The sequence below is a fragment of the Nuphar pumila genome, chromosome 4 (genome assembly GCF_984573655.1).
Source record: "Nuphar pumila chromosome 4, dmNupPumi1.hap1.1, whole genome shotgun sequence".
NCBI classification, from domain to species: domain Eukaryota; kingdom Viridiplantae; phylum Streptophyta; class Magnoliopsida; order Nymphaeales; family Nymphaeaceae; genus Nuphar; species Nuphar pumila.
This window is the reverse complement of record NC_143252.1, coordinates 138,743,161-138,815,249: the sequence shown is the minus strand read 5'-3', so window position 1 is coordinate 138,815,249 and position 72,089 is coordinate 138,743,161. Positions and strand designations below refer to the sequence as shown.

At 37.0% G+C, this 72,089-nt stretch overlaps 2 protein-coding genes across 3 annotated transcripts; one reads left to right on the top strand and one right to left on the bottom strand.

The window, feature by feature from the left end:
* The first annotated feature begins 14,111 nt into the window (after positions 1 to 14,111).
* LOC149841268 (polyadenylate-binding protein 2-like) lies at positions 14,112 to 38,076 on the top strand. 2 transcript variants are annotated; one of them, XM_090003728.1, is made up of 6 exons: positions 14,112 to 14,320; positions 14,483 to 14,585; positions 18,930 to 19,000; positions 37,128 to 37,319; positions 37,393 to 37,520; positions 37,671 to 38,076. In XM_090003728.1, the coding sequence occupies exons 1-6, from the start codon at positions 14,198 to 14,200 to the stop codon at positions 37,717 to 37,719; spliced, it is 666 nt and encodes a 221-aa protein (XP_089859854.1). In that variant the 5' UTR covers positions 14,112 to 14,197; the 3' UTR covers positions 37,720 to 38,076. The 2 variants fall into 2 exon arrangements, with proteins under 2 accessions (XP_089859854.1, XP_089859855.1); XM_090003729.1 differs by lacking the exon at positions 37,671 to 38,076 and having other exon boundaries at positions 14,128 to 14,320; positions 37,393 to 37,524.
* Positions 38,077 to 44,411: 6,335 nt separating this feature from the next.
* Positions 44,412 to 49,034, bottom strand: LOC149841267 (phospho-2-dehydro-3-deoxyheptonate aldolase 2, chloroplastic-like). The gene is made up of 5 exons (XM_090003727.1): positions 48,469 to 49,034; positions 46,588 to 46,865; positions 45,377 to 45,653; positions 44,928 to 45,173; positions 44,412 to 44,844 (listed from the first exon to the last, which is right to left on the bottom strand). The coding sequence occupies exons 1-5, from the start codon at positions 48,988 to 48,990 to the stop codon at positions 44,563 to 44,565; spliced, it is 1,605 nt and encodes a 534-aa protein (XP_089859853.1). The 5' UTR covers positions 48,991 to 49,034; the 3' UTR covers positions 44,412 to 44,562.
* Between the last annotated feature and the right edge of the window lie 23,055 nt (positions 49,035 to 72,089).

Genomic DNA, 72,089 nt, shown 5'->3' with positions numbered 1-72,089 from the left:
GATGTGGTCCACATCTGATGAGTTTATGTTAACACCCCCGCGATAGTGCAAATTCCAAACAAGCATGAGGATTGCTGCTATAACACCAAACGAATGTGCCGCATTCGCAACTGGTTCGACTTGGAGTCCAAGGCTGGATCTTTCCTTTGGAGGCATAGCTTTGAACTGAGGGTGACAAAAAATGGTGAATGGTAATATGAAAGTAATGGGAGCAGCAGCAGGGGTCGTAGGCCATCAAATTTATGCACAGTCCCCTGTGATTTTGAATTTCTTTAATAGGTGTTGCTTAAGAGTGTGAACTAGGAATATCTGCCTTTTCTTTCTTTGCAGAATTGGCATCAGGTCAAGTGATGTTGGTTGATGAGTTGCTGAGACTCTTTTGACTGTGTCCCAAGCCTGGCGTTGTTAGGGAGAATAGAATCATTCAAGTTGACTTGATTAGAAAGGAAGAAGTAATGGACAGGGTGACCAGGCTGGGCCAGTGCAAGAATCTGAGTTCTCCATAAGCAAGTTTCCTGGCCTTCTTATTATTGTGAATTGGAAACTAAAGGATCTAGCTGGGGACTGGTAGCATGATGCAGCAGCAACCCTTCTGCTTTTTTATTAAAAAAAATGAAAAGATCCGCTTTTAATTAAAAATGAGAAAATCTGTCACATTGCATATCTAACTTGACCGCTACGTCACTGCTCTGGTGCCATGTTGAGTTTCTTAAGTGAATGAAAACAATACATTGTACCGCTATACGTAGCATGATCAGATAAATGAGCAAACTTAGAATTGGAGAGTCATGTCAGAGGATCTATATGTTATCCTAGCCGTCCAACTGATGCATGTGACAGATGGGATTAGTCCACATCCAGTTGAGAATGTGGACTAATCTTAGCTGTTGATTGGAAGATTAGGATTGAATTTAGGATCCATCATATGCCAAATGATGGCATCGGTTCTCTATTTTTTGTGGTCGTTTGCAATTCACCAAGTTAAGGGACGTGTACCCTTGTCAATTAAGAGTGAATTTCCTGTGAGCACTCAGGATGGATATGAGGTGATCATTGATAAATATCTAATTGTATGTGTCTCCCAAGCAGACCCCTTGTTTTTATAAAGCTGTTTATATATTGTTTTCCTTTTCTAATTCTGTTGTAGATAAATGGAGGTGGCCTGGAAGCCTTCAGTTGCAACTCAATGACTGCTTGATGTAGTGACTTATGCTCAGAAACAGCATATAATATTTTCTAGATGTAATGTACAATATGATTTTAATGGTTCAGTCAATTTAATGGCATGTTATGAGTGGACTAGTGATCTCTCTCTCTCTCTCTCATATGGCCGTTCACTGCTTTTGGTAATAGGAGGTTCTGAAGAACAGATTGTCATGCTCAAAGCGAAAATTGTCTCATGATCAGAGGCCATTTAAAAGCATTGAGATTCTGGCTCACTGTAAAAGTGTCCACCCGACAAAAAATACAAACAAATAAGGCCTCATGCTGCACTCAAGTTGCCACACCCAATTGGTGCACCCTCTGTTTTTCTGTGTAAGCATGAAAAAGAAAAGGAAACACTACTAAGTAAACCATTGAAGGGTTGAATGTTAATTGAGAATATACTGTAGGATTAAAATGGATCGGGAAGAGCCACTTACCGGATGTGGCCATAGATGATCCGAACAACACTTTGACGGAGGTGGGTGGTTGGCGTTATCCTCAGTCAATCGATGCCCTCAATGAGACCAAGCAAAAATGTCGAGAGGTGAGCAGAACCCTTGATCCCCAAAAATGGTGAGAAACCGCTAATACATAGGTAGTACTCATCACATCACTATGGGTCTTCTATTTATAGGGAGATCTGGAAAGAGGTCCTTAATGGATCTATAATGGGCATACATGGACAGTTATGAGGCTCTCCTATGTATGTCTCTTGATGTACCCATGTCAATATAGGTCACATCCAAGTTAGATCAAATCCGTTCCAAAATCTAACATTCTAATAATTGACTCATTGACATGAAAAAATACTTCATCGAAGTTCATTAATGTCATCTCGATTCAATTTTCATGTAGGTTTTCATGCTATCTTGTATCATAAGAATGAATCATATGAGTCATGAAGATAAACACCGCTACATGAGATGTTCTATTTTCATGTACTACAATATTATTCATTTTAAGTCTTCAGCATGTTAAGAATACCTTTATGAACAACAAGTTGGTCTCTAACCCATTGCATTAGTCTTTTTAATATTGTTATTATGTTATTCTCTCGTCACAATTGAGGGATACTTTATAATGAATCAACAATATACAAAATCATAAAGAATCAATTTAGTTTTATAAATGTGATCACATATAACCATAATGTATTATCATACATCAGAAGGAATCAAATAGACTAATCCTCATTATATGTTGAGTATAATCTCGGTGCTAACCCTTTAGTAAGAAGATTCACAATTATTTTCTTCACACTGATTGTATCAATAGACACTAAATGATTCTCTATTCTATATTTAACAACAAAGTAGAGAACAACTTTATTATCACAAAAGATCTTCAGTGGTCTCTTAATAGAGTCCACAATACCAAGACCCAAAATAAAATTTTTTATTCATATGGCTTGAGATGAAATCTCGTTTAAATCAATAATTTTTTATTCAATGGCTTTAAAAAGTTTCTTTGTGTTTTGTAATGAGAGATGACACCTTTAATATTTTTAGTCATTCATGATTACAAAAGCAACATGCTAAAAGTATTTAAGTGCTCTTACTTCTCGTAGACAACCTTCTGAGTGCTCTCACTTCTCATAGACAACCTTTTAATCGTCTGTGCTATTTTATGTAGGAGTGAGTTAATTGCTCTATATAAGATTTATATCGAAAAGGTAAACATGAGAACCTTTATTATTCACCTCTTCTAAGATAAGTATAATAGAGTCATTATTGTTCCACTTTGGCTAAAACAATAATACTCAAAGTTGTTTCGCCTCCTCAATTATCAAGAAATTGACTTCAATTGGTAAGATTAGTAGATCATGTAACAAGAGGCAATTCAGCATTGTACCTTTGGGTACGAACATACTTCATGGGCTGATGTATATACCTACCATTACACTATGTGTGAATTTAGAACACAATGACCTACCTTTGGGTAAAATCATTATTTCATAAAATCACATACAATCATAATAGCGAATATTGCTCTTGACACGGTCAAAAGAACCCTCAATCAACACCACTCAGGTCACTTTGAAGATTCTAAGAGTGAGTTGAACGAGATCTATTACAGTATGTATATGCAAGGCATGTCACAATACAAAAATGATACATACATTCATAATTTCATGCTTAAATAATCATGCATAACTCAAAATAACATAAAACATAACAAATATCATGCTAAAGTCACCAAAAAGTATGAGATTTATGAGAAAGATATACATTTATAAGTAATATATGGGATTGGACATGAAAACAACTTGAACAGGTCCTTAATGACCCTTAACTGGTCACTAAAGGTCCTAAACCGGTCATAAAAACTCTGAACTAGTCTAGGAATCCACTGAACCGGTCAGGAAGACCCCTGAACCAGTCTCAAAAAGCCCAAACCTATCTCAAAAACCATTAAATCGATCCTAAAATGCCCTGAACTGATTTCAAAAAGCTCAAAATCGATCTTAGGATGCATGAATTAGTTCTAGAATGCTTGAACCGGTTCCAGAAACTCAAGAATTGGTTTTCAGAATGGTTGAACTGGTCTCATAATGTCTGAAGCGGTTCTAAAAAGGGCCTAAACTGGTACAGCCAAGACTCGGTTCAGTTGAAAACCGGGTCCTGGGTTTGAAATCGGGTCCCATCAGGTCAAGCATAGACCCTGTCCACCCAGAACCCCCAACCAGTCTAGGTCCGGGACTGGGTTTGACAACGTCGAGCGCAAAACCCATCCACCTAGTCATGTCAATGGGTTCGGGTCTAGATCGAGTCCCGCTAGGTCGGGTGCAGACCCAATCTACTTGGTCATGTCAATGGGTTCGGGTCTGAATCAGGTCCCACAGGGTTCAGTGAAGACCCGATTCACCTGAAAAACTTATAATGGGTTTTTGAGCTCGGATCAGGTGCAAACCCGATCCACCCGAAAACCTTCTAATGTGTTTTCAGGCCCGAATTAGGTCCCCCCGAGACGGGCGTAGACCCGATCTACCCGAAACTAGGAAATGGTTTCGAGTTTAGATCGGGCCCCCACCCCGGTCGGGTTTTACTATAGATGCTACAGTAACTCCCGATCCTTCCCCCTCTTGATTTTTTTTTTTTGTTAAGGGTTCTGCTCCCAACTACTCCATCTGGCGGCCTGGCCATCGTCGCCTGTGGCCACCTTCGGCGGCCAACCCTAGGTATCATCGGCATCATCTAGCCTCTGGCATCCAGGGTCGTCCGCCAATAGCTGCGGCGATGGAAACACAAAGCGGGTGGGTTTTTTAAGGGTTCTGCCCCTCCCTCCATTTCCAATCAATAGCGGTAGCCATCGACGGTCAACCTCATCCGTCGACGATGACTGCCGGCCTCCGGTGGTCAGCTGCCATCGTTCCAGGCCATTCGCCCATGACAACACCCAGCCAGAGGGCCATTTTGGTCGACTATGGTTCTTTGCAACCACAATCACCATCAACCCCTGCAGTCATCGCCAGCGACCGCCATGGCAGCCATCGACGATGGCCGGCCTCAAGCGGCCAGCCGCCATCTCTGGTGGCAAGGCCAAACTCGGCCACCCAACGGTTGTAGAGTCAATATACGGTGGCAGAAGGGGCTCTTTTCAAAGGCTTCAAAAAACCCTGCTCCTACGACATTACTCATCGACAACGACCACCGCCAGCCTCTACGAGGCACATATAGCAATCTATTGCCGACCCGCAGGTGGTGTCTCACCGGCCAATGCCTCCCCCTTCACTGTCGACTTTCCAAAACTAAACCGGAGTCCGACGAGGGAGGGAGAATAGAAAACTTCGATGTTTTTTTTTATGAGCGTCACATAGACGTTGGCATACCCACACCTCATACATGCGCAGTTGATGTGTGATGTGGGCCCATAATCCAATGTTGACTTAAAATGAATTGAGAAGAGCCACTTATGGAATGCGATCATGGACGATCTGAACGACACTTCGATAGAGGTGGGTGTCAGTGTTCTTCTGATCCAATCGACACCCTCAATGAGCCCAAGCCAAAATGTCGAGAGGTGAGCAGAACCATCAAACCCCAAAAATAGTAAGAGACCAATAACATGTATGTAGCACTCATCACACTATTACGAGTCTCCTACTTATACAAAGATTTGGAAAGAGATCTATATTGAGAGACTCATAATAAGCATACATGGACAATTATAAAGCCTCGTAACTTTCTTGTAACCCCCAAAACATAAGAGCTTCTTCCATGTATATCCCTTGATGTGCCCATGTCAATATGAATCATATCAAGTTGAATCCTATTCACTCCAAAATCCAACATATACAATATATATGAACCATTTGTTAACATGTTGCATATGCTGGCAAGCACCATACCAATCAAGCATAGTCCTAGTTTGGTGTTTTTAGTATACGTGCCTTAAAAAAAATTTTGAAGTTGGCAGCCGACAATTTTAAACTTCACTCTATTTAACACACCAAAAGGACCAACTCATGACATTGATGGAACAAACTCACGACATTGTCAAACAGAGAAGGGAAAATAAAAAGGAATAAAAATATAACTTAGAAAAAAACAAAAGTAAATTGGCTTTAAGAAGCCAATTGCAAAACTGATTTTTTTCTTTCACATCAATTGGAGGCATCATGATCAAATTAACATGACAAAACAGTAACATGTCATGTTGACTTTGCACTATAAACTAAAAAGCTACTCAAAGTAGAATTGAAAGGCTCCTTGCTTCATTCAAATATGGCACATGACATGGTGTGTTCCCAAAAACATTACGTTCCTCTTAAACAAGTCAAAAGACACTATGGCCCCGTTTGGAAATTACTAGCTGGGATAGGAAGTGCCATTTGAGGAAGTGGGAACTGCCAAATCCTGGATTTGGTAGCTACCACCTTTTGGAGGTGGTAGCCGTGGATGTGTAAATACAAAGGTGAGAGAACCTCACGTCCCATCCCAAATGCATAAACACCCATCCCAGCTATCAGTTTCCAAACGACCACCACAAGGTAGTTTGACCAAGATTTTGCCAAATAAATTAAATCCTATCCCAGTTCCTAGTTTCTAAACAGGGTCAAAATTCATCCTTTATGAATTCCATTTGCATAAGAGTTACTTTGCCACTTTCCAGACATATTTGGAAATTACATATAATGGAGAAATAAATAAAAAATCATATTTGAAGTAATCTATACATCCATACTACCATCTAAATAACAAATAACCCATTTTCTTTCATATTGGCACAAAAAACACAAAATCTTGAGAGAGAGAAGAAGATTCTTCAGCTTAACCACAAAATCAGAATGTATTTGTATGCTGGGTCAGCAACCGATAGCAAACCCAAACATTTTCCATGTTCAACCATAGAAAAGTAACATCAACTATTCAAATTCCACTGAAATGTGTACATACTTGTAAACCTCCTCCGACGATTTTGTCGGATGGGATAACTTTTAAAAAAAATAAAAAATATAAAATATAAAATAAAAAAAGATGGTTCCCCATTTGGGGGAACCGCCTTCTCAGGTAACCCGTAGGGGGTGAGGTCATCCTCATCCTCCCTCACACTGCGTGAGGGCTACACGCAGCCCCTCTTCCAATGCCCACATCAAGAGCGAGAGAGAGAGAGAGAGCGATAGAGGGAGTGGTGAGAGAGAGAAAAAAAGTCTGCAACACTTACCAAATTTCGACACCGACGACGAGGTAAGGCTCCCTCCCTTCTTCTTCTTCATTTTATGCTTTTTTTTTTTTTACAAAGAGAGCCGGCAACCATGGCTGCCGGCAAGCTACATAAAAAAAAGAAAAAAAAAAGAAAACAGAGGATTACGAGAGAGAGAGAGAAGGTGGAGGGGGTCGATCGGCCGATGTCGGTGGCCGGCCCCTCTGCCACAAAGAAGGATAGAGAGGGTCGGCTCCGGCAGTCGACCCCTCTTTGTTTGAGAAGAAGGGGAAGATGAAAGGGGTGTTGCCCCTTCCGCCTTTTGCTTTTAGGGTTTAAAGCAGGGGACCAGCTCGGTCCGGGTGTGAACGAGACCGACTCGGGTTGGTCTGGGCATAACTCAGATCGAACCTGCCAATTTGGGTCACGCCTAGAATGAGCCAACAAAAAAAAAAAGAGAGGCCGATTCGGCTGGGAGCAGATCAGGTCATGCTGAACATGAGCGCTTTTGCTGATGTGGCCATCCGATTTGCATTTTAAAAAGCTCAAAAGTCAACAAAACCACGTGGCATTCATCCAAAATGCAAGCATACAACCACGATGTCTGCATGAGCAAAAACGCTCATGTTCAGCATGACCGGATCTGCCCCCATTCGGTTTGGGTGTGACCCAGACTGAACCACATGGTTTAAAAAAATAATAATAAAAAAAAATATTGGTCGAACTAGTTTAGATCAAACCGTTTTTGGTCGAATCGATTCTGGTTGAGTCGGTTCAAATTGAACCCGTTTGAACCAAACCAGTTTGGATCAAACTGAGTTAGACCAAACCAGTTCGGTCTGACAGGGTCTTAAATCCATTTTGATTTGATCTGGGCCAGACCAAATCTAGATCCAGTCTGATCTAGTCAATCTGGATAGATCCAAAAAGAACTGAATCCAAAGAGATATGGGTATGGATCTAGACTGAATGTTATGGATTCAGAACAAAACCGGATCTGGTTCAAATAAGCTCTAGATCAGTTCTAGATTCAGATTAGAATTGAGTCTGGATCCAGATAAGTAAAGGGGTCTGGATCCAGTTAGACAGTTTTGGATCTAGTTTAAAAATAAATCTGGATAAAGTTATGAGTCATTTTTGAAATTATTTTTGCCTTGTGCAATGCCCGTGCAACCTGCGTGTCATGCGCCCTGCTGCGTAGCGCAGGGTATTACTTCCCAGATCCTTCTCATCGTGCCATTTCGGGCACAGTGAATCTGAGTTCGGTTGATATTACTTCCTAGAAAGAAAGTGTATAGAGTTTACACAGAGAAAACATGGCTAATTTTTTTTTTTTCATTATCTTTCAATAACTCACTTTTTTTATATTTCCATCATTCGTAACAAAAAAAGGTAACAATTACATAAATGTTCAATGACAAGAAAATAAAAATTACCAAGTGTTTTGCCGAAGAAGTAGTTGATCAAGTCTTGTTTGTGTTAGTGTGCCTAGAACCTATTGTTGTAATTAAATAGGGGGGTGAGTCTATAACCCAGTAAGAAATAATTATAAGTAAATAAACATTTAAACTTACAATTGTAGTGAGCTCAAAGCCCCTAGTCTGAGTTTAGTTTTCGACACACCACACAAGTTTGTATGTTTTAATTATCCCTCATTCAATCTCTTAAACACTCTGTCACACCAAATTAATCCTAGGTCGGCTATACCGATCATAGTTGTCTATGAGCATAGCAACCCGCGTAGAACACCCAATTCTATATGTTGGCCAGACAATAAATCATACACTCTCAGTGATCTCTGGACCACCAGCACTACAAGAAAAATGCTAATTAGCGACAGTAATTTGCGACCATTTTTTTCTGTCGTAAATTTGTGACGAATTAGTGAGAGAAAACTATTTATCGCTAACATTCAAAATATTTGCAAAATTAGCGACGAAAATATCTCTGTCGCTACTTATCGATGGATTAGTGACAACATTTTTCCGTCGCCAAAACACTACAAAAAAATGCTAATTAGCGATGGATTTTTTTCATCGCTAATTAGCGACAGATTAGCGATGAAAAAATTCTCTCACTAATTATGTCGCTAATTTTCGATTTAAACTGTCCCGTCTAAGGCGCAAAATTTTCCCTCCTCCCGTTTGAAATTTTCCCTCCCTCTGTTTTTCCCTCCCCCCTCCGTTCGATTTAAACCATCCCCGTCTCCTTCTGCTCAGGCACCAACGACACCTCCATCCTTCGCATCGTCGTCCAGCCCGATGCCTCTTGCAAGTTCTCCCCCATCAACCCTGGCTACGCCGCCTGCCTTGATCGCATAAGGAAGGACCTCATCGTCGCCACCGTCACTTCGTCGCTCGTCGACTGCCTCATCATGGGGACCCTCGTCAACCTCCCCCTGGCCCTCGCACCCGGCATGGGCACCAACGCCTACTTCGCCTACACCGTCGTCGAGTTCCACGGCTCCGATAACATCCCCTATAAGAGCGCCCTGGCCGCCGTCTTCGTCGAGGGCCTGCTTTTCCTCCTCATCTCTGCTGTGGGCCTCCGTGCGAGGCTCGCCAAGCTCGTGCCCAGGCCTGTCCGCGTCTCCTCCTCTACAGGGATCGACCTCTTCAATGGCGTCGGTCCCCAGAGATCAACTTCCGTTCGCGTCCGCGTCCGCCGTGATCGGCTCATTGCAGAAGAGTGTCCCGTTGCCGGAACGCACCGGTTCTGTGCAAAAAAACTTGCTCCCTGCCAGAGAACGCGCCGGTAGAGAGTAATTTTTTTTTAAATTTAACAACGGATTAGCGTTGAATATTATCCATCAGTAATTTAAAATAGTGAAGGACTCGCGATGGATCATGTCTGTCGCTAATCCATCGCAAATTAGTGACGAAAGTAGCAGTAGATAAGTTTTGACACTACTTAGTGTCAAAAAAATTATGATAAAAAATTTCTGTCACTAATTCATTGTTAATCCGTCGCTAAACTATTTAGCAACGAATTAGCGTCGGATTAGTGACAGATTTAGGTTGTTGCTAATCCACAGGTTTCTTGTAGTGCAGGCACTACAACAAAACAAAAAAAGAGACCCCACTGATAGCTAGCTAGGAGGTCAGACTCAATCTCAATCTTGGTATGTTTAAGCTATATCATAACTATGATGGTTTTCAACTATCTATAGTGATTTAGAGTCCCCAACCACTGTGTGAGTGTAACCTTAAGTCATAGGCTAAGTTCAACATATAAACCCACATTCTCAAACTCGTATTTTACTCATTCTCTCACGAGTGATATCGTGAAATGATCACAATAGATCTCATTTTTTAATCACAGAATGTCATTAGGACTCACACTACAAGAAAAATGCTACTTAGTGACGAAAATTTGTGACAGATTTTTCTGTCGCCAGTTTGTGACGGATTAGCGAGCGAAAACTATTTGTCGCTAACGTTTGAAATATTTGCAAAATTAGCGATGAAAATATCTCTGTCGCTAATTAGCGACAACATTTTTTTGTCGCCAAAACACTACAAAAAATGCTAATTAGCGACGAAATTAGCGAGGGAATTTTTTCGTCCCTAATCCGTCGCTAATTAGCGACAAATTTAGGTCATCGCTAATCCACAGGTTTCTTGTAGTGTCACACTTATCTGATAATAAGAATGCAATGATGTAGGGTCTTTACATCGTTAAATCACCGATGACCCACTCTACATGGTGACTGCACTCTGACCACAAACCAGGTAGCCTTTACCACATGTTGCCACTTTCAAGATTTAAGGAGTTATGTATGTTAATCTCAAAATATCTATTCATACATTATGAATAATAAAAAAAAAGAATCAAGTCTAAACACAATTTCATCAGAATGCATGCCATTAGCAACTTATCATATAGATATGCTATTACAAAATAATTTTTTTAACATGCATGACATACAACAACTAACATGCATTTCACAATTAACATGTGTATGCAATCATCTCATAATATCATACATGGTCAATTTATGCATATCATGATCACACTTAAAAGCTATCATGTTAATTCATAACAATATGCAACGTAAAAATGTTAATTCACATCTAGAATTACTTATAATATCCCTTACCTTGAGTGTGAATATCGTGCTCTAGTCGCAATCGAGTTTCAAGATGCTCTAACAGTAAGATCTGATCATTACACAAAAATTGAGGTCTCATGAGTCAATTCAAAATAAATATTTTGATAATTTTATTAGAATATAAGAAGTTTTGTGTATTAATACAAATATAATTGTGTAATGATCAGATCCTACTGTTAGAGCATCTTGAGACTCGATTGCGACTAGAGCATGATATTCACACTCGAGGTAAGAGATATTATAAGTAATTTTAGATGCGAATAAACATTTTTATATTGCATGTTGTTGTTATGAATTAACATAATAACTTTTAAGTGTGATCATGATATGCATAAATTGACCATGTATGATATTATGAGATGATTGCATGCATATGTTAATTGTAAAATACATGTTAGTTGTTGTATGTCATGCATGTTAAAAGGATTATTTTGTGATATCATATCTATATGATAAACTACTAATGACATGCATTGTGATGAGATTGTTTTTAGACTTGAGTCTCATTTTTATTTTATTTATGTTGTATGAATAAATATTTTGATATTAGCATGCATAACCACTTAAATCCCGGAAGTGACGACCTGTGGTAATGCCTACCTGGATCGCAGTCAGAGTGCAACCACCAAGTACAGTGGGCCACCGGTGATTTAACGATGTAGAGACCCTACATCGTTGAGTGCTTATTATGAGATAAGTGTGAGTTTTAATGTCATCATGAGATTAAAGAATAAGCTCTGTCGTGATCATTTCACGATATTACTCATGAGAGAACAAGTGAAATACGAGTTTGAGAATATGGGTCTATGTGTTGAACTTAACATATGACTTATGGTTACACTCACACAGTGGTTGGAGACTCTAGACGATCATAGATGGTTAAGAACCATCATAATTAGGATGTAGCATAAACTATATCGATATTGATATTGAGCTTGACCTCCCGACTAGCTATTGGTGGAGTTTTCTTTTTTGTTTCATTGCAGTGCCTGGTGGTTCAGAGAATACTGAAAGTGTATGATTTATTGTCTGACCAACATGTAGAATTGAAATATTCTACGCGGGTTGTTACGCTCATAGACGGCTATGACCGGTCTAACCGACCTATGATTAGTTTGGTGTGACAGAGTGTTTAAGATATTGAACAAGAGGCAATTAAAATATACAAACTTGTGTGGTGTGTTAAAAACTAAACTCTGACTAGGGGCTTAAAGCTCACAATAATTGTAAGTTTATATGTTTATTTACTTATAATTATTTCTTACTCGGTTGTAGAGTCACCTCCCTATTTAATTACAATGGCATGTTTTAGGCACACTAGTACAAACAAGACTGATCAACTACTTTTTTGGCAGAGTACTTGGTAATTTTTACTTTATTATTATTGAACATTTATGTAATTATTATATTTGTTTGTTATGAATGATAAACAATATAAAAAAGTGAGTTATTGGAAGATAGTAAAAAAATAATTAAAAAAAAATTAACCATGTTTTCTCTGTGTGAACTTTGTATATTTTTTCTCTAAGAAGTAATACCAACCAAACTCGGACTCTCAAGGTTCCAGATCGGGGTATTACAATACTTAGAACAAAACCAAACAATAGCATTCTACAACCAAAATTGATGGGTGCACACCGAAATCACAAAAATTGTAGGAAAAAATTTGTTGAGTGCATCCAAAAATCACAAAAGTTAGAGAAAAAACATTTTCAAGGTTGTAGATGGCAAGTTGAAGTATTTCGAAGCTGTGAAGCAATTCATAGCACTAAATACATAATAGAAACCATGCTATAATGCATTAAATTCATCAGACATTTTGACTTCATCAAATGAGAAGGAATTTTTGGCAGGATCTAGTAGCATGCAAAGGGTTTTGGTGGGGCTACCAGAATCTCCGGTGGAGGTTGCGGAGGGGTTCTGAAAGCATCATGCAGACGGACTCCACCAGGGCGGCCAAAATCTCCATCGGTAAGTGATATCGAGCATGCAGAGTGAAGCAAAAAAAAAATGGCAGATGAGGACAAGTCACATTTGGCAAATGACCTGATCCAGCTCCCAAATCTGTAGAGATACAATACAGATCTGTATCCATACGAATCTGAAAATGATAAGAATGTGTAAATCTAAATCTGATTTGAATACTCTTGCTGATCTTACTTTAATGATCCGTATCCGAAGGCAATGTTATCAGAACCTGAATCAAGTTTGAAAACTATTTAGGGAATCCGCGGAACCAACTGGCCCATTTTTAAACAGTAAATGACAAAATATTAAAATAACATTAAAATTTAAAAAACAATTAAAATTCTTAAAAAATATTTAAAAATAAGCTTGGTTTCATTTGCTGTGAAATGGGTCCAGTTTGTATTGGGTACCCGACCCAAACCCAAATTTCTGGGTATGGGCATGGTCCAGTTTGTATTGTGCCCACATGAATAATATTCGGTCGACCAAAACCCGACCTGAGCAATATGCGGGCCAGGTTTAGGTCATGACCTTTGCCGGGTACCTGACCCAAATAGGATTTTTTGCTGCGTATCCGACCCGACTTGGATTTTTTGCCGAGTACCCCATCTGACTTAAGTATTTTTAATAAAAATAAATTTCCAAAATTATGCGGGTCTGGGTTCGAGATTCTATTTTTGTGACCCAACAAAACCAGAACCCGATTATTAGTTATATGGGTGAGTCCCGGATCAACACTGACCGGATCTGTTGACAATTTTTTTTAATTCAGAGAAACCACCCCAGGGTGCTCTGCCTGCTGTCCTGACAGCGTAAAACTCCAAGTTTGCATATCGGATTTTGGCTGATACCAGCCGAATGGGCTGTATCAGGCCGGTTTGCAAGATGGTGTCAGGGACTTGGACTCGAATCTGAGGTTCAACCCGACCCAATCCTCTTGCACCCCTACCGTAAGAGCCGTCGATCCAAATCTGAACATAAATCAGGGATACCATACTGATCTGAATCCGATACAAACCTCAAAACGATAAGAACTTGTAAACCCGAATCTGATCCAAATGCTCTTGCGAATCTTGCTTTAATGATATGTATTCGAAATAAAGTGTCTAATATGGGTCGAATCCAATTCTGACCTTGAATCCGATTCCCCGATCGCTTGGGCCCCCCTATTTGTGAAAGGAAGAAGAAGAAGAGGAAGGGAGTAGGAAGAGGCTAGGAGCACCGAGAGAGAGAGAGAGAGAGAGAGAGAGAGAGAGAGAGAGAGAGAGGATGGAGGAGGACGAGCACGAGGTGTATGGCGGGGACATCCCCGATATGGAGGGAGAGATGGAGGTTCACCACCACTCCTACGCCGACATGCCTCGCCCCGACGACGACGCTGCCGCGGCCAGTGTACTACCATCTCATCACCTCTCATTTTCATTCATTGTTTTTTCTTTTCCTTTTATCTTCATACCCCTTTATTCTTCTGGTTCGGCCAACGCCCAATTTTAGAGTTTTCTGTTTCTTTTTTCTCCCTTGTCTTTGTTTTGATCGATTTTTTTGGGAAAAAAGGAGCTGGACGCGATGAAGAAGAGGTTGAAGGAGATGGAGGAGGAAGCGGCGGCTCTCCGGGAGATGCAGGCGAAGGTCGAGAAGGAAATGGTGGCGGTTCATGGTTCGGCCTTCCGTTCGATCCCTTCTTCTTCTTCTTATCCATTATCACTTGTGTCCTAATCTTCGCTCTTCCCTTTTCTCTACTGATGTTGTTTATGGGATTGGAATTGGATCTCGTTACGGTTTTTGGATTTTTTGTTAAGTCTTGTCGTTTGCTTCGGTTTTTAAGACGGCATTGTTGTGGGTTGTTTGTTATTGTTGTTGACATGCGCGTATTTCTTTTTCCTTTTTTTTTGGATTTCCATTGGTTATCAGCGAAGAAACAGAATCAGGATTCGGTTTATTTTTTTTATACTGTTTTTTCTCTTTTTTGTTGTTCTCGATGAATTTTTTTACTAATTTCTACTGTTCTCCTTGGTTCTTATTTAGCACCATTGTGACCGTATTCAGTGATTCTTCAACGACTTGCTTGGGAGTCTTAGAGAGTTTTAGGCGAGAACTGTTCGGCTGGAGTCCCCACGCGAACCTTTTTATTCCATGATTCTGTATCTTGACGGAATGTTTTGCGACAACAATTTTCATATCGTGAGCGATGAGAAAATCTGGGAAGAGATTGAGGGTCTGCGGTTTATTTTGAAACAATAAAAAAGGTGGTGCTGTGACCGTTTTGTTGTCTTCATCACTTGGTGAGGAAAGCTTTAGTTTTGGTTTAGATGGTGGGTTCTGTTAATGTATCCCTAATGCGATCAATTTCGAACCTTCCACCTAACATCTGCAATATAGTCACGTTTCAGCATTGAACCTGCGTGTGAAGGGCTTCGTTCATGCTGTGGAGACGATGCTAACTGTTTGGATACGTGCTGATCTTATGTAGTTCACATGAATAATACTTTCTAGTTGGTTTTTCCGTGGTAGCATGATTCTGATACTTTTCAATTGGCCAACTCATGAAGATCCTGTTATTTGGTTTGAGTTTGCAGTTGAGTAGCAAAAAATTATATGGTAGTCTAAATGCATACTAAAAGATAGATTTTCTCCCCCTGTTCTTCTTTAATGTTGAGACTTACTCTTACCTCTGCATGTAAAAAGGATATATTTTACTACAAAGTACCTCTTTTGTTTAGATATCACTACTTTTATCATAGGAAAGTTGAGAGCACAGCAATTTGCATGCGTTGGTTTTTGGAATGACTCAAGTTGACATTGGGGCAAGATGCACAAGTAAAACAACTGAGAAACTTGGTTGAGCCGATGCATGAAGCAATTGGTTGTTTTGGACTTCCTGCTGTCTGTATGACGAGTTCATGTAAAATGTGCATGGCTTAATCCAGTGCTCCAAGTTGTATGATAGTGTGGGATAGCTAGTTGACCAACTTAGCTTTTCTTATTTGATTTTTCAAAGTTAACCAGGTCATCGACGTTGTGTTACTTGGTTCACTTTTTACTTAGTTAGAAGCATAGTCACAAATACTGGTATCGGCTATATCTCGGCGAGGCTATTTCTTGTGATATTATTGGTTTGGTGATAAATCTCAGAAAATATCGGGACTTAAAAAATAAAAAAATAACAGAAATAAGTAAGAAAATGTCATGTATAGACAAAGAAGTACATAGATAATAAAAGAAATAAGTAAAATAAGAAAAACATATATAAAATGTAAAAAATAAATAAAAAGTAAAACTAATTGATAATATCGCGATAATATCACATTATATATAAATTTCTGATATTTTGAAAATATCATGATATTTTACCTTTAATATCGTTTTTTCATCATATCGTGATAATATCACGATATTTTCAAAATATCGCCGATATCTATGACTATGGTTAGAAGCACCTCTATGTCTACTGTTCATTGTTTACTTAGTTAGAGACATCTTTACCTCTACATCTTGATCCAGGTTGTAAACAAGTTTGTCTTAGGACTATATATTTTACATAGAGTTTTTTTTCATACTCTTGTATTTGGCCCTGGATATGTGGCTACTTTTAACAACAACTCTTAACTTTTCTTAACGAGCTCAATTCAATAGGCAAATCTACAAAATTTCTGACGATGTGTTCTGTGATTGATTGCATTAATCATCAGTAGCCTTTTAAAAAAAACTAGCACCATATTGAATCAATGTGTTTGTGAAGGTTGAGGAGTTATCTTTTGTCAGTAAAGTGTAAATGTTTGGTCCATGATATTTTTACTTTCCTTATCTGCTTACCACATCTTAAGTCAATTGAATCTTCATATTGTTTTAGATCAATACTGTGTCCTTTTAACTCATTAGAATTCTTTTTCCTCTGGTTCTTTATTTTATCTAGTGCTTTTGCATCTTCCACAGGGGTATGGTTCAATGATGTAGTTACTCTCATCATTCAAATGACAATAGTTATTACCATTTACTGATTACCCAATAAAATTACAATGAAGCTGTTGAGATTGGCTCGATTGATTCTTGAAGGTTATGTCACATAGGTGCGGATGTGGGTGCAGGTGCGGCAATGCGTCACTTTAAAAAAACTTGGGTGCGGGGGTGCGGGAAGGGTATATATATATAATTTTTTTAACAGTTTTAAGTCAACACCACATGTATGTGTGTGCATTTATGTATTTATACATAATATAGATAAAACTGGACTTGGTTAGGGTTAACTAAATCTACTTTTGGACAGAAATAGACCTCAATGTGGTTGACTTCACCTGACACAAAGGAAGCCGTGTCCAAGTGTCGCACCTGCATGGGTGCAGGTGAGACACTGGTGCAGTGCCCTGTTAGAAGAGTCTGTGTTACATAGCTTGGTGGTATTGTTGTTAATCACCCAGTTTTCCTCTCTATTCAAATGAAGTTAGTTTTTCTTACCCTGAGGATGGGAGGGGGGATGTGAAACATGAATCTTCATTTTCAATCTATGCTTCTTGGCTGAATCGTTCTGTTGACTTACTGGGAAAATTAGTTCTTCCCACTTGGTGCTCTCTATGTTCTTGCCACTTACCGATAATTTATTTTCACTAATTTGTTCCGTTTGGTGCATTTGACTTTTGGAAGATATTTTACTGTTCCTTGTAACTAAAAGCACATCAATGCACTTCTACAGGCTCCTAGGTGACCTAGATGCTGTTCTTTTTCTTTGGAAAAACCTAGTGGCTGTGTTAATGCCTAGCCAGCCCTAGGTGTTAGGCGAGTGCCTTGGGGTTGGGGCTGGTAAACGAGCTGAATGAACTGCACATGAGGTCTTCAAGCTTCACTCATTTTTGTAGTGAGTTGAGCCAAGCTTGATTTCATGCCAACCTTGAGCTAAATGAGTTGAGTTTGATCTAGCTCATTCATAAAAAAATACATTGCTTCAAAGCTGGAATTATAATGGTATTTGAAATCTAAACCTACTGAACCAGCCTCAAGCTGACTGGTTTACAGAAATAATACATTGTTTCAACGCTGGAAGCAATAGGATTTGTACTCTAAACCTATTTCTTGCAAGCCAAAAAATTCAACTATTTATTTTATGCTATGTTATGTGACATACAATATATGGATTGGATAGTATATTTATTACTACTTAATGAGTCTATACAAGTTGAGCCGAGCCGAATATCTGTTTTCCATGTCCAGCTTGCCAAGCCTATTCTGCCAGTTTGAACGATCTCTTTATGAGCCGAGCATGAGCCAAACCATGAACAGCTTGTCTCATTTCCGAGCTCTACTTGGGGTAGACTTAAGAAAGAAAATTCTATGATTTTTTTGCTCATAGCATTAACGAAATTAGAATTGTGTTCTATTTTTATTTTAGTTTGTTTGTTTTAACATATTTTTCAATTTGATTTACAAGTTAGTGTATTTATTTTGTGCTTCTAGCTATGTCACAGGGATTCGGCTAACCAGGTGCCGCACCTGCTTTGACGCGGCGTGGGTGCGCGTGAGGGTGCGGCACCTAGTGCGGTCAACCCGATATTTAAAAAAAAAACCCATCGAGGGAGGCTCGTCTGAAGAAGAAGAAGAAGAAGAAGAAGAAGAAGGAGGAGGAGGAGGAGGAGGAGGAGGAGGAGGAGGAAGAAACCCTACCCTGCATGCTTATTTAAAGCACGCAGCTTATGTTTTATCGGGTTTGGATCCGGGTCGAATCCATTTTTTGCCACACCCCCACACCCATGTTTTTTTAAAGTGCCGCATCCCTGCACCCACACCCATGTGACATAGGCTTCTAGGTGATGAGTAGGTATCATCTAGGTATGCAGGAGCTACTGCCTCGAATTTTTTACTAGATAAAATGATGAAAGTTTATGTTTGATATTACATAAAGCTGTCTCATAATGATTGTCCATGCATATTTGTTTGCATTCGGAACTTCTGATGTTCTTGAATTTTTTGTAATTTGTTTAACATTCTTTCTTCGGGTGTTTTTTGTATCCAGACCCTGCAAGTGCTGCTGCAGCACAGGAGAACAAAGAGGAAGCTGATTCTCGTTCAGTGTTTGTTGGTAATGTAAGATTTCACTCCTTGCCTTATGTGATATTTTGTTTTATCTATATGTAAGCCATGGTTTTGCCATTTTCTTGTTTCACAATAGCATTATGTTGAAAATTTTTGAACTGATGCTAGTTTGTTATATTGCATTAGTGGCTTTGTTATGTGCTTCTATGTTTGATATGTTGTTATTTGTGTTCTCTTCATTTTTGGTAAGAATATCCTTGCCCTTTTTTGAGCAATTGCAAATGCCAGGTTCTCTTCCATTAAGATTTGAGAGTTTTGTTGTGTTTTATTATTTTAATCAAATTTTCTGGTTTGTTATATTTGTGCTTTTTCATTCCTCTTGCAGCAGAAAAACTTAAATCTTTGATTGTTATTGTTGAAAGTGCATAACAAGAAATGTGGTCTTTCATCCATAGCTGCAAATATTGCCTATATCTGGAAAATATTGTGATATTTACAAGAAAATGCCTCAGTGATATTAAAAGGAAAATATCATGATATTTTCAAAATATCAGTTATAACATAAAAACTGTGATATAATCATGATAATATTGTCATAATATCACAATATTTCATACAAAAATCCTATTTACATGTTTTAAGCAGTGGCATCTATATCGTCGATATTTTGAAAAGTATCCCTATAGTATGAGCAATATCAAGTCAGTCGATATTATCTGCAATTTATTGCTATATTTTTGGGAAAAATTCATTTTTAATATTTTAATTATACATTTTCTCTTTTTTCTTTTATATTTTAAAACTTTCTTCTTTATTTTTTTTTTCAAGAAAAATCATGCAAGACTATTATTTGCTTATCTTTTTTCTTATTATTTATATATTTTTTTCAATATTTTTAAACTCCCAATATTTTCCCGAGATTTTCCAACTTTTGAAAAGCTCTCCGAGGAATATGCTCACTGAGAAAATACCTTGAACTGTACAGGTGGCTATGGTTTTAAGTATATATTTTCCTTTTTTTTGTTTATTTTATTTTTTAAAATGTTTATAACTGTTTCTTTATGTTTCCATGAAAAATGCTGCTAGAACCTATTGTTTCTTATCATTTTTAGTTTTTCCTTACATTTTCAAGTTTTCTTAGAACATACACGATTTTTCTGAGATTTCCCCAAGAAAAACCACTTGTTGAAAAAGAAAGAAAGAAAACTCTGTAGAAAAACCTCACTGAGAAATTGCTGGGAATGACATTTGTGGCTATGGTTTCAGCTTATTTTTCAGAGGCATCTGATGAATGAAAATGGCTTTGAAGAGGTAAATATTTGCCTGCTATATTATTCTCCTAACATGGTTTGGAGTGGATCGATGGACAGCTCAGTACCTTCCTATGTGGATTGGCATTGCCTCCCAGACACAGCACCAACTGTGGTTGGTGGTTTTCAAACTGTTTAGGCATAATTCAGACAGGGCCTTAGAAAATCTATGTCGGGACTTATAGCATGTCAGTTGCTTCATTGCCATGTATCTAATATTAATGTAAGCAGTTATTTTGTGTGTGTGTGTGTTGCATGAATGCATGTGATTGTCTGTGTCACACTGTCATGTGATTGTCTGTGTCACACTGTCACGTGAGTGTGTCTCTGTGTGTGCGCGCGTGTTGAGTTTAAGTATGAGTGTGTGTGTGTGTGTTGCATGAATGCATTTGATTATGTGTCACGTGAGTGTGTCTGTGTGTTTGAGTGTGTGAGGGGGTACTGGGGGGGTATGTGTGCGTGTGCATGAGTTTGTGTGCACGTGTGTATGTGTGTGTGTGCATGTGTGCTTGCGTGTATGAGTCTCCCTTATGCAAATGATATCATATCTATGGACCTATCCTTTAAATTGTATTTGAAGGAGATGCCTGTATACTTAGTTTCATTGTAAAACTGATTCTCTTTGGAACCTGCACACTTTTCAGGTTTTGCAGCCATGGTCTGTATGTTTGAAATAATGCAGCAGGTCCATTCAATTTTGATATTCACTGATAATTGAGAGCTCACTTTTGTTACCGCTCGTTGAGGATGAAATAAAGGTGTCTTATTCATAGGTAGTATGAATGCAATAAAAAACTAGATCTAAGAGATATGGAGCCAAAAAAAAGAAAAGAAAAGAAAAGAAAATTGAAAAAAAAGCACATGAGAAGGTCCAAAAAAAAAGTAGAAAAACATGAAATTCTGAAATAAAATTATGTATGATGGAAAGAATTGACAAAATGTGAAGGCTAGAGAAGAAAAAACATAAGAAATTCCAAGAGGACTGGAGGAAAAAAACTGGAAGAGAGTTCAGCAAGTTGATGGGAAGTGAGAGTATTAGGCATGGAGAATGAATCTGTCTCTCTATGAAGCAGATAATTGGATTATGCATACGATAGCCACAAGCAGAGTCTTGTTATCTTTGATCAATTGCAGGCAGCAATTATCAAGATCCAGAGATCATCATCAAAGGTATAGTCACTGATTGACATATATCGGGGTCCTTGATCTCTTGCATTAATTTTTAGATCCTTCTTCTGATGGTATTTTATATATCCTACTGAGTGACATCTTTGTTGATGGCTTTCTAGAATATATTACATTCGTGTAATGGATGTGTAAATGTTGGATGCTATAACTTTCATAAATGCTACCTGTGATTTATATCACTTTGTTATCTGCCAAACAAAGATTTTTGTTCAGGATGTGTGAACAAATACAGCCTTGGAATGCATTGTTGTATAATATTTTTTGGGTATATCTTTTATGGGAAGATTAGAATTTTGTGATTCAAATCACCTAGTTTTTAATACCTGCACTAATACCTTACAACACCATTGAAATTATGATTTGGGTCACCTAGTTTTAATTTACCTGCAGGAATACCTTTAGCACATGATATGCAAGAAACTGCCCCATATGAAAGTTCCTTTTTTGCCTTTTGCTCCAAATCAACGATTCAACACCTAGAAACAATTATCAGTTTCTAAGAAGGACGTGCTCTGGTTTCTTTCACCCAATAACTCCCAACGAGAGTGATTATTTGCTGCCTTGTAGGGATTCCTGTTGGTGTCTCGAGTAGTCATGCTGGCCTTGTGAAAAAATCAGACAGCGTGTAATCTACCAAATCAACACCTAGAAAGAATTGTCAGTTTCTAAGAAGGATGTGTGCCCTGGTTTCTTTCACCCAACAACTCCTAACTAGGGTGATTATCTGCTGCCTTACTTGGTGGTGTTTCTGATCTTAGAAACTCTTGAGAATGTGAGACCTTTTCACAAAGAGCAGTCATGCTAGCCTTTGGGAAAATCAGACAAAGCCTGTAACCTATTGTAAGAAAATGAGAGCCTCCAAGGATGTTCACCAAATCACCGAAGTGGACACACAAAAGGGCCATAACAAAGTCCACCCAAAATACCAAAGTGAATACACAAGAAGCCACAAATAGGCTCACACAACCCACTAAAGAGGCCAACACAAGAGGCTAAAAACATTATATTTTATTGATATAAATCCATGCAAGAAGCATTACAAATGGGAGGGGTTTCACCCCTATATACACGCAAATAAGAGGAGCTCCAAAGAGAAGTTGGGAGGGGCCCAACGGCTAGAGCTGTTGGACCTCCCCAACAACTCTTTTGGTTGACTAGTCAACAAATGTTGACTAGTTCAAACCATGGTTTTAAAACTCGCCGAGTCAACTCGTTGACTCGGCTCAGCTCGGCCCTCCAGCGAGTCAACCCGGCAAGGCAAACTCGGTTTGCCAAGACTCGGCCTGACTCGGGCGAGTTCTGGGATGTTTGAAATTTGATTTTTGAGTTTCAAATTACAGTTTCGAAATATATAAGTACATATATTTTAACAAGGGTTACCCCCAGATTTTGTATAAAAAAGAAAATAAAAATCATTTAAAGATAAAAAATCATTTAAATCCATAGAATAAAATCGCCATGTTGTTGGAACTACTGTTCACCCGGTGCTATCAACTTATTCTAGCAAAATATTTTAAAGAAATGTTTCTCACTATATATGGATGGTCAAATGTGCCTATAGGAAGTCACATTTAGGTTTCATCATCCATTTGTTATGTGAACAAGCATTGTACAAATACAAATATTAGTACTCTTTTTATAGTTGTGCCATTAATATATTTCCTGCATAGTTCTCATACATGAGAAAATTGCTTATTTATGTTGATATTGGGCATTTTGTAAACTTTCAATATGCACATATATCCCTATTTTACATTTATGGATTTGTTAGAGAGGGAATTGAAACTTTTAAAACAAGCTAGCATATATGATTGGCCATTTTAGGAACCATAGGTAGTAGCAGACTGAACTCATGGTGACCACATCCTCTAATTCAAGTCATGAATTAGTCAAAGTGCTTGTATAGATATTAAATTCAAGCAAACCTCTATAGCTATTTGCAGTTTTATATTCTTACAGACATTTGGATGGACAGTAGTGATACTGTCTCTTGGAACGTTAATAAGTGGGAAAAATGTAGTGCCGTGTTGATTACAGTTATGGCAAAGAAATAGAAAACTAGAATTGCCTCCTTGCCTATTCCTTTGCTATTCAAAGTACATTTCCAGAATGTGGCTAAGAAATGGACTTAATGATTATCCACTCCATTGATATTCCATGATGTGCCTTATGTAGAGGTTATAAAATGAGTATCATTATATCAAGGCACATATTTGTCCATATCTTCTTTCTGCATGCCATATTAAGTCATTCTGTAAACCTTTATATGTTTAAATGACAATTTATATATTGTTTTTCTTTTAAAATCAAAAGTTAACAAAACCCGGTCCGAGTCACCGAGTTGACCCGCCTAGTCACGAGTCGAGTCCCAAGTCACGGGTTTTAAAACCTTGGTTCAAACTTAACCAAAAAGTAAAAAGTAAACTAACTATCCTAACCTATATATATATATATATATGTATTTACACTATGTATATCTATATTTTTAACACTTTCCCTCAAACTTATGGTTAGATAACCGAAAGTTTGTCTAAGAAAAAGTGAAATCTAAGAGCAGCGAGAGGTTTGGTGAAGAAATTCGCTAACTGATATTCAAAGGTAACATAGGGCAGATCGATAATGCCATGTAGATACTTTTCTCGTACATAGTGACAATCCATCTCAATATGCTTGGTCGTTCATAAAAGGTTCGGTTGCTGGCAATGTAGATGAAACTTTTGTTGTCACAACGCATTTGTGATGCTTCTTTAGTTTGGACTCGCACATTGGCCAACAATCTTTTTAGCCAAACCACTTTCTTAGTAGTTTTAGCCATGACTCAGTACTTTGCTTCACTTAAAGAGAGGGAGGGACTTTTTGCTGCTGCTTATACCGCCACGAGATCAATGATTCACTTAAAAACATACAAAAACCTATGGTTGAGTGTCAGTTATTGGGATTACCTTCCCAATCAACATCAATATAAGCAGTTAAATTTAATGATGAAGAAGCATGCGAGAAAACTCATAAAAAAAAAGAAGTTTTAATATATTTAATAATACAAAAAAGGCTCACATATGAACAAAAGTGGGATCATGCTGAAACTGGCTTGCTGTTTGAACATGTGTTATGTCAGGTTGCATAATTAAAAGATAAGAAAGTGTCCCGATAAGTTATCTGTACGGTGTCAGATTTTTCAGTGGTTCTCCATCATCAATTTTCATCTTAGTATTGACAACCTCGGGAGTGTCAACCTTCTTTCATTAGAGATTTCAGACCTGTCAACAATATCTAGAGCAAATCTAGATTGAGTCAATAGATAACTTCTAGAAGAATAAGTTACTTCAATTCCAAAAAAATATTTTAAAAAATCCAAATCGATCATTTCAAAATATTTTTTGAGAAGTTTTTTTATTGTGTTCAACTCCCTTTTTGTCCCCTCCAGTGATAATCATGTCGTTCACATAGAGGAGAAGAATAATCATACCTGCATCAGAAACCTTAACAAACAAAGCTGTATCGGTCAAACAAGATTGAAATTCAATATCAAGCATAACTTGACTAAACCTGCCATATCATACCAAACAAAGTTTTTCTTCTAGGAATAGTTATACCAGATGGTGCTTCCATATGAAATTCTTCAACTAAATTCCCATTAAGAAATGCATTTTTAATGTTCATATGATATATTGACCATCTTCTCAGAGAGGTTATGCCTACTAATGTTCTAATTGTGGTCATCCTAGCAACTGGGGTGAATGTTTCTTTATATTCTATTTCATACTTTTGAAAATATACCTTGACAACTAATCTAGCTTTGTATTGCTCAAAAGTCTCATCACTCTTGTTTTTTACCTTATATACCCATCTACAACTTATAGGTTTCTTTCTTGGGAGAATGTCTTTAATAGTCCAAGTATTTGCTCTTTCTAAAGCGTCTAGTTCTACCCTAACGACTTTTACCCATTCATAGTGTTCTTTTGCTTGAGCATAGGTCGAGGGTTGTACATATGAATGTATTAATGCAATATAGGCTTGGTACTTAGGTGAAAACGAGTCATAAGACAAACGAGTCATAAGACAATTTTTTTTAGAAGGTTTTGATACTCTAGATAATCTTCTTGTTTGTGTTTCCATCTGGTTTTCATTATTAATATATCTTTCTAGTGCACATGAAGGTTTAGGATCACTACGCCTGGAATATTGTATACAACTTTGATCCTTAAGAGGTTGTTCTTCTCAAATCTCATTATCACGAGATTGTTCTTTACTCTCATCATCTCTAAGTTCTTGATCTTCATCAAGATCAACATTACAATCGTCATACTTTGGAATTAGATCTAGCAAAAAAGATCTAGCAAAAAAGAATACTCAGTTATTTTCTTAGATTTATCAATTTCAAAAAACCTTTATTTTTCTAAGAAAGACACATTCCTTGAAACATATTGTTAAAAATAAAATTGTATCCAAATACCCGATAAGGGTATTTTTGTCTTTTATCATATAGTACAGTCCACTAGGGACTGAAATGTAATTTAACATTATAATAAATAAACTGCCATACAGCTTAGGCACAACAGTAAAAAATATGACTGTTGTGCACAACAATCAAAATATGACTGTTGGGCAGCAGTCCAACTAGACGTTGGACTGCCACCCAATAGTCATAATAATGACTGTTGGAGGCAGTCCAAAGAGCTGGACTGCCTCCCATGTGTTGGAGTGAGGCTCTATAAATAGAGCCTCACTCCTTTGTTATTCCTCAATGCTTTTAGAAGCATTTGAGGGTTTTCTCTAGAGTTTTTCCCCATCTTATAGGCTTGTATGCCTCTTGTGCTGTTTGGTATTTTTATCTCTTTTGAGATTGTATTTGGTCCATTAGTGACCAACTTTAAGTGAGTTTATTAAAGCCTTTTGTTGGCATTGTGTTTGTTTCCCTATTGTTCCATTGTACCTTGTTTCATTACATGGTATCAGAGCGAGGTTCTTGAAAGGAGAATCTCGTGAAGGAAGTATTCTTCGATCATTGATCATTCCCTATCTCCTCTAGTCTAAACTCAAGTATTCATTATGTGAGAAAGAGAGTTAGCCACCGTCATCACCTACAAACTCAATGATAACAACTACTTGATATGAGCGACGGCTATGGAGAATCATATCAAAGGAAAAAAATTGTGGGGTTTTGTTAGTGGTTCTACTAGTGAACCACAACTCAAATTGACTAGAAGAGAAGGAGATCAAGTCAAAGCCTTGTCCGAAGAAGAAAAAGAAAAAGCCTTGGAAGAATTCCAAAATAAATTGGAAGATTGGGAGGCAAGAAATGCACAAATACTCTCCATGGTTTATGAATATCATGGAGTTCAAGATCGCCACCAATATCATCAAATTCAAGAAGGCATGTGACGCATGGAGCTTTCTAAGAAGTACTTTTATCCAAAAGGATATGGCTAGACTTTATTATCTCCAAGATAAGGTACGCAATTCAAAACAAGGAGATAAAAGTGTAAGATATTTTTACGGTATTTTATCTTCTATTTGGGATGAATTAGCCATGTTGGAACCAAAATGGGAATGTTCGGCTATTGATATGAGAATGACCCAAATCGAAAGAGAAAATTTTTTCTCCTTTCTTTATGTCCTTCGACCGGAATTTGAGCAAGTAAGATCTTCCTTACTTCATAGGACCACTTCTCCTATAAGTGAGGCCCTTGCTCAAATTTGTCAAGAAGAGACAAGACTTGGAATGCACAAGTCTAATGATGAGGTCCTTGCCATGGAAAGGCCCGGAAATTTTGTGAAAACATATAAACCACCTCACTTTGAGAAGAAGTTCAATGGAGAAGGACACAATGGAGGAGGATACAAGGGAGGATACAAAGGAAAAATTATTTGTCATCATTGTAAGGAACCCAGACATATAAGACCGGAATGTCCCAAATTTAAAAAGGTGGCCGCCTTAAGTGAAGAACCTCAAGAATCAAGAAAAGGGGGCAGCTTCAATGAATTAAATCTTGCTCAAATAGCAGAAGCCGTCTCACAACTTCTTAAGGCTGCACCTTCTACATCCGGAGCTGCCATCTCTTCCTCGTCTCCTCCAAGTAAGACCTCTTGGATTCTAGACTCAGGTGCTTCTTTCCACATGACTCATAATGAGTCTCTATTATCTGATTGCACTAAATCATATTTTTCATGTGTGTCAACTGCCGATGGTACCTCTTTAAAAGTCAAAAGCTTAAGAAACCTTGATGAAATTTCTAAAAAATTCTTTGTTCCAAAAGTGAGAGTCATTCCCAAACTGGATTTGAATCTTTTTTCGGTCTCTCAAATTGTTGACTATGGTTGTAAAGTATTCTTCTCATCTAAGGCGTGTTGGGTGCAGGATCTCCAGTCAGAGAAGCTGATTGGGCAAGGCCATAGACGAGGAGACCTTTACTACATGGATTTCGTGTGTTTACCAAAATACTCGTTTTGTAATCATGTCAAAGATATTAATATAGATCTTTGGCATAAAAGATTAGGACACCCAAGTATATCCAAATTATCTCTTTTTCCATTTTTGGAAAAATTTTGTAAAGATAAAAATTTTGTATGTGAAGATTGTATACTTGGAAAAATGCAAATGATACCTTTTGAGTCTAGAACCTCTGTGACACATAAATTTTTTTGAATTAGTGCATTCGGATGTGTGGGGTCCCGCCCCTGTTATGTCAAAAGGTGGTTATTCGTACTATGTTACATTTATAGATTATTTTAGTAGACATACTTGGATTTACTTTCTAAAACTCAAATCTGAAGTCTTTTCATGTTTTAAAAACTTTCATAATCTAGTTAAAAATCAATTTAAAACAAATATTAAAGTCTTCCGCTCCGACTCTGGGGGAGAGTTTCTTTCAAATGAATTTCAATTATATCTAAAAAATCATGGAATTGTGCATCAAAAATCATGCCCTAGGACACCTCAACAAAATGGGATTTCTGAAAGAAAATATCGTCATATCATTGAAACTACTAGAACCCTACTTATTTCAAAAGAAATTCCAAAGCAATTTTGGGCTGAAGTTGCCCTAACCGCAGTCTATCTGATAAATAGAATGCCTTCTCAAACTTTGGAAAACAAGTCTCCTATTGAAAAACTCTTTAAAATTTCTCCTGATTTAAAAAGGCTAAGGGTATTTGGTTGTAAATGCTTCGTGCTTCTTGAAAAATATAGCAAACTCTCTCCTAAAGCCATAAAATGTGTCTTTCTTGGTTATGCTGATAATAAAAAAGGATATCGATGTTATGATAAAACAAATGATAAACTCTATGTTTCTAGAAATGTTACCTTTCTAGAAAATGACACTGGATTTGATTTTGAAGTTCCTAAGAAAGAATTTGAGTATGCTTTCTTATTTGATTTGTTACCTAATAAAGGTATTAGTAATGATATTGAAACCTTCGAGTCTATTAATGACTCAAGTAGTGAACCATCTCAAGATCTTCTTCAATACTCTGGACGAAATACTGGGGAGCATCCATGTGCCCTTGACAGATATAATCAATTAACAAATACTGAAGAAACTAGTGTTAGAAGGTCAGAACGAACACATAGGCCTCCGAGTAGGTTTGTCTCATATGAATCCTTCTTACCAAACTACAGGGCATGTCTTCTAGCCATTCATTCCTATCATGAACCATCCAACTATAACGAGGCCAAAAATATAAACGAATGGGTTGAAGCCATGAAAATTGAATTAAATGCATTACACAAGGCTCACACTTGGGCAATTCAACCTCTTCCTATCGGAAAGAAGACAATAGGGTGTAGATGCGTGTTTAAAATTAAAACAAAAAGTGACGGGTCTCTTGAAAGATATAAAGCAAGGCTTGTTGCAAAAAGATATTCTCAAGAATATGGTATAGATTATGAAGAAACCTTTGCCCCAGTAGCTCGTATGACTACAGTTAGAACTCTAGTTGCTATAGCATCCATTCGAAAATGACCGATATATCAGTTAGATGTTAAAAATGCATTTTTGAACGGAAACTTAAATGAAGAAGTATATATGGATCCTCCCTTTGGTCTGTCTATTGAAAAAGGCATGGTCCTTCGTCTTCAAAAAGCCCTATACGGGCTTAAACAAGCCCCTAAAGCATGGTATGATCGGTTCAATGATACGATATTAAAACTTGGATTTAAATCTTGTTACACTGACACTGCTCTTTTTGTGAGATCTACAAGTACCTCATTGATCATTCTTCTTTTGTATGTTGATGATATGATCATCACAGAGAATGATCAAAAGAAAATTGAGGATATTAAAATTTTGCTTAAAAAATCTTTTGATATGACTGATCTTGGTTTTTTGAGATACTTTTTAGGAATTGAAGTAGCCTACTCACCAAGAGGATATATTTTATCTCAAATCAAGTTTGCAGCTGATATTGTTGAGCGTTCAGGAATCACGGACACAAAATATGCTGATACTCTTGAAGTAATAAATGCGAAAATGTGAGCTGAAGATGGAGTATTATTAGATGATCCAACCCTTATCAACAACTTATTGGATCGTTGATGTACCTGTCCATTACAAGACCAGATATTGCGCATGCCGTACATTCTGTAAGTCAATTTCAACATGCGCCCACAACCGTCCACATGAGTGCAGTATTAAGAATAGTTCGATATATCAAGAAAACTATATCTAAAGGACTATTCTTATCCTTTGTGTATTTTTAGGCGATTCTCTCATTTCTTGGCGATGCAAAAAACAACAGAAAGTGTTTTTATCCTCTATGGAAGCTGAGTACATGGCAATGGCTACCACAACCACTGAAGTTGTGTTGATGAGAGCACTACTTTCCGATATGGGTGTTGATGTCTCAGAACCTTCAAAGCTATGCTGTGATAATAAAAGTACATCTATATAGTCAGCAATCACACATTTCACGAGCGAACAAAACACATTGAGATGGATTGTCACTATGTTCGCGAAGAATATTTGAAGGGGACCATTACATTGCCATATGTTCAGTCCGAATTTCAGATTGCAGACTTCTTCACCAAAGTTCTTCCACTACCTCAATTTTTGTATCTTCTTAGCAAACTTTCGGTGATTTCCCCATAAGTTTGAGGAGGAGTGTTAAAAATAAAATTGTATCCAAATACCCGATAAGGGTATTTTTGTCTTTTATCATATAGTACAGTCCACTAGGGACTGAAATGTAATTTAACATTATAATAAATAAACTGCCATACAGCTTAAGCACAACAGTAAAAAATATGATTGTTGTGCACAACAATCAAAATATGCATGTTGGGCAGCAGTCCAACTAGACGTTGGACTGCCACCCAACAGTCATAATAATGACTGTTGGAGGCAGTCCAAAGAGCTGGACTGCCTCCCATGTGTTGGAGTGAGGCTCTATAAATAGAGCCTCACTCCTTTGTTATTCCTCAATGCTTTTAGAAGCATTTGAGGGTTTTCTCTAGAGTTTTTTCCCATCTTATAGGCTTGTATGCCTCTTGTGCTGTTTGGTATTTTTATCTCTTTTGAGATTGTATTTGGTCCATTAGTGACCAACTTTAAGTGAGTTTATTAAAGCCCTTTGTTGGCATTGTGTTTGTTTCCCTATTGTTCCATTGTACCTTGTTTCATTACACATATAACTTTTTATTTTTAAAATCAAAGCATCTATAACCTTTTTGATTACCTTCATACCCCAAAAAGACACAAAAGAATTGCACAGGGCGAAAGTTTAGCATTCTTATCAATAAAAACAAAACATTTACACCAAAAAGCTCTTAGTCTAGAATAATCAGGAATTAGTTTGAAAAGTTTTTCATTTGGTGGCACATTTTTCATAGAGGAGGATGGCATTTTATTAATGAGATAAACCACAATCATTGTGACTTCAACCCAAAATTCTTTAGGTACTTGGTTTGCAATAAGCAAAGTTGTTGTTTTTATAATATGCCTATGCTTTCTTTCGGCTAAACCATTTTTGTGTGGAGTGTAAGGGCAATATTTTTGATGTGTAATACCATTTAAATCTAGATAGTCTTTAAATTCTTTTGATAAAAATTCTCTCCCTGAATCAGTGCAAAAGATGAAAATATCATTTTTAAATTTATTTTTGACCAAATTGTGAAATATTTGAAAATGTAAGAAAACTTCATACTTGTGTTTAAGGAAATAGATCAAAGTATATATGGTAAAATCATAAAAAACTTTCATAATACACAAATTCACTTTTAGATATAACAGGTGTTGGGCCCCAAACATCCGAATGTATTAACTCAAGCGGTCAGAAAGAAACTAAGGTTCTTTCTGGAAATGGTAATCTCTTCATTTTTCCAAGAATATAATCTTCACATGTAAAGTTTTCAGAATTACGATTTTTTTTTCTTTAAAAAATACTAAATTTTGGATACATTAGGATGGTTAAGCCTTTTATGCCATAAATCCAAATCTAGTTTCTGAACATTACAACAAAAAACATTCTTGGGTATTTCAAAAAAATCCACGTAGTACAAGCCTCCTTTATGGTCTTCCCTATTCAACTTCTTTGACTGACGATCCTGCACTCGACAATCATGAGAGAAGAAAGAATTGGTACATCCATGGTCAAATAATTGAGAAACAAACAAAAGATTTAAATTTAATTTAGGAATATATCTAATTTTTGGAATAAAAAATCTTTTTGAACTTTTTGAAATCCCCTACTCCTTTTATCTCAAGAGACGTCCTATCGGCAGTAAACACATTTGACCCGCTTGAATTACAATATTCAGATAACATATCGCCATTTAGCCTCATATGAAAAGAGACACCTGAGTCAAGAAGCCAAAGAGATTTATTGGGATCAAAGAAGTCTAAGAAAGACACCGCAGTTCTAGTTGACGAGGATGCTCCTTTGAGTAGAGGTTAAAGGGCCTCTTTTAGTTGTGTCAAGGACATGTTCCTAATGGATGAATCTTGTGTGATTTTGACATCACTTGACTCTTGTGGAGGTCCAACCAAGACAATTTCTCGTAAGGCCTTTTAAACTTAGGACAAAAGGTTTTGATATGTTCTAGTTCATGATAATAATAACAAATAACTTTTTTTTCTCATACTCTAATCCTTGTTTTCCATAATGCTCATTGTTTGACTTTCCATAGTGTGACAGTTTGTAGGTATGAACATAGTTTTTCGATCTAGATATGGCTAGAACTGAGTCATCATCACTTGTAGAAATCCTCGTTTTAAGTCTATTTTCCTCCATACTTAATTTCTCTATAGTGTCTTCAATTGATTAAACTTTCCCTTGACGAAGGAGAACGAAATTTGTGGATTCAAATTTCAACCTCAGTCCCACATCTATTTGATTTTGGCTGAGTTCTATATCTTTAAGACAATGCCATTTTGGTTCAAGAAGAGTCAACTCTTCCCAAAGTTTGAACAATTCATTATAGTATTCTATAATACTTTTGTCCTCTCAAGTCATATTTAGAATTTTGTCTTGTAAATTGCACGCGCATGTGCAATATTTTTAAGAGAATACATTTTCTTGAGATAATCTCATGCTTTATTTGCATGTTCGAATTTAGTTTGGGTTCTGAATCGGTCCCGTTCACTACTCCCCACAACCCTTTTTCTCATATGAGGTGCTTCATAATTGAAGCTCATGTTACATAATTTGAGTCATTGAGTTTGATGGGTTTTATGGTTGACATTTTTATTGTCGTCAATTTTTACAAGAGCTAAAGAAGATAGAACAAGAAGAAAAGAATAGAGAAGAAGAATGAGGAAAACAAGGTGAAGATCACGAGCACTCCATCACCAAGCAAGCACCACCGATAAAGAGTACGAACACTCTTCCACAAGTAAACACCACCAATCTTTTACTTGAGACACAATTTTGATCTTACAAGCACTTGAATAGGAATTGCAAAAGAGCTTTCACTTTTAAATTTTGAGTAGCACGTTTCTCAATGCACCAAAAACAAATTCAGCTTGATCACCAAGCATTGATACCATGTAACAAAATGAGAGCCTCCAACGATGTTCACCAAATTACTAAAGTGGACACACAAAAGAGCCACAACAAAGTCCACCAAAAATACCAATGTGAACACACAAGAAGCTACAAATAGGCTCACACACAAAACCCACTAAAAGGGCCAACACAAGAGGCTAAAAAATAATCTTTTATTGATATAAATCCATGCAAAATGCATTATAAATGTTAGGGGTTTCATCCCTATATATACACAAATAAGAGGAGCTCCAAAGAGACGTTGGGAGAGGCCCATTGGCTCCCAACAACTCTCTTGGTTGACTGGTTCTAACTGAACCAAAAAGTAAAAAATAAATTAACTGTCCTAACCTAGTTACACACACACACACACACACACACACACACACACACACACACATATATATATATATATACACACACACACATTTTTAACACCCAGTGTTGTAATTAATGTGTGGAGGGTTCAAAGACATTGCAGAGTATGGATTAAGATAAATTAAGATAGACATCCCTTAAAAAGAAAAAAATTAGGAGAAAAAAATGCATTAGCTTCGCTGCCTGATTTCTTCATAAGGCGTTACACTCAAGGTTGTTAAATGCGATGAGGCGAAGCGAGACGTAAGCCTCGAGACGTTGAAGCGTAAGCTTCATGGTCAAAATAATAAAATATAAAATATTAATAAAATAATGAAAATTTTAAATAAGAACTACTAATAAACAACAATATAAAATAAATACTGCTTTCCTATAATTAACTCGTATTATTCATTTTCTTATATGCATGCACATGTAAACCACAATTAAGTTAGACTCATAGTGCAAGATAAAACAAGTTATATCTACAATCATGAAATCATATTGAATACATGTGGGGGTATCTCCAAATCGACTTGTTCTAGAAATACCTTCTATGCACAAAATTTTTGTTGTAATAATAGAGTTCAAATGCACAATTAATATAAAATAAGTTAATTCCTCAACTATTGTACATAACTAATGTTTACAAAATCACAAATGAATAAATAAAATTAAAAATATATCTTCAAATATTTAACAAAATGTAAACAAGATACCTCTTCAAGTCAAATAACATCAAATATTTAACAAGTCATAAGTCTTAAATGTCTCTTTAAAGGCAAATAACATAAAGTCGAATCTTTTCAACGTCACAAGTCTTAGATAATACGAGCAAGTGAAAATGATCTCGCTAGTTCTTCCCCCTTATGAGAAGTCCATTTTCTACTTTCAAAAAACAAAAAAAAAACAGAGAATGGGTCCATTGGAGCTTATAATTGGATTTAATTAGAGCCATAAATTCCAACAAATTGAGGACTAGATACAAAATTTTAGCTCTGGCTAACTTTTGATCTGGATTGAGATCCACTCTGCCTATTGTCCAATGAGAACCCAGGTTTAACCCATGCCCGTCGACATCCCTAACTGCCCCATCTTTGTTTGGTTGTGGACCTGTGGTCCAAGGAGAGGGGATCAAGTGACACGACACTTAAGCGCTCCCTGGATCTCCTCTCTTGGTCCAAGCATGCATGAATAGTGGAATGGGCCCCCATATGCACATGGTTTTGTCAGATTTGCAGCCATGGTGGGTGCAGAAATGTGCTGAAGCAAGGAAAATAACCACCAAGTTCACCCAATCACGCCCAACTCAAAGGAGGAGAACAAGTTTGACAAGCAACCTGGCAGTCCATGGTGTCATCGATCATCTCCTGGCAGTCCAAAAGAGCCAGTTTGGTCCTATTGTCCTTGACGGTTCCGGCGAGCTTTCTGGGCAGACCGTAGACGTTCGAGAGCTCTTGAAAGGCGACCTAGAGCGAGATCTGGAAGAGGTGCTCTGGATTCGTGGTTCTCGGATCCGCAACAGAGGAGAGACTGGCGAAGCAGGAGCTGGGGTACAAGGTGACATAGCACACCGACTTGATCGTCTCGTTCTGGCTAAAGACGCTTGTCGTCGCCGGCGAATCCGAAGAGTCCTTACTCCGGGAGATCAACATGCCGGCGACGGCTGCGACGACGATGAGAATCAAAACGATGGAGGATGCGGCGATGATGGCGATCCGTTTCCTGGTTTTCCTCCTGTGTTGCAGCCTCTCCTACTGCTGGTTCACCCTGTCATAGCCCTTGAACGAGTTGATGCGTACGCCTTAGAAGCAAAGCGCGCCTCGACGCAAGGCATGCGCTTCACCCATGTGAAGCATGCACTTTGAGCCTGCAAACGCCTCCCTACAGCGCCTCGGTTCCTTGAGCTTGCGCTTCGCCTCTGAGGCGTACACTTTAGGTATTGAGGCGTTCGCCTCTAACAACACTGGTTACACTATGTCCCTGTTCCTTTGAAACATTCTTTGCAAAGTGACAATCACATAGGAATTATAACCCCACCCATCTAAAAAATATATTTTATGTGATGAATAAAGGTGTAATTTGCCCATTGGCTCAACTAAAATAATTGGAAGCACATGGTCGGGCCGAAACATTCCCATGTCAGAGAGAGAGAGAGAGAGAGAGAGAGAGAGAGAGAGGTGGCTAACTCTCTGCAAATTACTCTTCACAATCTTTGTACTCTTTAAGTGTCCGTTTTGCGAGTTGCCTTCTGAGCAGTTCTACCCTTTCTTTTTACGCTATTTTCTCTTCAATAAAAAAGCATCAGCACAGTTTGATTTCAACTTTGTCAAACAGAAGTTTATGTCATTGATTGTTTTTTGGTTTTTTTTCGTTCATATTGTTAGCTAAGAGTTTTCTGAATTCTTATATTCTGATTAGAACAAAATAATCTTTTCATTGGATCAATTATTACCAAAATAACCTTTACATTGGACACTTCTGTCCTTCCTGTATGAAACTTTAGCTTTTTACTTCCCACTTTCATTCTTCTCTTCTTTTTATTGAATGAGTGTGCTCTTGGTTCCACAGGTATCTTTGACGGTACTATCTCCCAAGAGAGCTTGCTTTTCTTTTTAATTTCATTTCGAGTTATGGAAAAAATCCTTTTCATAGTTCATTTATGAGATCCATTTCCATGAAAGAATCTATAGGTGCTTTTATCTTCCCTCTGGTTATGGAACATTTCTTGCAAGTTGAGTTATAAAGGGCCTTCCTAGTTCATCTTGAGTAGGAATTAGTTGTGGAAATTATTGCCATCTTCCAACTTGGTCAATGTAAACGACAATGGTGGATTTTTGGCCTTTAAATATGTTCAGTTATTTTTTGACGTTAGAACATATGAGAATTGGTGTGTAGTAATTTGTCACCTTTATGTGGAAGCTTATCATTGTGAAAGATCATCACAGCTAGTTAAAATGAATATGCATCTGGAAAATCGATTGCATGATTGCCTTGTTTGACTTGAATAATGAGCTACTATACTGGTGCAGTCACATGCTAAGTTATGACTTGCTCTAGAGTCATCTTTTTTATTGTTCCCTTACGGATGTATTATTATCTAATCTAAACTTTCCTCAGAAAAAAAAACTGTCTATTAGTCCAGAACTAAACGTGCATCACTATATCTTAACCTTAAATTCACGTGCTTCTTAATGAAAGTCTTTCAGGAGAGGTCTATATAAGGGCCGCACCCTTGATAGTAACCTGTGTTTATTTTTAATCAAGAAATAATTTGGGGTTGTGATGTTGCAACGGATATGTCATCTATTTTGCCAACTAAGTATATGGTTAACTGTCTTCAGGTGGACTACTCTTGCACCCCTGAGGAAGTGCAACAGCATTTCCAATCTTGTGGAACTGTTAACAGGGTTACAATTTTAACGGACAAATTTGGCCAGCCCAAGGGATTTGCATATGTGGAATTTCTAGAAATAGAAGCTGTTCAGAATGCTCTCCTCCTAAATGAATCAGAGCTACATGGCCGTCAACTGAAGGTGTGTAAGCTTCCTTCTTTTGAGATATCTATGAAGGTTAACAGACACCTGACTCCAGAAGCTTAACATGCAGGTTTTGGCCAAAAGAACCAACGTTCCAGGGATGAAGGCATACCGTGGTCGTCGTTTCAATCCTTATGTTGCTCGTTACAGGAGGCCATTTATGCCACCATCATATTTTTATTCACCTTATGGATATGGGTGAGTTCATTAGATAATATCCCAATATGGGGATATTTATGTTGTTGTTTTGTGTTTATGTGTATGCCTGCAGGTGCATAGACAATCTCTCTGTGTGTGTGTGCGCGCGTGCTGTTCTGTTACTGAGCCATCCTGCATTTTCTAATACAGGAAGTTTCCGAGGTTCAGGAGGCCAATGCGTTACAGACCCTACCTTTGAGACTACTACGTCAGTGCTTCAGTAGTGGATTTGTGACAGTGATTTGTGGATGTCCTAAGCGCGTACTGAGGTAGTATAATTTTTTTGTTGTTGCCTTTTACTCTTTCCTGTTATAAGATCTATGTGAACCTGTTTTAGCAAGTCCTTGAGTTTAATCAAGGATTCCTATGGTTGAGTGGTGGCTGTGTACCATCATACTATTTTTGCTCTTAGCTGCCGAATTGGTTTTGTTATTGTAGTGATGTAAGAATGATTCGCACTGGCCGTATGACATTGAGATATTAGAGATATAGATATGCTGCACTCTTCTACAGCATTATGTTTATACCATTTACACAGTTATCTGTCTTAACATTGTAACGAGTCTAATAGCAGTTATGTGATGAAGATAATTACATGAATATGTATATCTTGTTACATTGTCGCACATAGTGTTTTTTTTAAGCGAAAGGAATCCTAAGTATAGGATGAATTACAAAACTTACAGACAGCCCTAGATGGCTTGGTGAAATGGGGTTTAGGGAGAAACTATGTCTTTCAAACTTTGAACACCATGCTTAGCATCACTTCCTCAATTAACCCAATAGATCATTTATATATGTTTATCCAAAAAAACAGATCATTTATACATTAGTCTCAGCTCAGATTGTTTTTCTTTACTTTCTATGTTATGGCTGTGAGTGCGCGAGGCCAGATCGCTTTGATCACCCGATCACTGTGAGACTTTTGATGTTCCAATATGAAAGTTTGCTCACCCATGCATGTTGTGCTGTGAGCCAGTTGTCAGTATCGGTATCGGTCCTGAATCGTTGGGCCAATTCAGCTGTATCGGTCAATACCGATACTCGAGTGAATCATTTTCTATCGGACAGAAAATAATAAAAACTAGTGCCAATCATAATGTGACACGTATTAAAACTATTAAAATAAAAATAATAAATTAATTTTTAGTATTTTTTGGATTTATTTAAAAAATAGCGATTTTCTGCTGCTGATACGCTCACCAATACTGATAACATTGGCTATAAGGGCATCAGTTGGTTGTCCAAATACCCTCTGATTTTGGTCATGAATTTTGTTACTCCAAATATAATATGATTTTAGTCAAATGATTGTTCAGTTCCAGATCTAGATTGAGTCAGGCCCATAATCCGAATCGTTGGTACTCCTGACTGGGCGTTTGGCCGAAACAAAATGGCCGTTAGATGCATCTGTCTAGACCTTTTTTATTAATTCATAAAAAAATCAGAGGTTAAGGACGCCAGTCAGGAAGGTTGCTACATAGAAAAGCACAGGAAGAAATTGAAGAGACAAAAGGGATTGGATCTGATTTTGATCGCAACATACTTCCAAAAAAAAAAGTCTGTAGTTCTGGATTCATATCCATATATTCTGAACATGTAATTTTGGGCCTAGTCCAAAATGCAGCCTGGTTCATCTTTTAAATGCACATCAATGAAAAAGGTTTTACTGAATGGTGGTTAATCTCATCCATTTAACCCTTAATCCTCATAGATGACTGACCTAATCTGAGGGGGCTGGACCCTGCTGCTGAGCTCCAGGAATTAAAAGAATCCGTGTTCCAGCCAGCACCATCTCAACGTATTGCATGAGAGTCAAGTGAGCGGTGCTGGGGTGGGGTCAGGTGGGTGGGCCAAGTACTTTACAAATTACTCCGGCGACACCTGCCCACACACCACACAAAAAATTTCCAACTCATACAAAAACTGTGTAAAACTCGCTAACACAAAATTGCTACACGTGCACTGATTTTCTATGTTTTGTGTGGCCCAATTACTTTGTAAATTACTCGGGCCCAATCACTGGATCTGCTTCAGTGCTGGATAGTTCTTGCTGTGGTTGGGATGGGTATAATTGTTTACATCGCAACAGCTATAAACAGTACCTTGGATGACTGGCTTTCCCATAGCTAGGGGTGAGCATTGGACCCATAAATGTGTTGAGTATGGTCGATTTATTTACGAGGAATCCACATCTGGATCATTATTTTTGATGAAAAAATGATATTTGGAGCTTCAAAAATTTACAAAGATTTTGGACCATTGATTTTTTGAACCTTATAAAAATCCAATCATGTGTTGAAATGTAACACTTCAAGAGCTGATCCCTATAAAATCAAGTATATAGATCACATCTGTACATGAAAAATCCTTGAAAAACTTATTTAGAATGCATCATTTAGCACCTACCTATTACTCTATATATTATATATATAATATAATAGGCCCGGCCCGATTAAGCCTAATGGGCAGGCCGTAGGGTGGGGTTTTCCCAACTAGCCGGCTTGAACCTGGCTTTTGGCCCGGCCCACGGTTGCCCACCCTTACCCGTAGCTACTTGTGTTGGATGCTGATTGGTCCAATATTCTACTGGACCCAGACTTCAGCAGCTGAACCAGCTTGTCATATTTGACCAGCTCTTAAATTGTGACTTTGCTTTGGCTCTCCAAGTTCTCTTTTGGTACTGTCATTCAAGTTTCAAGGCCAAGAGAATGTGGCCCCCGCAATCCCGTGAAAAGATCAGGTACCATATGATTGCACAAATATTTGTGCATTAAGCATCAGATCGCCCTCCATTCGGGACAGAGCCTGTCAGTTGTGGGCCCAAAACAGAGGTATTTTACCTAATATTTCATTTCAGGTACCATCTTTTCTGAAATTTTTGATACAGACCAAACTTTTTTGGTCAAACAGTGCATAAGTATATATTTTGCCCTTACCTACAAAAAACACATGATTGCCCTAGAAGTAACTAAAAATTATGTGAGCCCACAAGGGTTTCAACTAATATGAAAGGGCGACTTATAAATGTCAATATGTTGATGGGAGGTCATAAGTTCGAAACCCATGAGTGGCGTCCATTTTTCAAGATCGAAGTCGAGTGTGCTCCCTGATGAACGGGTCCTCGAGAGTTTGGGAGGCCAGCTAATATGTGGTCGATGATGGAGGGTTTTCTTTTGAATTACCAAAAAAAAATTTGAAAAAAATGTAACCGTGCTCACCCCCGAGCATAATAGAAAGAGAATGATGTAAACTGCAGAAAAAAAGGGAAGCAGTGAAAGGTATTTTCAACATTTTAAGACACGTAAGAAGTTATTTTGTCCTTACCTACAAAAACCCATGATTGCCCTTACTAAAACAAAAGAAATTGACGCAACCGCTCGCACTGGGCACAATAGGGAAAGTGGAATGATGTGGACTGAGAAGAAAGAACAGTTAAGGGTATTTTTGACATTTTAAGATATGAACTCAGGTTAAGTGATTGAGTTTAACAATAAATGGCAACATGTCTCTCTTTCATCATTGTAAAAAAAAATATTTGGCTTGTATCAAAATTTTAGAAAATAGGATACTTAACATGAAATATCAGGTAAACAGTAGGTTTGTATTAGTAAACTACCCTTCTTTTTTTTGTTATAATCAAGCTTAGGTGTAGGCAACCGGGTCCCGGCCGCTAGTGAACCAAAGCCAAACAGGCTGTAGACTCGGCTGAGCCCTGTCAAGCCAGCCCATCGACTGATGGGTCGTACCTAGTTCCAGTTTGTGCCAGCCCGTTGCCGAATGTCTGACCCGGGTCCATGGGCCTAATTAGGCTGGGTTGCCTGGCGAATATATATAAGAATAATGTAAGTTCCCAACCATTTATCTCTCATAGGCATGTTAATTTAAATATGTAGTTGTGATCTTTATGCTTTATTAGTAGAAAACACGTATTAGTTTAAGCATTTTTCATATTTAGATATGTTTTTAGCTCAACAAAAATCAAAAGTTCATGCTATACCATAAACTTTGTTAACTAAAAATCAAGAATTTTTGTTAAATTGGTTTGAACTAAAGCATGATTCTTAGTGATAATAAACATATCTATAGATTTTGTTTAAGCAGAAAACACATGAAAGTAGGTTTTTAAAAAGGGTCTGAGATATAAATGGTTTGCAACCTGCACGTTCCTCTCTCTCTCTCTCTCTCTCTCTCTCTCTCTTATATATATATATATATAAAGAGAACTGAATATATTAGGCCTCTGGCCCATAAGTTTTAAGTGTTTTATGACAGATCTGAACCATTAGATGTGTTTAGCATGCTCAATTTACTGGGAATCGGCTCTTGGTTCGTGTTTTTTTTATGAAAAACATTTTTATGAGCCGGGAAAAACTGGTACCTTCATGGCCATTGATTTTGGATCACCAAAAAAACCTGTATACAGGTCAGATTCCGACAATCCAAAAGCCGGTTCCCATTAAACAAAACCTATAGATCACATCTATGGTGTTAGACGTGAGAAAAATACTTATAACTATGAATTTTGAAGGAGTTTAACGAGACCTAACGAAAAAGAGGGCCTAAAAAACGCACTCTATATATAGTTATTGGTTCCTTCTAATGGTAAGATAGGATGGTACAACAGTCTTAATTTTTTATTTTATTTTTATATATTGTTTAGAATCTAACCTTAACAGATGTCATCTAGGCTTTTGAATCATTTGATTATGACATGTGAGCAGGTATTTATATGGCTTCAAAAATTAACCGTTCAAAGCTATCATAAATTTAATAACTCATAAAACCATGTATTAACAATTAGTCTTTAGCAAATGAAACATGTTGTACGCAACATTTGTAAGGAGACACTTACCGAACATGGCCTGAAACATCAAAATCCAGCATTGTCCACACTCAGGCCAGGGATTGATCCAACATCAAGATTCGACCTGCAAGCTACTGAGTTGTTGCTCACCCTTCACCATTACGTGCCAAAGGAGAAAACTAGAAAACAAAAACATGGACTGCTGTTTTTTTTCTTTAATTTTACGAATGGCACCACATGCACGCAGAGACTACGATAATTTTTTTTTTTTAATAATCAAGCTGGGGTTAGTAGGCATAAGATAATATCAAATGATAACTAACCATCCAAACATGGAGAGAAATCTGCAGTCAAGGTCCGGTGTTTGTGTGTGTGGACGGGGTAGGTAGGGTTGTCAATGGGTAGGGTTTGGTTCGGAACCAGGCGGAACCAGATCTGGCCCTAATTTTTGGGTATGGTACCAGGTTCAAACCCAGGTCTAATCAGGCTCACCATAAGAGAAATCACACCCGAACCCGATAAGAGCTACATGAACCAGACTCGGGCAATACCTGATAAAATAATATTTATATAATATTTATTGTGGATCTTAATTGAAACTTGGTACTCGGTTCAGATCCGCGTCTGGTATAAAATTTCACAAACTATACTTGGCTCCATGTATTAATCAGACCTTGGGGTATAGATCCCAGACTTAACCAGGTCTTCTTATTTATCACCATACCCAGACCCTATAGGGTTTGGTATGGGTCGGGTCCAGGTAAACCTGACCCGTTGACACCCCAAGGGGTAGGTATCATGTTAACACTTCCACGTGAGTGTGTCACTAAATTTTGTCAAAGATTCAGATTTTTTTTTCCTTGAGAAAATAACAAATAAACATACGCATCTAAGACTTAAAGAAAATCGTGTACAAAATGAAAAAAAAAAACTAAAAAATAGGAATATGATAAATATGTTTAATATAGCGATAACATTACGATATTTCTAAAATACTACTATTGCTTGCATTTGTTGCCGTGTGCAGCCTCTTGTTGAGAAGTGAAGCCTTTTGCTATGTCGATGCAGCCTGGCTCTTACACTTCAAGCATTAGCCCCTAATGTAGCCACTAGGCAACGGGTCGGCTTGCGCAAGGGAATGATGCTCGCAGGAATTGAACCACGACCACCGGTCTGACGGCCTAGGCCCCAGCCCAATATGCCAAACCCCCTCAGGGTTGCACTTGTTTTTTTTTTTGTGTAAGAGGAAAGTTGGGATATAGTCCAGCTAGGGATGTCAATGGATCAGATTTTATCTGAATTCGACTTAGTTTAGTCAGATTTGGTAAAGCTAAAACCATTTTAAATTATAATGGGATGCAGACATGGTTTTGTTTTTTGCTACCAAATCTGACAGCTATGTGGATTTGATGGATATCCAAATCTGATTACATATAAAAAAGTGGATCTGGTATGAGCTTCCCTACGTCCAGGATTCCGGTCCAGTATTCCATTGGGCCCAGAATTCAGCACCTGAACAAGATTGTCATGTTTGACAAGCTCTATCTCTTAAACTGTGACCTGCTCTGCTTTGCAGACCAACCCTCTTTGCATGAACCAGCTATCACTGATGATGAAGTTTCATTCCACATGATACCAAATCAACTATCGTTTTTCAAGTTCTGCTTTGTAGACGAAGAACCCTTGCAGAGAATCAGATCACTTATTGAGCCTGCTACCCTGCGAAGTCCAGGGCAGGGTCACCGACACCCAAGCCCATATGGAGCACACCAGCTTTGCAGCCACAGTTATGCTCTTGCACATGGACTTAGAGAATATCAAAAAAGGGAAAGTCCGTGGCTTCGATTGGTTTGAGATATATGCAATCGGATTTGACCCGACTAACTAATCAGAGTAAAGTTTATTAGCAAACTCGGGCTGGTCAAATATCCAATCCGAACCCGAACCCCAGACATCCCTGCTAGGGGGAGGGAAGAATAATAAAGTGGGTCAGCAAGTTAGGTGACAAAGGAGCAAAACAGAAATTACAAACCAGATTGCTGAATTTTTCTTTAATCTGTAGATGGCACTACTTGCAAGCAGACTAAAGATGATATGAGATGGTAGACATAATAGCTAACCATCTCTTGTTTGATTATTTATTCTCTTATAAATTACAAAAGAGAACTCCCACGTTACTCAAAGAACACTTCTAACCAAAACATTGACCATAATAGTGACAATAACAGTAACAACTCAGAAAGCAGAAGGAAGAGGAGAGCTTAGCAGGTTTGATGTCTGAGATCCAATTCTCCTTCTGCGAAGCCGCTCCGCGATGATGAATGCGAGCTCAAGAGACTGGGACGCATTGAGCCTAGGGTCACAGTGTGTGTGGTATCGGTTGCTCAAGTCATCGAACGTCACGGTCCTTGATCCACCAATGCACTCAGTTACATTCTGACCGGTCATCTCCAGATGAATGCCTCCAGGTTGGCTTCCTTCTTGCTCATGTACATCGAAGAATGCACGCACCTCAGCCTGCAAAAGTCAGGGGATTTAGAAAATCTAGCAGAATTGCGACTGAACGCGACCTGCAGATCATTTTGAGCTAAGATTCTTACCATAATTGCATCAAAAGGCCTGGTTTTCAGACCACATGGAGCTTTAATGGTGTTGCCGTGCATGGGGTCGCTCACCCATGTGACAATCTGACCTGCCCTACGAACTGCCCTTATGAGATGTGGAAGCTTCACCCTCATGTTCTCAGCACCCATTCTCACAATTACAGTGATTCTTCCAGGTTTGTTTTGTGGGTTCAAAATCTCAACTAGCTTAACAAGATCGCTGGGGTTCATCTTATCACTCACCTACAACATCCAGAAACAATCAATTATGTCGTTTCCCACATCACATATTCATTGGTTATGGTACGCAAAAAAGGCTACAAGTGTGATTATGTGTAACTAATTGCTAATTGCGAATGAACAGTACACAGAAAAGGTTATAGATGTTATGATCCTCCAAATGGCTGTTGTGAACAATAGAAAACATTTTCTAACCATATGTTTACCTTGATTCCAAGAGGATTAGCCACCCCACGCAAAAACTCAACGTGGGCCCCATCGAGTTGGCGAGTCCGCTCACCAACCCAGAGGAAGTGAGCTGAGCAGTCATAGAAAAGGCCAGAGGTTGAGTCCTCCCTAGTCAGGGATTGCTCATAGGGCAGCAACAAGCACTCATGGGAGGTCCAGAACTCGGTTGTCGTCATTATCGGATGGTCAACAGTCAACCCTGCAGCTGCCATGAAACCCAAGGCCTCATCGACCCTGTGGGCTAGCTCAAGGTACCTGCAATATTTAATTAAAGATTATCATTAATTAATCATACGCTAATAAACATGGCCTACAGGCAGCACCTTTTTCCTTATCTCAAGTTATGAGCTGAACAAGTCGAAGGCCATAACTAAAAGCCAATGAGTTCTGTTGGAGTTGGATACTTGGATATAACAGTTATTGGAAAACCTGTTGCTTCCATTGCATTGACGGCATTTAACTGGGATCCATCTTGGTTGGATGGATGTGAAATTCAACAATTATATATATATATATATATATATATATATATATATATATATATATATATATATATATATATATATATATATATATATATATAAAGTTTTGAACGTCTGTAACTGTGTAGCCACCGTAATTGAATGGAACCAAAATTCAATCAAATGGCCAACCCTCATAACAGATACGCACATCATGACATTTTAGAACATTGAGATATTTCAATGATAATTTCGTAACAAACAAAAACTCTGGAGAAAGTCCAAAGGTATTTCAAATTGTTGCCAAGTATGGAGGAATAACCTCATATTCTTCTAAAAAACAATAATTCTTGAAATTAAAGTTTTTTTTGAAAGGCTTCCAATATTCATAATAAAAGTAAATTTTTTGTATCCTTTGTTTTTTTGGGGGTACCAACAGTTTCCCAAGATTCATTTCAGGAAGAGTTTTCCAAAATACTACAAGATATTCTCTTATCCATAAATTCCAAAAAGCGCACAAAAAATACACACATCCAAAAGGGTCATTTTCTCTCAACAACCCTACCAACCCAACCACCACTTTTCTTTTCCAAAAGAACAAAAAAGTTATGCCACTTTATCCTTGGATATTTTGAACTTTAACTATCTTGCTCTCTTTACTTTTGGAAGTGGATGTAACCATGATCAAACAACTGTAGAAAATGCAGACATGTTCAAGTAGTCATTACCTGTCTCCCTGCTCACTGTGCTCAGTGAAGTCAAGGTTCCATTGAGTCACCCTCTGCATTGCAGCATAACCACCAGTGGCAAAAGCTCTCAGAAGGTTGAGAGTTGCTGCAGATTGGCAATAAGCTCTAATCATTCTCTGAGGATCTGGGACCCTTGATTTCTCATCAAATGCATCTCCATTGACGTTATCGCCTCTGTAGGTTGGGAGCTTCACCCCGTTCTTCTCCTCAAATGGTTCAGATCTTGGTTTTGCAAATTGACCTGCCATTCTTCCCACCTGAACACATATAGAAACCTTATGTCAGATTCACAGGAAAAACCATATATTCCTTTAGTAGGTACTTGGATGAAAATTTACAATTTCTTGGTTTAATTTTTCATCTATAATGTGTCTCATGCCAATGCTTTGATAATATGGAATTCTTTAACATTTTAGAATTTCTGAATTGTAGCAAGAAAAAAAATCTAAAACTGACATCTTATTGTTAGACTTAGTGCACCCCAAAATCCAGGGTTACCTGTTTTCACTTTTCCATTTCCAACTACTAGTAGGAACACCAAAAACTTGGAATGAGCAGCTTGGATGCCATAGAAAATCCAGATTTCCAGAATACAAGACAGAATTGTTGCACTTCTACTAGAAGAAGAGTTCTGGGCTTCTTTTTGGCATCCAAAGCGTCCTCCAAACCATGCTACCAAATACAAAGACGAAAAAAAAAGTAAAAATGATGATTTGATTGCTTAATTTTTTAACAGATTTAATTGATCAAATTGCTCAGGTCAAAGAGTCGTATTTGAAATGTAATCTACACAAAGCATGTAATGGCATCTAGGCTATCAAATGTTAATCTACCGTTTGCCAAAGATGCCTTTCATTTTCAACAATTTAATCCACATGGTCGTGAGTGACATGAAGCTTTGACCAACAGAAAAATTATAGTAAACGATTAACAAATCAAACAACTGTGCTACATGGAAACTTTATGTACTAGTGTCCACGATCCCTAAAAAACACAGATCCCCCACATAATAGACATGTACAGGAGCACAAAAGCAATTGATAGGTAGGACCATGATTATTTTTTCCTCTCTCCCCATGATAAATTCCCCCCAGATCCCATGATTATTCCTCTCTCTCTCTCTCCCCTTTATCTTATTTCCTTTTTGCCTTTGGTTAGGTGGGGGTTAAAAGTTGAGAAAGATGACAAGATCACTTTACAATTGATCTGTTCTTTCTAAACTTAACTTCAAGAACCCTCCCCAAGAAGGATATGCACGACATTATTTGCAACCAAATGACCACACCACCATGTCACACCCATCTCAAGATGCCGGTGTATCCATCCAGCCCAATAAATGCAAGAATCACCCAGTAGGCAAACAGTACCAAATAAGCAATTTCACATAAGAAAAGGTAGGCGAAATCTGTACCACAAATGCGATTTTTTTGGGCTATCGTATTTTTCCCCAAAACTTAGAATATCACAAATGGTGAATGAAATCCACATGAAATAAGCCATTTCACACCAGAATCGTATGTACGGTTTCGACGTGATACACCAATGGTGAATGAAATTGACATATCAGCACTGCTGTAATATCAACAATATCATGTAAATAAGCCCACAAGGGCTCCACTCATCTGGTAGGGGCGACTTGTGAATGTCACCAAGTTGACCGGATGTCACAAGTTTGAAACTCATGGATGGCATCCTTTGCCCCAAGGTCGAAGCTGGTTGTACTCTCCAGTGAGCAGGGGACCTCAAGGGTTTTACCAACAGGAGGCCAGCCAATGTGCGGTTGGTGATTGGGGAGTTTTTCCCTTAGACTACCCCAAAAAAAATCATGTAAAAAAACAAATTGCAAGGTAAGAGATGTACCCTGATTACAGGCATCTGGCCTCCAAACATGAGGACAGCCCCCATCTGAAGAAGGATCCTGAAAGTATCCCTTATGTTGTTTGCATTGAACTCCTTGAAACTCTCTGCACAGTCCCCACCTTGGAGAAGGAAAGCCTTGCCCATGGCTGCATCAGCAAGCTTCTCCTCCAAGTTCCTGGCCTCCCCTGCAAACACAAGTGGTGGGAAGGCTTCCAGAGTCTTCAGCACAGATTGAAGATCCTCCTGGTTGGGGTACTCTGGGAGCTGGAGGACCTTCTTGCTCTTCCACCCATCAAGGGTCCATTTGCCAGAGGGTGATGGGGTTGGCTTCTTTTCTGCTGGGGCCTTCTCTGAGGCCTTGAGGGGCTCGGCTGCGTGAACGGCCGAGACTCTGAGGCTCCTTCTGGTGATGGTGGTGGGGATGTTCTTGATGGTGCAGAGTGGAAATGAAGAAGATTGGTGGTCGACCTGTTTCTGGAGGAGGGAGGTTGTAGAGAGAGAAGAACCAGAGAGAGATGCCATTGCTGCGATGGGGGTTGGGAGGATTTCTGGGGCTTCCCTATAGGACAGAATGAGGTGGGTTTGGTTTATAATGAGAGTGGGAGGTAGGGAGGAGGAGTTTGGTGGCCTTGGACTCAAAGATGGTGATGGTCGTTGGGAGGAAGCCCAGAGAGGCGGAGCAGACAAGCAATAATTAAAGGGTCAAGAAATGTAATATTGCAAGGAAAAAGTTAGGGAGAGAGAGAAGGTTTCTAACTTTGATTGAATCCCCCACCTACTCTCTATATGACCTAGGTGCATTCATCTGCTTATTTTTAATGAAAAATTCATTTTGGTGTCTACTTTGCAATCAAGGTCAAAAAAATATAACCCACTTTTCTGAACTTTTTGACACCCTCAAGTTGAAAGAGAAGGTCAAGTATCTAATTGTGCTCAATTTGTTTGTTCAAGTTCAACAGTACGATTAAGCTACGTTTTTGGAAGTTTTTGAAAAAAGACAAAAACAGAGGCTGATATCAGGAAATGCCGAAAATTGATGCTTTTTCCGAAAATTGGGCAAGAAAAAATTGACTTTTTTTCTATTTGAAGCTTCAAATATGTTGGTGTTAGACTTAGCAATTTCTATCTTTGTGGGGAGACTATGATGCCCTTCCTCAAGTAATAAGGACCTCCTTATCCTTAGCTAGTAGCTAGAGGTCTTCTAAGGTAGGCTGCCAATTTGACCAGAGAAGGTGCACCATCCGTTCAAGAGACCGAGTTTGAGACAAGTCGGATATCTCGCAAAAAAAACGGGTCAGATCAGATAGTCATAACCCAAACCCGAGTTTGAGACAAGTCGGATACCTGATACAAACCCAACCCATTGACAGGCAACACTTTACAATTGCACCAAACAACGACCCTCTCTGGCTAATGAAAATGATGACGGAGAAATGAGTAAATACAGTAAAACCGGGTTCTATTGATTTCAAGAGATGAACTTGATCCATAGAATCAAAGATGGTATGTTGAGTAACTGGCGGATGTCTGCCTAAGCCCAGCTTGCCTTTAAAAAAATGAAAGGGACCCAAATGGGTCGAATCTAAAATGAAGGTTTTTGTAATTTTTTATTGTTCTCGATCTGATGTATTTAGCTGTTCTAAATCCGATTCTCTCGTGTATTTAGCTGTTTCGAATCTGGTTTACATTATTAATGTTGAGCGTACGGGGACACGAATAGCTGCAAGAAAAGAATACAATTGTAAATTTTTATTTTTATAAAAAATAAAATAAAATAAAAAAATAATAAACCTGTTGACTTTTGATTGCTGGTCCAATCAAACCATGCCTAAATGAGAAGAGCCAAAGTGTACCAGCTACCTCATTTTCAAACCTCATCAAACACCTTCCATCCCTCTTCCGGTCTCGCAATCGCTTACCAACCCCCACTAACGTCGTCTCTCCATCTGAAAAGATCAAGTGCAATACGATTGCACAAATATTTGTGCATTAAGCTCCTGATCACCCTCCATCTTGAGGATAGCGCCTGCATTTGTGGGGGCAAGGCCTGATGGAGGGCAATCAAGTGCTTGTGCTTGATGTGATTGCACTTGATCCGGACTCTCTCTACCTACCCACTCGCACGTGTGATGGCAATTTTTGTAAATTTCTTCACACGTACCAACCTCCTTTTTTTATTCGGTGCTAAATTCAAATCCGAAGACAGGTAAAAGAGTGACAACGTCCTTATCATAAGAAAACTCGATTATGGATTTGACTATGTTGGTCAAAAAAGTCTCCTACTCTAATTAAGAAAAAAAGTCCTCGAATAAGTAATTTCGGTTTAGATGCAGGTAGGGCTGGGTTTATGGCTTGGACCGCGTCAGGCTTGGGCCAATTTTTTTAGCCCTGGGCTGCCAAAACCGGGACTAGTGTCGTGCCGTGTGGGGCTAGGAGTGCTGACTAATACAGGCAGCTGGCCTTACCTCTCTCTCTCTCATATGTATATAATAAACCCATAATATCGAATGAGGATCGGATGCACCTTGCGGATCGATTTTGCGCAAAAAATGAGCATTAGTCACGACCACCCTAATGCTCTAGGCAGAAAAAAGATTTCTAGGAGTGGTCATGAGTGCTGTTAAAAGTTCTTTTTACATTAAAACAAAAACGTCACCACTGATCAATGTGTGATAATTGTTTGATAACAATGGACGATTTGCTCGCCCATTGTTATGGGCTATAATATAAGGGCAGAGCCAACCAGGGTCGGACTCTAACCTAAAAATATTTTGTTGAAGGGTTTTGACCAACTCTCCATCCCTTTCTTTATAAATTTTTTAGGATTATAAATAAAGAAAAACATTTTATTCTTAAGTTATAAATATGTTTTTAGCTTTTAAATCTTATTTATTGATATTTTACATGTTCGTTTACTCATTTATAGCCAATAAGAGTATAATTGACATTTTAGAATTATTTTTGATAAATAACTATTTAAAATATTTAATTTATAATAAAAATTATATATTTTAATGGGTTATAATTTGTCAAGGTGTTTTCACAGTATTTTAAACTTAACTAGTTGTATTTTGAAAGTTTGTGATTTTTTTTATTAAAAGAGTATTTTGGTTATAATATTATTTATTAATTTAGAAGTACTAAAACAATGAATGATTAAAGAGTAAAAGTGCATAAATGGTCCTAAGAACAAACCTAATGATTATATAAATGTAAGAATGCATATCATAATTTTAAGATGAACATGTTTATGCTCGTTTAAGAAAAAAATGTGAATGCCTTCATTTTTCATACTTGTATGTCTCATGCATTTGAAAAGTATGCACATATAAAGTATGCTTGAATGGTCGAATAAAATTTTGATTTGTTTATCATATGCAACTTTATGAATGCATATATTATGTTCGAGAGAGACTCTTATGCCCTTGTTTAAAAAGCATGTGTGTGTTTTATACTGGACACGATAAATGTGATTTGACTTATTTATTTTATACAATTATATATGGAGTTGTTTGATTGTTTATTTGTTCATGCAAATGAATGAATGAATGTTATAGATGCAAACAAATGAATGAATGAATGTCATGGATGTGAATGAATGCAATGTGAATGAATGTTTATGTTGATTCTCTTACACCTCATTTTTATAAATGATGAAAATCACACTTTGGTTGTACCATTATAAACTTGGTTTGTATTCTTCAAGTTTGGTTTTGGGTTTTCTACGAGTACGTTGTTAATGTCTTACCACATCATAGATATCATCCTAAAAGATTAGAGTAAAGGACAAGTTGTTGCACACTCAGAGAGACACTCTTACTCATTGCAATCCCTAGGGGATTTAGACTTGTAAATATTAACTTTTGCATTAGATCATTACCATTTCAATGACTTGTAAATATTTTGGAATGAGACAGACTTGTGAATGTTGTTCTTTCTCTTATGCAATAATTAAAATATGATTGTAAATCTCAACTTTTACGTAACTCCTCAATTGTCTTAACCCTTAAATAAATTTTGTCTTCTGCATTTTTATATGTAATTTTTCTTAGAGTAATAACCCCAATCAGGTTGTGTCTAAGTTTAGTTATGTACTGTATCTAATATTGAGAGGTTAATATATGCTCGCGCTTGCACTTAGACAGGTTATCCAGTATTTGAAATGATTGGAATATGGTCGCAGATAAACTCGTTGACATATTACTCGTGAGAGTCATGTAAAACTTTATAACAAATAAATTTTTTTAATTTTTCTCAAAATTTTGGGTTTTAAAAAAAGTTTTAAAATATTAGATTTTTTAAGGATGTTACAGTTGGTATCAAAGCAAGGGTAAGAGTGACCTCGAGTTGCGAGTAAGACCGCCTTTACAAGTAAAGTATTTGTTTATTTATATTGTTAAGGTGCACATATGAGATGTGATGTTATTAAATATGGAAAGACATTGTGTGATGTGCAATGTTTGTTTTAAAACTTAGAAATATGCTATGACTCACAAATTATTTGTGTGTTGTTCTTTTTTTCTATCCAGATAGCTTGGACAAGAAAGGTGAACGACCTTCTGGACACTTTAGCCATTGTGGTTGGGGTGGTGTAACGACAGTCTACTGTGATGGAAGTCATGGGGGCTAACCTATAAAACCTGATTAGTCATCGCTAGAATATGAATGAGGACTTCGGATATAAGAAATTCATAGATATAGACAATCTCGTATTCAAGGGAAAATCTGCCCCCATAGTCGCTGCGAATTGGGCCAAAGAGATTAAACATATTTTCATGGTGCTTCATGTTCTTGAGAATCGACAGGTGGACTTTGCCGCCTATCGATTGAAGGAACAAGCTCTTCGATGGTGGGAGACAGTTCACCAGGTTAAGCTTGAGGACCAAACGATAGTATGGGCACAATTTATAAAGGTATTTTTTGGCCTACTTTTAGAAGCGCGACAAGGTTAAAAAGATGTAGAAATTCCTGGAGCTTTGGCTGGGAGCTTTGTCTTTATCTGATTATATTGCCAAGTTCAGAGGGCTTGAGAGATTATGCCTCAATGTGTATGTCATCGAGGACAAGAGAGCTATGAAATTTACACGGGGTTTGAAGCCTGCACTTCGAACCAAGGTTTTGATTTGAGGACCTGAGACTCTCGTGAAGGCCATTGAAGTGACCACAGTTTTGGAGGAGGATTGAGTTTCGAATGTGAAGGCTCAATGAAAGTTTTATGGGCAGCAGACTAGTGGAGGTTAGCAAAAAAGGAAGTTTCATAGGAAGTAGCTATTTGTTCGGGCTGAAGGTAAGCAACAACCTTATAGACAACCTGCTAGTAAAGAGCGATGCAATAAGTGCACTTGTGTCCATAGCGACAAACCTTATCCCGCCACATCTGTCACTTGCCATTACTTTGGCAAGGGTGGTCATTTTGTTCAGGCTTGCTTTAAGAAGCAAAATGGTGAGAAGAGAGCTATCAAATAGATAGTGAAGGGTAAGTAGCCTCAGCAACAAGGCCGAAATTTGAAACTTCTGGGAGTACCCAACAAGATAGTGACTTGATCTGAGGTACTATTTTGGTTGCTAGTCAAGCTGATTTTATATTATTCGATAGTTCTCCGAAAGTCATCCCAAGGAACGACTTCAAGCTATGAGAACTGGATGATCTTAGTGGTATCCCACCACTTTCGTGCATTATCTTTTAGCCTATACTGTTGAAGTTGGTATTTTTATCCTCTGGTACTCCCAATACTAGGAATACATGTTTTGTTTCCTCGATCAAGCTTTCTGCCAGCTTTGGATCAGTTTTTCTGGCGAAGACTGATGGATCAAGTTTGAGAAAATTCTCATAAGTTATTCCTTCAATATTCTCGTTACGAGGCTGGGCCGGTTCTTGCCTCATTTCATGAATGACAGTTACCAAGTTGTTTATTATTTCTAGCAGGAATCCTTGCGTATGAGACTTCTCGCTCGGTATGGTTCTCCTCGTCGTAGGAGCCATTTATCTATCAACGTGGTTCAGTTTCTTAATGTATATAAGGAAGTAAAATTTTATTTACTTATATACATTCCATCATAACATACATCACCATTATATACAAGCATCACGCCACACTGATGAATATTTGCGATGAAAAATCATACATATGAGTTCGTCGACTCCAAATATAACCAGTTCTTAAGAATTGGGTTTCTTCTTTGACGTAAATGACCTAAAATAGGCCCATTGATTGCCACATCACTTTGGCTTAGGCACAATTAGAGTTGACTCAAGCGGTACTTTCCCACTCTCAAGTGAATGTTGTGGATAGACTAGTGATGTCGGTCCACTCTTCCATACGGTAGCATCATGACTGAGTCCAAAATCATTATGGGTGAATAAAAGAAGTTGTATCCTTCATTCGGGCCGTGCAAGCTAGGCATACATGATGTCAGGTGGTAGCTTGGTGAGCGATTGAATTCTGCAAGGAAATTCAAGTCAAAGTCTATCAGATGTGGTAATTCATCTGAAGTCGATGGGGTACTGATACTCCCAACACTTTAGTGATGTGGTCCATTGATGCGCGAGGTCTTATCCATAAGACCAAGCGATACCCGTCGACCTATATCGATGATGCATTTCCTTTAGTATTCGTTGGCAGAATGCCCATCTTCGCCACAATACTGGCAGTCTTGGACCTCATACAGACATATCCACTCATCATGCATGAACTTGCACTTATAACAGTAGCCTCATGAGTCATGAGTTGCCATCTATACAAAGATGCACCCAATCAGCAAGTTAAAACATATTTACAGTGCGATACCATGAACATGACGGATCTTGAATCAAGTTTCTCAAACATAGGCTTTGATACCAATTCTGTAATGTCATAGATTTTCAAAACAAAGCTAACTTGAAAATTTTATGATTTTTTTCTTTACAACGGAACTTAGAAAATGTTTTAGCAGTGGAAATAGACGATAATGAGTTGTCAGTTTTAGAGAACTCTGGGCAAGTCACAGGTATGTAGCCAAGCTCTCATTGATCACCAAAGTGTTCCATTTATCAAAACAACTTATTTATAATAAACATCACTGCTTGAAAAAGCAGAACTTAGTTTTAATAAAGGAAGCAATACAACACTGTCTAGAGAAACCCTGAAACTCGATGTCGCATTGCTCCACATATCATAACGCAGATTCAACACCTAAAATTTCTATTAAATGGAGTCAGAACCATTGTTGGTCTGGTAGGCAAACATTCATCCATGCATTCAATCAAGCATCAACTCATGCAAAGACCAGTCAGGGTCACAGTTCGCAACAATGATGCTTAAGTCTCCATGACTTAGCGTATATCGTGATAGCCTCCTTAGGACTACGAGTTGAACATCTCGCTCAAGTCTCTACAACTTAGCGTGAGCCTCTTTAGGGCTATAATTTAAATATCTCGCTCAAGTCTTCAAGACTCAGCATAGACCTCTTCAAGGCCTCATCTGGGATGTCAAGCTCAAGTCACCATGACTTGGCACATCCGTATCTTACAAATCCAAGCGCAAGCTTCTTGAGCTTAGCTTATCGTATGGATACAATACGGGTCTTTGCTCTATTGGTCCAATAGTGTATCAATCATGACACCTTTCTCAAAGTTATACAAGACTTGACAGAATAATGTTCATTCATTCATACATCGCTGAACCTAGAGCTAATGCATTGTTTTGATATTAATGGTTCACCCCTGGTATACGAGAGAAGTTTTGTTCAGACATCAACGCAACGTTCTAGGGGTTGATTATTTCATGTATTTTAGATACCCCAGAGGCATGTTGACTTCATCCATGATAGGGTGGTAGAACTCATACCAGAATAACCCTATCAGGCCGGTTCAGATGCATTCTCTACTGCAGTAGTCGGTTTCAATCCTTAGATATTTAAGGATAACCACAACCTCCATACCACCTGAGTGACAGGAGGTCCCTTTAAATTCTATCAGGTTTATAATCAAATATATGTTACTCGCGACTGTACCATCATCGTCTTCCACAATGAGCATTAGTCCTGAAGGGGTCCGACGGTCTTACGATTACTTGTCGGTTATTTGCATGTCATTCGGGTAACCCAGTGCCTTCCGTACTGAGGATATATATACCTGACCCCATTCAGTATTCCCCAAACATAGTTATCAATCCCGGGGTTCATGCGACCTTAAGTCTTATTCATATGCATGCTTGACTCTGCTCTCGGTATCTACGACATCACGAGCACCTTACCTCTTTCGAGTGGACAACATACTCTCGCTCTTCGGACCTTATGAGTCTAGTTATGTAACAGTATCTCAATGAGCATGCATATAACACGATCTCAACAGATCGACTGCTCAGCGTATATCATCGCAACAAGCACTTGGCCTAGTTAAGGCACAACAACTATTTTGGTTCTTCGGCCCTTATGAGTAAAGTGCCCTTACAGGCGAATACGAGAATGAGCCATGCTAGCAGTGTTCCAATAACAAGGCATCCTCGTGTCATTCAACCGGTTCAAGCAATTCTTTTGCCAACCATTTTGACAACACTGCTCTTATTTTGACGGTAGAAGTGTGATGACTCTTTTTACTTTGTAGAAAGTATTTGACAAAACTTGGGCAACACCTCCTCTATATGATGAAGTAACATGCTACGTTCTTTCTGAGCTTTGTTGAGCTTCTTCATAAATTTTTGCAACACTTCCTCTTTTTGACGGAGAAAGTGTGCATTTCTTTTAAGCTCGGTGAGCATCTTTTCAAAAATTTGGTAGAATTTCTTCTTTTTTGATAGAGAAATCGCTACGCTTAACTTAGGAATGGATGCACACCATTGTGTGTACTTCGCATCCATCAAGATTCGTTGGAACCTTGGTCCATATCCAGACCATGCGTAAGTGACTTAAGTTTTTACGAAAAAATAATTTTATGTAAAGGTAAAGTCTTTTCAATAGGAGTTTCATTCATTAAGCAAAATATTGATCAAGGAGCGACAATGAAATCGCATTGGCGATTTAGAGTTGATCTCTATTTGAATGCTCATTTATGTGCACTATATGTAATATAAGCAGGAGCCCGTGCTTTATAATGCAGTGGCGTAAATGAGTGCATATTTAGTATTCGATGAGGAAAATCAAACTAAATAACTTATAGAAAAGCAACTACATATATATTTGCAGAAAGCATAAGCCTTGGCATCGTTCGACGCAACGACAATCTTAAATGCATAATTTAAATTATGAAAAGTAGCAGCCTTGGCATCGTTCAATGAGACGATAATCTTAAAAGCATAGTTTTAATTGTAGAAAGCAGGAGCCTTGGCATCATTCGACGCAACAATAATCTTAAAATCATAATATAAATTGCAAAAAGCAGGAGCCTTGGCATCGTTCGACGTGACGATAATCTCAAATACATATATATATAAGAACTAATATCCAACGATAGTCGCAAGGCATGCGCATAAACACTGAAGTATCTTGGAGAGCATAAACCAAGGACTAGGGCTAGATACCATTTTTAAGAACATATATACTCTGTATTCAACATACATATCTAACAATAGTCGCAAGGTATGCGTGTGAACTCCGAAGTGTCCTAGAGGGCATAAACCAAGGACTAGGGATAAATACTATTTTAGAACATATACGATATATATATATATTACAATACAACGCAGTAAATACTTGAGAGAGATGGATCCATGAAGCAAACTTTCCCTCTAATCGGTGAAGAATGGCTCTGGTACGCTCTTTTTGCTTCGAACTGGGTTCGAACCTTCTTTCAAAAGGCTAAACTAGGTCAGATGAGTTCGACCTAGTTGAGAAAGAGGAAGAGTAGGTCAAGCTGCTAAACCCAAGTAGTTTGAACCAAACTGGGTTCGAACCAAGTCAACTGGGTCAAGCAGGTTCAAACTTAACCCAACTAGGCTAGGTCTAGGTTAAGTGAATCAAACTTAGGTTTAGGACCAAAAAGAACTTTGTCTTTGACTAAACCCAACTAGGTTCAAGTCAAGTCAACTAGGTTTGGACTAGGTTGGTAGGCTCAAACCCACTCAGGCAAGCTAGGCTAGGTAGGGGAGGTTTTAGAGAGAGAATAGAAGAGGGGGGGATCAATTTTTATGAGAAGAGAGAGAGGGGAAGTGCTTATTTATAGGCAAAAGAAACTTAGCTTGTAAGTTTCTTTCTTTCCTTTTGCCCATGGCTTTCTGGATAAAGGCTAAAGGTTCTTTTGAGGTAGGGCCTACATAGAATATTTTGTGGGTCTCAAAAGATATTTTCTGAAGAATATTTTTGTAGGTCCCACTAATATTTCTGTGGGTCTTGCAAAAATTTTGGGTTTTCGATGATTTTTTTCTGAAAAATTTTGAGTACGCCATTCTCTTTGTATTGATGTAACTAAGAAAGTTGGCTCATACAAATCTCTTGATTTTACTCAGGGAGGAAGTTATGGATCCCTAATTGTTTGAGCATATATCCATGAAGATACAAATATCCTAAGTATAACTGGTTTATAGAAATCGATTTGATTCTTATTTTGAGTTCATATGCTATTTTCAGTTGAAATGCCTTATGAATTTATTCAGAGGTTTTGCTGAAAAATTATGGGTCTTACACTGATAGCGGTGGTTTTATTGTCTATTTGAATGCTTCAGGCATGAGTTTAGGGTGTGTTTTGATGTAGTATGATAAGGTTATAGCTTACACATCACGTCAGTTGAAGACTCATGAGCGCAACTACCTAACGCATGATCTCGAGTTGGCTATTATAGTCATTACGTTGAAGATATGGCGACATTATTTGTATGAAAAGTAGTTTAAAGTGTTCACAGATCACAAGAGTTTGAAGTATTTATTTTTTCTAAAAAGGTTGAATATGCGACAATATCGATGGTTGAAATTCATTAAAGATTATGATTTTTTTTATCCTACCATCTGGGTAAAAATAATATTATAGTCAATGTGCTTAGCAAGAAGTCTATAGTGTTCTATCCAAGTGCCTTAGTGGAAGATGAAAACTACTAAAAGATTTTATTGTGTGGAGGCCCTTTGTTGTGGGCCAAGGCGCGTTCAAGCTGGCTAGCCTAGTCATGTAACCTGATATCTTCATCAGGATCATCATAGTGTAGTAGAAGGACCTTCAGTTTGATAAGCTGAAGGCCCTTACTCAAGTGAGCGATATCTCTTTCTATCTTAGAGAGTATAAAGGTATTTGTATGAAGGACCCTATTTGGGTACCTAATTATTTTGACTTGAAGTGTAAACTTCTAGTTGAGGCTCATAAATCTCAATATACCATCCACCCTTACAGTACCAAGATGTTTAAAGACTTTCAACAACAGTATTGGTGGAATGACATGAAAAAAGATATTGTAGTTTATATTTTGAAGTGTCTGACTTGTCAGATAGTCAAGATCAAGTATCAGAGACCTGGTGGTCTATTGCAACCTATTGAGATTCCTCAGTGAAAATAGGAAGAGATTACTATGGATTTTATTATGGGGGCTACCCAAGACTCATCGTTAGTATGATTTTATCTGGGTAATCATTGATAGATTGACCAAGTTAGCGTATTTCTTACCTATCTGAGCTACTCAGACCCCAGAGAGTCTTGCAAATCTTTATATAATGGAAGTGGTTTATTTGCATGGTGTACTTATCTCAATTATATATGATCCTGACACTCATTTTATTTCATAATTTTGGGGCCAGTTTCAGCAAGTCATGGGTATGAAGTTGAAGTTTAGCATAACTTTTCACCCTCAGATAAATGGTTAGTCTAAGAAGACCATTCAGACCCTCCAGGATATGCTTTAAGCTTGCGCCTTGGATTGAAAAGATGATTGGGATATTCACGTGATTCTCGTGAAGTTCATATATAACATTAGTTTTCATGCAAGCACCAACATGGCACCATATGAGGCACTCTGTGAAAGGCCATGCAAATCACCTGTTTATTGGGACGATGTTGGTAACCGTAATATAGTCACTTATGGCAGTTTAACACTATATTGATCAGGTTCAAGTTATTTGTGATCGTTTGCACACAACATAAAGTCGTCAAAAGAACTATGCAAATCGTCGTTGTATAGAGCTTACTTTTGAGGTAAATGACTTTATGTTTATAAAGATTTCTTCTACCAAGAGCATGTTTCATTTTATTGAGAAGGATAAACTCAATTTGAGGTATGTTAATCCTTTCAAGATCATGGAAAAGATTGGCAAGGTAGCTTATCACATGAAGTTGCCACCTTAGTACTCGTAGATTCATGATGTATTTCATCTAGCCATGCCGATGAAGTATGTTCACGACCCTTCTCATATAATTTAGTATGAGGATGTAGATATTCAAGAGGATTTGTTTGTTATTGAGAGACCGATTTAGATTGTTGATAAAAAAGCAAGTTTTGCAAACCAGAACCATTCTCTTTATCAAAGTGATATGACAACATCACGGTACCAAAGAGTATACTTGGAAACCCGAAGTGAGTATGCATGAAAAGTACTCTTAGTTATTTATATCCGAGTAAAAATTTTAAGGATGAAATTTCTTTTAAGGGGGTAGGATATCAAACTTGTAAATTTTTATAATTATAAATAAATAAAAAATATTTTGTCCTTAAGTTATAAATGTGTTTCTAGCTTTTAAATTTTATTTATTGATATTTTACATATTTATTTACTCAATTTTGACTAATAAGGGCATAATTAGTTTTTTTAGAAATATTTTTAATAAATTACTATTTAATTTATAATGAAAACTAGATATTTTAGTGAGTTATGATGTGGCAAGGCGTTTTCACAGTGTTTTGAACTTAACTAGATATATTTTGGAAGTTTGCAAAAGAAATTCTATTAAAAGGGTATTTTGGTCATAAATATTTTAAGTATAATATTTTAATCAAATAGTATTTATTAATTTTGAAGTACTAAAACAATGTACCTATTTTTCATATGATGAAAATGCAAAAGTGCATAAATGGTCTTAAGAACAGACCTAATGATTACATAAATGTAAGAATGCATATCATAGTCATGACATGTACATGTTTATGCTCGTTTAAGAAAAGAATGTGAATGCCTTCATTTTTCATAGACTTGTATGTCTCATGTACTTGAAAAGCATGCACATATAAAGTACACTGTAATGGTCGAATAGAATTTCAAATTGTTTTCATATGTAACTTTATGAATGCATATGTTATATTTGAGAGAAACTCTTATGTCTTAACTTGTTTGAAAAATATGTGCATGTGTTTCATATTGGACACGGTCAATGGGATTTGACCTATTTATTTTATACAATTATATGCGAAGTTGCTTAATTCTTATTCATTTATGCGAATTAATGAATGAATGTCATGGATCCGAATGAATGAATTAATGAATGTCATGGATGTGAATGAATGTTGATATGGATTCTCTTGAACTTCATTTTATAAATGATGAGAATCACACTTTAGTTGTACCATTAGAAACTTGATTTGTATTCTTCAAGTTTGGTTTTGGGTTTCCTACGAGCATGTTGTTAATGCCCTACCACATTACAAATATCATTCTAGAAGATTAGAGTGATGAAAGAGTTGTCGCATTCTCAAAGTGACACTCTTACCCATTACGATCCCTAGAGGATCCAAACTTTATTACTTTTCAAATTTATAAATATTAACTTTTGTACTAGATTATTACCATTTCAATGACTTAAATATTTTAAATTGAGAGAGGCTCGTGGATGTTGTCCTTTCTCTTATGCAATAATTAAAATATGATTGCAAATGTCAACTTTTACGTAACTCTTCAACTGTCTTAACCCTTAAATAAATTTCGTCTTTCATATTTTTATATGTGATTTTTTCTAGAGTAATAACCTCAATCATGTTTTGTCTAAGGTTGATTCTATAACTGGGAGGCTAATATACGCTCGCACTTGCGCTCAAGCGATCTTCTACTTCTCAACTCTTAATTAACTAGAAGTCTCCTAATTTGGTTAAAGTCAAAGTAGCTAATTAGTTTTTTCATAGTTCTAAAGAGTCCTAGTTATCTACTATGATTATTTATTTCCTAGTTCATATAGAAGTCCTAATTAGCTTAGGATTTTATAAACCAACTTAAAAATAAAATTAGAATTAATTGAGATAGTAACGAGAGGGATTTCCTAATGAAATTAGGAAATATCCCAAGGCATTATAAAAGGAACCCCTTATGGACCGCCCATAGTGGGACTCTCAGTTGAGGCACTTGGGTCATTAAAATGCATGGCATAGTAAATTCTTGAGTGTGCTCTTTATTTCGATGTCTGGCCTTATGAGTGCCCATAGGGATACATACAGAAGAGAAACAGAGACCTTAAACTTGAACACAATTATTTTATAAAAATGTGTGAAAACATGCCTTAATAATTCATATGTAAATTCATGATTTTGTTTTTGTTTTGTGGCATGTTGCATAAAAGTATTAAATATGCATGTTTAGTTGAACGTCTTGTGATGATTATGTTACAGTATACATATTATAACTGATATGTGATTTCATGTATGCTTATCTCTATTTACATATGCATTGTTATTGTGTTTCTACTGATATTTGATGAGTCTAACCCCTATATTATCAATATTTAGGTAATGAATAGGAAGTTGGGGTGATAGTAAGATGTGTGTGGTGCAAAAAAATATTTTTTTAGATCTTGGATTTGCTTTGGGAACAATTTATAAATTGTTAAGATGTTATTTTATTTAATTATGTTTCCCAAATGATTCAGTTAATTCATAAATCAAATTGTCATATTAGATATTAGATTCCTGACTTGAAACTGAATCATGAGTTGGACCTAGACCCAAGTCTAATACAAGAATTGGATCCAGTCTTATACTATGGTTAAATACTTGTAACCCGGCCAAAAAATTTGACCAAAATTAAAAATGAATGTTTCTGTTGTACTTCAATTTTCTTTGATAAAGGATTCTTGTCCTTGATTGCCTCATTCTTGAACTCAGTTTTAGTGGACTATTAGCACAAAAATTGACTTCCTAGAGCGTAATCCGATTAGAGCAATGTCATTCACATGACCTTGCATAAAAAAATCATGTATTTTCAGGTTAAAACTTAAAGGCGTTATAAATTGTAAGAGTGAATAGAACCGTTCGTCTGATATAATCAATCATCGCCGCACAACTCACTCGAGAACAACGATAGTGAATAGAACCAATTGTTCATTATAATCAATCCCTGCCGCATATCTCACTTGGGAAACTTGGAAATGTGAGGGTGGAACCCATTTGCACCTCCATCAAGTGAGATGTGTGGTGGTGATATATGATCATAACAACTTTCGAGTGACACTACCAAACATCTCTATCAACTGGGATGTGCGATTAAGATTGTGTGAATGTTAGAAGAGCCTTGTGTTTTGCATGACAGTACCAAATGTTTGCAAGTAACAATTACCAATTGCTAAATCCAGGCAAATATTTGGAACAAAATTTTCCTTATAAGCTCCTAAATGCATTGTTGGCAAATCAGTTCCCCTCATTCCCTATGTCATCTCTATCTTCATACCCAGTGCATCAAAATAGTTAGAAACTTTGCCTGTTTGATGTATGCTCACCGCCATTACCAACCTAGGGTTACCTAAGCCCCCAATAACTCTTCTCTCTTTATCTTTTTTTTATTTTCTTGTTATTTTATGTATTTTTTTATAGGCAAGCTGGGGGTTAGGCAGACCCCCACTAGTTATACAACCATACCATTGTGATTTGAACTTGCAATGTCCCAACACAAGGTGACGTGCACTCACTTGCAACGTCCCAACACAAGGTGACTTGCATCGTCCCAAATATTTTATGTTATTTTTATGTATTTTTTTAGTTATCCTAGATATTTCAAGTTCTTGTTTCTCTAGTATTTTGACATTATCTTGGGAATTTTCCTCTAGTTTTTTTTATATATTTTAATTAAAAAAAACCATTCCAAGTGCAGAGACCTAGTCGCTAGGGGTGCACACTAGCCGAGCCTAGGCTGTTCAAACTCGGCTCGCTCAGAAACACCTTTGTTCAAGCTTGGCTCGAGCTCGGAGCCGAGCTAGAATAGCCTTGTCCAGACTCGGCTCAATTTTGAGCTCGAGCGGAGGCGAGCTTTTTCTTGAGTTTTAAAAAAAATGTACATATCTTTCACTTTTGAAGTGAAGGGATTCAATCCCTAGCCTCTCCAAAATGTGTACAAATGCCTCACTGTTGGGCAAGGCTGACCATTTTTTACTATTATGACAAAAAAAACACATATTTTAAAAATATGGGCTACATTATTGTAAAATGTGGAAAGTTATACTCGCAGCAGATTCAATAGCATGACCTTTCCTATAAAAGACAAAATCCTGCCCGTTTGAGAAACACTAGCTATTGTTTATACTTTTACCAACATGTATTACATATACTATTTTTACAAGCCTAATCGAGCTTTTTGAGCTTTATCAAGTTTAGTGGCTTGATCAAGCTCGGCTAGTTTATGTAGATCGAGCCTGGACTTGTGTACGGGTTGAGCCCATGCCATTCACTTTCACGAACAAGCTCAAGATGAGTTTAAATGGGTTGAGCCCAAGCTAGCTTGGCTCGTTGTGCATCTCTACTACCCTTGCTGGCTCAGCCTGTTGTACTTACGGTCTCTGTCCAGTCAACCTATAACTCTGAGGGCTTACCCCTCAACCCCAGGAAGTCGCTAAGCTTCGACTTACGTAGTGCCCATGGGATTTGAACCTAGACTGCCTGTCAACGAGCCTAGGCCCCATCCCACTATGCCAAACCCCTTGGTCTGGATTTTCCTCTAGTTTTAGCTACAACAATCCTAGATTTTTTAACTCTCTTTAAAAGCCTACAAAATTCTGACTAAAACCTCTCTTGTTTTCTTAAAAACCTAGTTTAGGATATTCAAAATTCTCATTTTAAAAAATTTGAGATTTTTTTTAGCTTTCTCAAATCTTTTATGATTTTTGAGTTTTTTCTAATCATTATTTGTAAAAAATTTTGCTTTATACTTTTTAAGTTGCCTTATGTTTGCAACTTAACATTCCTTAGGTCCTTTTTTTTTGTTTAGAAGAAAAATTCATTGGTAAAGTAACCAAAACAGCGACATGATGTCACCAAAAGGAAGAGGAAATATACAACACAGAAATTAACAAAAACTCAGATCAAATCCCGATGGCACACAGGTGTGTCCATAGCTTTCAGAGGTGGGCCATGTGAGGCAAGATGGTCATGGCCCCTACCCGGGGTTTTCTCTCACTTCGATGAGGGTTCCTTGTCATAAAAAAAAGGAATTAACAAAAATATAAAAAAAGCAAGGGGACTCCTTAGGGGGCAAGGGGTGCACCTGAGTTTTATGCTACCAGAACAGTGACTGTATGGCAGACTAAGCCATCATGACTAGGTCTATTACATAATTATAAAATCATATTAAACATAAGACAAAGTTCTTAAGTTCTTTAATCAACTTAAACCTTTTTCCACCCAATATTTAATATTAATGTGATTTTTGTAAGTTTATAAGACTTTATTCACCAAAGTTCTCAAGCTTGTTAACCTACTTAAACATTTTTTTACTCAACATTCAATATTAATGTGTTTTAAGGTTTGTAAGTTTCTATATTTCTATTTACTAAAGTATTTAGGTATATCTGCACAAAATGTGCTTTTAATAACTAAATGCATTCAGTTTTTTCATATGAAGATATTATTTTTATAAGTTGCATCCTCGTATGTAAAGATGAAACACATTTTACAATTAATGTTTTTAAATATCAAAGCATTCTTACATATTTTAAAACTTTTGCAAACTTTTGATAGCTTATAACTATGATGCTTATATTGCAAGGGAAAAATATGTAGAAAGATACTATGCAGAAATTCTAGAAGGCAATAGTAAAGTTAAGCACCTTTCATACATAAGTTTATTTATTTAGCTTCCTACATGGTCGAAGAAAAATTCTATTCTCTAGAAAAGTAATAGCCTAAACTTTGCATCTATTCCTATAATACCAAATAATTTGATCCTAAAGCCAAACATTCTTTCACTCTATGCAAAAAGAAAAAAATGATGATATTTGAAAATGTTGAACTATTAAAGAGATTATAATCCTGAAAAAAATTAGAATATTTTCAAAGTATCAAATACAAAATACATGTAGATATTTTTTCAAGATTTTCCCAAAACAAACTTTTTTTATTTGTCACAAATTTTTTCTAACAGGGATTTGCAAAATTGATGCCACAATATGAACATGTATTTTCTAGAGTTTAAAAAATATAAAAGGCAATAGATAATTATTTAAAGGAATAAAAAGAGATTTTGGTGAAGTAGGCAAGAATCAGAAGAATAAAAAGTCCAGAGAAGGCTAAAACTTAAATTCTTTGATGCCAGAGAGCATGCAAATATCATAGCCAAATGAATTTGATGTATTGCATTTCTGGTTCTTATGATAAAAATTATGTTTAGTTAGTTACTTGCAAGATAATGTAAATAAGAAAATTTTTGATTCATGAGACAACATATGTTGATAACATATAGAAAACACTATGTTACTCAGTAGTCACCACCTCTTCTGAAAGAATATCAAGAAATGATACAAGACAATTTAATTAACAAAAGGATATGAATATAATTCAAATAATTTAGTTTATTCTCACAAATTAGTAAAATTAACACAAGAGAGAAACCTGCAAGTTGGGTTTAGTGCGAAGGGGCTTATTCTCTCTCATAAGCTAAAGCTTGAAACCATGAAAGTCAACTTTTGAGATTACTACACCTCAATCCTAAGAAATTGAGAACACTAGGAGAGAAGGTTACAGTGAAATGAGAGCAAAACAAGATCATTGAATTACATAATCAAATAAAAGACAAAATTGTACATTCCGCACCATATTTATGATCATTATAGAGTAACCAAATTTCAAACATGTCTACTCAGTGACAATATGCAGATCTCTGAAAAAAAAGAAAAAACCTCAGAAGCGATCACAATAAAACAAAAAATAATTTGGTATATCATAAAATATGCTACTAGATGGATATCCTAGTGGTGAAACAAACTTGATTTATTGTAGGTGCTGGCCCAACTGATCATTAAGTATTGGACTCATCACCTCTAAAGTCATATTGGAGAGATGCATGTGGAAATAGAAGCAGTATAATAAATAAAAAAATGTTGGCTACAAAAATTGTGAAAAACAAGTTTTTCAGCTTACAATGATGATAGATTCTCTGTTAGATACCCTACATGCTTTCGTGTAGTATGAAAACATGAGACATTTTTCCATCCTAGGTCCATACCAGTAGGTTTTTTTATAATCTCAAAAGCTGAGGCCACTAGCATTTTAAAAATGAGAAAGAATGATGGTATGTTAGTGACTTTTTGAACAAATTCATACCTTCAACATAGAAAACTCTTTTTCTTATCCTAAGAACTAGAACTCTTTAAGAAAATAGTGAACTCTTCATGACAACTGATCATATGTATATTTGTACATATCTGTTCATATATACAATTTTGTTTATATATTCAAGGAATATCTCATTTGTATAATTCTCCCCTTATTTGATTAAGAAGTATTCTTTTTTAAATTCATATAAATATATACAAAACATTGTTTTATCTAGACCTTCTCGATTGACCATACAATGGATTTTGCAAATAGAGATTTTATTATAACAAAATGCTTATAAAAAACAGACACAATGTATGGGGTTGTAGAGAGAGAGAGAGTTGGAAATCAACCAATCAAATAGACCTGCTTCATTGGAATCCTCAAAGTCAAGTTATTTTTTTTCATGAAAGACCAGAAAACCACCTTTTGAATCAAAGACCTAGTCACGCTGGCTCAGTCACCTTACCCACACTATAAACCAGTGGCACACCCTTTGCCCCCAAGGAGTTTCCCGACGACTGAGCAAGGACTTATACATTGCTCTCATTAATGCAAGGTGTTTTGACACTCATGGTAATGAAATCGTGACCACCTGTCTAGTGGCCAAAGGCCCCTCCACTGTGCCAAACCCCTTGGGGCACTCAGAGACAAGTTCAAGACAACACAAATGAAGCCAGTGAAAATGGATTGGGTTTGGTTAGAGTTGTCTTAGATTGGATCTAAAACGTGGATCCACTTGTATATTTGAACAAAACTCAGTTTCTTTCCAACAAATTTTCCTGATTCAACATCACAACATAGGAAAAATGAATTTGGATCTAACCTTATTTTAATTATATCCAGTTTGAACCCAGATGCTACTTCAAACCCATTGCTTCAAAAATAGGATTCTTGAGTCTTTCGGCCCATATCCACAGTGATCAGCTTGGAATCCAACCCGTCTTCACCACTCAAGCCCTCACTCAAACTCCAAGCTTATTAAACAAAATAAAAATATAAACCATTTACAAAAAACCACCTGAAATCTGCATTATTAGTTATTAGTAATGGATTACATTCAACTAGGAGTGGGCAACAAGCCAGGCGGCTCGATGGGCCAAACCGACCCGGCCCGCCATGGACCCAGTTTGGGCCATGATTTTAGGTCCAGGCCCGTTAGGTACCGGGCACAAAATCAGACCCATTATATACGTGGGCTAGGCTCGGGCCGGCCCGATGGGCTTGAATTATTTATTAATTTTTTTAATAATATTTTTTTTAAAATTAACTATTACATAATAACTTGGATAACTATTACTATCTACCTAATTAGTTGCATGGGAACATGCTATTTGTTAATTATTACTATTTACCTAATAAATTGCATGAGAACTTGCTATTTGTTAATTATTATTATTTACCTTTCTTATATAGTGTAGCATTGTATCATAATATATCTGATAATATGTTAACGCAGTGCATGGTGCTCTGTTCTGTGCAAGAATTTTTGGAGACTATATATAATAACATGGGTGGATATGACACCTGAATTTTTTTTATAATTTTTAAAGAAATAAAGATAATCTATTCAGTAAGTAACCCTAGTTAAATTTTACGGACAAAATTTTTTTTAAGGAGGGTTGGATGTAACACTTGTGATTTTTTAAAAATATTTTTAATGTATAAAATAATATTAATAAGGATTTTTATGTGAAAAAAATATAAAATGACAATTTAGTCTAAGTTGAATTATAAAAGATATTTTATGAAGAATTCAAGTTTGATTTGAGTGAAATTCATATTTAAAATTAAATTTATGAAAAAGATAGAATTTAATAAAATAATTGATAAAATTATTCTAAATAAAATCGAATATGATTTTGGATGAATTTAGGTTTAATTTGATATAGATGTAATGTGATTTATTAAATTAGAATTGGTTTTGGTTGGATTTGAAATCCAAATTTTAAAAGTTACTAAAAATACTAAATAAGAATTTTATGTAATGATTCTAGTTGAATGCTATTTCTATGTTTCCTAAAAAAATTAGGTAAAATATAAAAGAAGAAGAAAATTAAAAATATCAAAAGCCAACACAAAAGAAACTTTGTGTGGACTTTTAAGACATAGAGAGGAAGCTCCCTAGGATGGGACGTCCCATCCTAGTGAGCACTCCTTGGCCAAAGTAATATCTCAAAAGCAATGTTAATAAAAGTCAAAACTTACTAAAAAAAAGTTAGATAGTTTAGTGAATTAAAACCTAAGCGATAGGATATGATATTTAGTAAGTTAGAGAGCCCAAGAAGGAACCTCCCATGCTTGTGGGCCCTCTTGAGGATGGTTAGACTAAGAGGTAAGTTAGGATATCTTAACATGTGTATCAAGTGGTTACATAGTATAGTTACATAATATAAGGTTTAATACTTAGTTATATTAATATAGCTAAGTGGAATTAAGTAAATACAATATATGTGATTTAGGAATTTTCAAAATAGGATTTTAGAAAGTTAGTGTTAGAGTTGAGAAAGGTTTTAAAGGTTTAGAGGCTTGAAAAAAAATAATATAAGACCCAAGGAAGAGTTCACGCCCCCCTTATTGGCTCTTTCTTATTTTTTTTTCTTATTCTCTCTTTTCACTTCTTTCTCTTTTGTTTTGTCTTTTTCTCCATTAGTGTTGTGGGGTGCTAGAACTCCATTAGAGAGAGTGCAATCATGTTGTTGAAGCCATGTTTCGAAGGAGGTACGGTTCGAGCCTATGAACCGGTTATTCAATTTTTTTTGCGTCTATCGATTTTGATAAATCGAGTTTGGGGGTTCTAATCTGATTCACGTAGATTAGAATCTATATATATGGGAATATTTCTAGGATTTAAGATATTTATTTGAGACTTATGTAAGTCCTAATGAGATTAGGATTTGATATAGATCTTAATCCCACAAATACCCAAAAATGTTTTTGAGAAAACCCCCAATTTTGGTGTAGATTTAAGTTTTTTCAAAAAATAAACAGTGCATCAGATTCGTAGAGATTGAATCAGACCTAGATATGATCGTAAAGAACCATATCAATCCCCTGGACTAGTCGGTTTTTATAAAAATTCAATTTGGATGCGAAGATTAAGTCGTTTATGCATCAGATTCGTATATTGGGCCTACACGATTAAGCGGTTTCGTCGACACAGATGCGAGTAGGGTCAAAAACTTATTTATTCATAGATCGGTTCTAATCAAACTCCATCTATGGTTTAGTTTAGTCCTAAGGTGTTCTGGATGGGTTTGGTTTTGAAAAAAATATATACGTGTTTCTCGATTTGCGAAAAGAAAAGAAAAAGTTTTCAAAAAATCTATGCAAGGAAATTTGGGTAAGGATATTTGGCCTTGTTCGTATCGAGGGATGTGTTGCAAGGGGATGGACCAACACTGGGTCATTTATAAGTATTTTCTTGACATGAATCAGACTAGATCAACCCTGATATAAGTATTAGATTGTGGATTTTCAGAAAGAGAAAGAATATGTATATCCTCATTCGTATAGAAAAATAATTAGATAGAGATGCATGTTTATTTCTAAACCGTTGTATATTATTGTTTTGTATGGTTTCAACCTGTAATAGAGGACTAAATCCTTCATAATTTATTCATGCTTTCAGTTCTGTAAACATTCATATACGAAGTTCATGTTTGGTTAATCAATATTTGGTATTGTAAGTCATTGTGTCCCGAAAGGTGTAATATTGCATTGTGATCTTAATTGTGCAAAATTTATTTTGATAGTTTGTTTAGATTAAAATAGTTCATGCATGATATTATATCAACTAAATGTATTATGTTTCACTGGTAATGACTAACATAAAAACATAATTCATTATTGCACATGACTCGGTTTGATTGTTCACCCATTCGAGCAAACCCATCATCGTATATGACTTCTAACCACTACCTGGTAAAAAGTTTATATCTTTCTCATCCAGGAGAGCTTTTATGAATGGTTTGCGGTATGTGAAAACTAACAAAATTTCTCATGTTTTATAAAAAAATGGGTTTTGTTCTATGTCTATGTATAGAACAATGACTATTGAAATAACAGAACAAATTCTTACCTAACCGGTTCCTGAATTAGGGATAGATTGGCTAAGCTCTACAATGTATTGATTCTTTATAAGAATGTCTGTATATGAATGCACACACAACATGAATTATGGACAGTAATGAGGTGTATAAGGTTTATATAAGCATGACATATAATGAA

Excerpts from the sequence above, each read along its gene's own strand:
- LOC149841268 (XM_090003728.1), top strand. The coding sequence starts at position 14,198 with ATGGAGGAGGACGAGCACGAGGTGTATGGCGGGGACATCCCCGATATG. Across the intron at positions 14,586-18,929 it reads GGAAATGGTGGCGGTTCATG|ACCCTGCAAGTGCTGCTGCA; the intron begins GTTCGGCCTTCC and ends TTTTGTATCCAG. Across the intron at positions 37,521-37,670 it reads TATTCACCTTATGGATATGG|GAAGTTTCCGAGGTTCAGGA; the intron begins GTGAGTTCATTA and ends TTTCTAATACAG.
- LOC149841267 (XM_090003727.1), bottom strand. The coding sequence starts at position 48,990 with ATGGCATCTCTCTCTGGTTCTTCTCTCTCTACAACCTCCCTCCTCCAG. Across the intron at positions 46,866-48,468 it reads GCCAGATGCCTGTAATCAGG|GTGGGAAGAATGGCAGGTCA; the intron begins GTACATCTCTTA and ends ATATGTGTTCAG. Across the intron at positions 45,654-46,587 it reads CACAGTGAGCAGGGAGACAG|GTACCTTGAGCTAGCCCACA; the intron begins GTAATGACTACT and ends TAAATATTGCAG.